This window comes from Ursus arctos, unplaced genomic scaffold, assembly GCF_023065955.2.
Source record: "Ursus arctos isolate Adak ecotype North America unplaced genomic scaffold, UrsArc2.0 scaffold_15, whole genome shotgun sequence".
Taxonomy (NCBI): Eukaryota; Metazoa; Chordata; class Mammalia; order Carnivora; family Ursidae; genus Ursus; species Ursus arctos.
Genome location: NW_026622819.1, coordinates 50,455,038 through 50,527,126, shown reverse-complemented (window position 1 = coordinate 50,527,126; position 72,089 = coordinate 50,455,038).

Sequence of the window (72,089 nt, the reverse complement as noted above, 5' to 3'; positions counted from 1 at the left end):
CAATTCAAAGTAAAATTGAGGCATTTCTGGAGGCTCACTGTGGGCAAATCAGAATTAAAAACTCCAGGAAATCTAATCGTAGAGCGACCCCAAGCTTTTGTGAATTTTATATGCAGGAATTCTACCAGGTTCTTATGGGGAATGTGGAGAAAAATCCCCTTGTACTTTTATGCTTCCTGCAGGGGTAGGAGAAATCTAACCATTTTGAAATAAGCCAGAGCATTCTATTCCTAACAAGGCCTACCTCAGGAAAAACCAGTTAACCAGAGGATAACCTGCTAGAGTTTTACCAGAGTCTAACCTACCTGTATGGAGGAAAATACCCAACACCAGCCTGTTCCAGTCATCCTATCCCATCTAAGTGAGGTGGTGGTGAAAAAACTGAGAATCACTGTTGAAATTCACAATGCAGGGGCCCAAGCTCACCCAAAGACTGAAACCTAGTCACAGAACTATAGAGCATCCCCCCCCCCGCCCCGTGACACTTTACCACTACCTTACTAAAGATCTATTTACTACAGTTACTTGTATCCAGCATGTCTTGTCCATTTTTCAAAAAAATTACAAGACATACTAAAAGGCAAAAAAAATTTTTTAAATATTTTTAAAATGCAGTCAAGAGAAACAGAACAAGCGTCAGAACCAGAATCAGATAGGACAAGGATGTTGGAATATTCAGAATGGGAATTAAAACAGCTATGATCAGTATGCTAAGGTTTCTAATGGATAAAGTAGACAGCATGCAAAAATAGACGGGCCAGGACAGAAATCACGAGAAAGAACCAAGAAGGAATGCTAGAGATTAAAAAAAAAAAAAAAAGTAACAAAAATGAAGAATGCTTTTGATGAACTCATCAACAGACTGGACACAGCCAAGGAAAGAATACCTTAGCTTGAGGATATGACACTAGAAACTTCCAAAACTGAAAAGCAGAGAAATAAGACTTAAACACAAACTACAAAGAAACAATATCCAAGAACTGTGTAACAACTACAAAAGGTGTGACATATGCATGGTAGGAATATATACTAAGAAAAGAGAAAGAACAGAATTAATATTTGAAGCAATATTGACGGAGAAAATTCTCATTCTGACGTCAAATTAATGTCTGACATCAAACTGCAGATCCAGGAATTTCAGAGACACTAAGCAGGAAAAATGCCCCAAAATACTACACTTAAGCATATCATATTCAAACTTTAGAAAGCCAAAGATAACAAAAAATCTTGAAATAAGATAGAGAAAAAAAACCCTTTCCTACACAGTAATAATAAGAATTACATCTGACTGCTCAGAAACTAAGCAAGAGGAGAGAGGAGTGAAATATTTCATGTTGAGAATAACAGTGAAACTATTTTCCTGAGTAGCTATACAATTTCCCTACCAGCGATACATTTCTAATTGTTCTACTTACTAGCCAGCATTTGGTATTTTCAGTGTTTTTCATTATAGCCATTCTAATAGGTGTGCAGTAGTATGGCAATGTGCATTTTATTAATGACTAATAATGTTGAGCATCTTGTCATATGCTGATTGGCCACTCATATACATTGTTTGTCAAACTGGCTATTCAAATCTTTTGCCTGTATTTTTATTGGGTTGTTTGTCTCCTTATTCTTAAATTGTAAGAGTTAATCATATATTCTGGGTATCAAATCTTGTGTTGGACATAACAGCAGAAATATGTTTAAGAAGTCTTTGCCTAACTTAAAGTTTTTTTCCCTATGTTTTCTTCTAAGGGTTTTATAATTTGACATTTTACAATTTACTATATATACAATCTAATTTGAATTAATTTTGTATAAGGCATAGATTGTGGTACTTTTTTTTTTTTTTCAGGACAGAAGGGTAAACAAATGTCCAAGTGTAAGGACCACTTGTTAAAAGGACAATCATTTTTACATTGAAGTGTCTCTTTTGTTTATAAAAAAATCAACCGTATTTATGTTAGGGTTTGCTTTGTTTTATTTTCCTGTATTCTCTATTCTATTTCATTGATCTATGTGTCAGCCCTTTTTCCAATAACATACACTCTTGATTGTTATAGTTCAACTTTTTTTGGTTAGTTCTTTTGCCCTTCCATATAAGTATTAAAATTAGTTTGTCAATGTCTAGACATAGACATACTGCAAGAATTTTGGTTGGAGTTAACATCTTAATTAGAATGGATTTCCCACTCAATGAACACTATATATTTCTTCATATATTGGATGTTATTTTATATTTTTTCATCCACATTTTGTAATTTTCAACATGCCTATAACTATGCATACGTTGTTAGATTTATACCTAAGTGATTCCTTTTTGGGGAACTCATAAATGACACTTTAAAAAATATCTGTATCCAATTGTTTATTAGTAGTATACAGAAATAGTATTGATTTTATTGTGTTCACATTGTATTTTGTGATCTTGGTAAACTCATTTGTAAATACTAGGAGCTCTTCTGTAGATTATTTGTGATTTTCTACATAGAAAATCTTGTTTTTTATAGAGATGGAAGTTAACTTTTTTTTCTATTTTAATGTTTCTTATTTCTTTTCCTTGCTTCATTGTGATTAATAGGATTTCTGTAGAATGTTGAATAAGAGTGGTGAGAATAAACATCCTTGCCTTGGTCTTTATTTTTAGGGGAAACATTTAATCTTTCAATGTTAAGCATGAGGTTACTTGTAGGTTTCATGTGGCTGCCCTTATATTCCTAGTTTGCTGGGTTGTTTTTTTTTTTTAAGTCATGAATAAATGTTGACTTTTGCCAAATACTTTCTTTCATCTGTTTATATGATCATGCGGTTTTTCTTTTTAAACTTGTTGATGTAGATTACATTGATTTTTTAAATATTGATTTTTAATACTGCATTCTTGAGATTAATTTCACTTGGTCATGATATTTTATGCTTTTTATTTATTGCTGGATTAATTTGCTAGTAATTTATTGAGGATTTCAGCATCTGTGTTTATAATTCATATTGTCCTGTGGTCTTATTTTCTTGTAGTGTTTTTGTCTGGTTTTGGTATGAGGACAATTCTCAAATCATAAAATGAGTTGGTAAGCATTCCTTTTTCTTCTGTTTTCTGAAAGATTCTATGTAAGATTCGTATTATTTTTTTCTTTAAACATCTGGTAGAATTTAGTGAAATCATCTAGACTGGACATTTTTCTTTCATAAAGGCTTTTATCTATGAATTCAATGTCTTTGTTAGATACAAGACTATTTAGATTATCTGTCTTCTTGAGAGTTTTCTCAGTTTATGTCTTACAAGAAAATAGCCCATTTTCCTTGGGTCAAATTTATGTTCATGGTGTTTGTGATGGACTACATGGTTATGACTCCTTCAGATTCTTATGTCGAAACCCTAATTCCAGGGGCGCCTGAGTGGCACAGAGGTTAAGCGTCTGCCTTCGGCTCATGGCGTGATCCTGGCATTATGGGATCGAGCCCCACATCAGGCTCCTCCTCTATTAGCCTGCTTCTTCCTCTCCCACTCCCCCTGCCTGTGTTCCCTCTCTCACTGGCTGTCCCTATCTCTGTCGAATAAATAAATAAAATCTTTAAAAAAAAAAAAAAAAAAGGAAACCCTAATTCCAATGTGATGGTATTTGGAGATGGGGTCTTTGGGAGATAATTAGGTCATAAGGGTAGAACCTCCAGGAATGAAATTATTGCCCTTAAAAGAAAGTACCAGAGAGCTAACTGGGTCTCTCTTTACCATGGGATGATACAGCAAGAAAACAGCCATCCGTAAACCAGAAAGAAGGCCCTTACCAACAACCTAACCATGCTGGAACCTGATAAGGGACTTCTAGTCTTCAGACCTGTGAGAAATAAATTTATGTTGTTGATAAACCACCCACTTAGTATTTTTTTTATAGTAGTCCATGCTGAGTCAGTGTTGTTCATAGTACTCCCTTATTAAATTTTAATGCCTACAGTGTATAGAGATAGTCCCTCTTTTATTCTTGATACTGTAACTTTATGTTTACTCATTTTCTTGGTTTTATCAATTTTATTGATGTTTACAAAGAATCAGCTTTTGATTTTGTTTTCTCTACTGTTTTTCCATTTTCAATTTCTTTGATATCTGTTCATGTCTTTAATTCATTTTCATGCATGGTTTGGGTTTTTATTGCTCTTTTTTCCCAAGATTCTTAAGATACAAGCTTAGTGATTTGAGGTTTTTATTCTTTTTTTTTTTTTAATATATGCATTTAATGCTATAAATTTCTATAACTCCTGACTTTGGTGCATCCCACAGATTTTGATATGATGTATTTCATTTTCCTTCAATTCAGAATATATTTGAATGTCTCTTGAGATGTCCTCTTTGGCACAGTGATTATTTAGAAGTGTGTTGTTTAATTTTCAAGTGTGTAGACGTTTTCCAGATATTTTTCTGTTGTTGATTCCTAGTTAAATTCCATTATGGTGACAAGATAAAGTTTGTATGACTTTATTTTTTGGTTAATTTGTCATTTTTTTCCTGTGACCTAGAATATGTTTTATTTTGGTAAATATTTCATATGCATATAAAAATGTGTATCTCCTGCTATAGGATTAAGGGTTCTATATATGTCGTTTGGTGAAAAGAGTTGATGGTTAAAGGTTCTGACTCTGATTCTACTCTGATCACCAACTGAAAGGTTCTGCATCCAGTTCCAGTGTTTGTAGGGGTAGCTTTTTTTCCACACCAAGCAATTCTCCAGAAACCAGCAGGGTATCCTGCAATTCAACTGAATTCTGACACTATCTACCTGGAGATAGTATCAGATCCCACAGGTTTAAATAGCATCAGTCCCAAACATTGCTCCCCTCCTCCCTGTAGTCAGATGTTAATTGAAAGTCTAGATTTTCACCTGGGCTTCTGACCCATAGGCTATAAACTGGAAGTTCCAACAACCCCCTCCTTATATCCAATTAATTTGCTAGAGCTGCTCACAGAACTCTGAAACAATTACTTATTAGATTACTGGTTTATTATGAAAGGGTATAACTCAGGAATAGCACAATGGAAGAGATACCTAGGTCTAGGTATGGAGAAAGGAGGAACTTCCATGCCCTCTCCAGGTATACAACTCTTCCTAAATCTCCACGTGCTTTCCCATCCAGAAGCTCTTTGAATCTCTTCCTTTGGATTTTATGGTGGCCTCAATTACATAAGCATGATTGATTAAATCAATGGCAATTTGCAATTGATTGCCTCTTCAGCCCCTTCCACCTCCCTGGAATTCAGGGCAGTAGGACTGAAAGTTCCAGCCTCTAATCACATTCTTGGTTCTCCTGGCAATCAGCCCCCATCCCTTAGATGTGGATTTTATTAACGTGACAAAAGACACCTTGTTTGCTCTCAATTCCTAGGAAATTCTGAGGGTTTGGGGAGCTCTGTAACAGAAACAGGTATAAAAACCAAATATAGGGGCGCCTGGGTGGCACAGCGGTTGAGCGTCTGCCTTCGGCTCAGGGCGTGATCCCGGCGTTATGGGATCAAGCCCCACGTCAGGCTCCTCTGCTGTGAGCCTGCTTCTTCCTCTCCCACTCCCCCTGCTTGTGTTCCCTCTCTCGCTGGCTGTCTCTATCTCTGTCGAATAAATAAATAAAATCTTTAAAATATATATATATTTCTTATTATAACTCACAATATCACAAGAGTATTGTTCAAGTCTTCTACTTCCTTGATAATTTTCTATCTATATGTTCTGTCAACTATATTCAAGTGAATGTTGATGTCTCTAATGCACCCACAAGCATTTTTAAGTTCTTTTGTAAGACACCTGTAACTTATGATTATTATATCTTCTTGGCGAACATTCTTTTTATCACTATATAATGTCTCTCTTTATCCTGGTAATTTCCCTTCCTCTAGCCTCTTCAGGTTTCTTTTGATTAGATTTGCATGGTATAACTTCTCCTTTTTTTTTTTTTTTTTTACTTTATTCTGTCAATATAATTATATTTAAAGTGAGTTTTGCATAAACAGCAAATATTTGAATATTTTTAATTCAATCTAATTATCTCTGTCTTTAAATTGGTGGTCTTATTTATTTTTAAAGATTTTATTTATTTATTTGAGAGCAAGAGACTGAAAAAAAAGATCAGAAGCAGGGCGGAGGGTTGGAGGGGGAAACAAATTCCCCACTGAGGAAGGATTCCAATGCAGGACTCCATTCCAGGACCCTAGGATCATGACCTGAGCCAAAGGCAGATGCTTAACCAACTGAGCCACCCAGGCGCCCTAAATTGGTGGTCTAAAATAAATTTTTTTAAGGTAAGCTGCACACCCAATGTGGGGCTTGAACTCATGACCCCAAGATTAAGAGTTGCATGCTGAGTGTCCCTAGTTTAGTGGTCTTATATTATTTATATTTAATATAATATTAATACATTTTAATTTAGACTACCCTTTTATTATTCTTTTCTATTTCATCTATTGTTTTTTTCTCTTTCTTGCCATCTTCAAATTATGAAAATGACTTTTAGAATTCCATTTTAATATATCGAATATGTCACTATATATTTTTTATATTTATTTTACTGATTGGGGTTTATGATATACACTTGCCACTTTCCACACTTAATGCAGAATCAATACTTTACATCTTTACGTGAAATGTGGAGCCCTTACAACTTTTTATGTCTCTTTACCCTATCCTCCTTTTGTTATTGTCCTATATATTATATCTGGATAAATTGAATATCCATCAGCTAGTCTTAAATATGTTTTCAACTGTCACACATACTTAAAACATTTTAGAGGTGAAATATAGTCTATTATATTTACAAATATATTTACTTCTTTTTTCTTTTATTTTTCTCATTTTCTATTTATCAAGTTTTCTTCAGACATCATTTCCCTTTCACCCGAATAACTGTCAGCATTTCCTTTAGAGTAGTGTTGCTACAAACTATTTTAGTTTTTCTCAACTGAGAGTATTTTTATTTTACCTTAATTTCTGAGGGATATTTTTGCTGAGTAGAGAATTCTTAGTTAAGAATTGTTTGCTTTTGACACTTAAAAAAGTTCAACTGTCTGCTGGCTCCCATGGTCTGTGATAAGAAATCAGCAGTCATTAAAATTACTGTTTCCCATAAATATCACATATCATTTTTCTGGCTGTTTTAAAGCTGTTTGTGGGATTGTTGTTGCTGTTGTTGTTTAAGTCTGGGTTTAAGCAATTTGATTAGGATGTGTAAGGATATAGTTTTTTAAGAATTACACTGTAGTTCACAGAGGTTCTTAAACCTTCAGATTTTTGTCTTTCATCAAATTTGGGAAGTTTTAAGATACTATTTCTCCTTTTTCAGGGAGTAGGGCACAAACCTTCTATGCTCACATGACTACAATGACACATACATTAGATCTTTTGGTATTGTTTCATGAGTCACTAAGGCTTTGATCATTATGTTTTTCAGTCTTTCTCCACTCTGTTGTTTAGATTGGACTATTCTATCAGTTTGCATTCAAGTTCACAGAATCTTTGCTTTATAATTTACAATCTGCTACTGAGTCCATCAAATGAGATTTTTATTTTGGTTGTTGTGTTTTGCAGTTTTAGAACTTTCACTTTTTAAGTAACTTATACTGTTAAAATTTTCAAGCTTCTCATTTGTTGCAAGAGTTTTTACCCTTATTTCAAGAAATTTGGTTATAGTAACTGGTTTTAAATCTGTATCCAATCATTCCAACATATCAGTCTGCGTGTTTGGCATGTGTTAATTTCCTTTTACCTCGAATATTGTTGAAATGTTCACATTTTTTTGTATGTTGATTAATTTTGTGTTGTGTCCCAGATATTTGAAATATTACTTTCTAAGTCACATTAAAATCTTCTAGAGAATGTTGACTTATTTGTTGGTTTAACAGACAATCTTGTTTCATTTAGGTTTTAACTCTTGTTCTGTCTTATGTAGGCTGTGGCTCTAAAGTCAGTTCCGTTTTAAAAGAGTTTGCTTTGCTGTTTGAATTCACCCTACTTATGTGCCTTTCAAAGACTTGTCTGGGACCTGGATGGTGGCCTACTCCATACATTAGTTCTCAAAGCATTTGGTTTGGGGATCATTTCCTCAGCTGCCTAAGTAGAACTTAATACGTAGCTCTTATTGATCTTTTGGCCAAATTTCCCTTTCGACATCATTTTCCAATTTCATTGTCTTTCAGAGCTTACTATTCTTGTTCTCTGGCCAGAAAGCCAGGATTTTAAGCTCCCCACACTGCTGTAAATTTCCCACAAATTCTTTTTTTCCTCCAGGGCAAATAAGTGCACCTGGTTGCTGTTACCAGTTCCTACATCACAGAGTTGCAGACTGGCGACTAGTTTATGCCTCTAGGGCAGGCAGAGCTGGAAAAGAAAAATGAAATAGGGTATATTCATCATTCTCTCTGTTTCCAAAATTCCCTCTCCCAACCCTCTGGCTAGAGACAGAGAGAGGGTTTTCCATAGCCATACTTTACACGGTCGCTCATCCAGACTGCTGTGTGTCCAAAACGGATGGTAAAAAGGTAAAAATAAATAAATAAACAAACAAACAAACAAAAGCTGGCCACTGAAGAAAAACCAGTCTTTCTTCAAGTTTTGATTTTCCCCTCCAATCTACCAGCTATTATTTACTTTTCAGGGTTTGGGGATCAGTGTTTTATATACGCCATCCAGAGCTTTAAATTGTAGTAAATGGAAGAGGTAGGATGTTTACTCTTCCTTAACCTTACCAGAATCTTCCTGCACTGAAATTCAAACATATATCTTGACAATCTTCCTTTCCCAGAAACTTTGAGAATTAACTGTAAACTAAGGAGAACATCTGGAACAGACAATGCTTACTTCAGTTACCACATCTATATGAAGACAACTGGAATTAATTGATCTCCATGATCTTTTGATTCTTACATTGTATTTCATATTAATGCTAAATGAGGTAATAGATTACCAGGGTTAGTTGCAAACACAAAATTAATTAAAATTCCACTACCCGGATTTCTAAGACATCCTTTTGTTTTGCCACTTGCATAGCCTTACCTCCCCAAACAGATTAAGTCTCCAGTATAGTGGAAAAACACAAACAGGACGCTTTTGTGTGTATTTCTGAAAGAGCGCACCAGCTCCAATTATTTTTCTAAGCAGGAATGCCTATTTTCCTACCACGGAAGCTACTTAACTCTGTTTTTTTCCATTTCTTGGGTCTTCCAGATGAGCTTGTGTGGGGGATTGCCAGTTTCCAATACAGAGAACATCCCCAAGTAGATTCACATTTGAAGGAGCTGCAAGAGGCTGGTGTCAATCTAGCGTTTTATTGAGGAGACAGCATATGTGAATTGCTATGTAGCAGATGTATGTATATATGAGACTCAGTTCAGTAGAACATTTGTACAATTTTCTTCAAGGAGTGAAAAAGATGAATAAAAAAAAAGCAAAAAAAAAAAAAAAAAAGCCTAACAATTGTTAAACTGAATCTCTAAAAATAGCAACCCAGTTTGTTCTCCAAAACCCTGCAGATGCTTTATTTGGAAAATCGTACTGAAAAATGCTTTTCAGACAGCTTTTCTCCCTTAGAGTATGGTATATATCCTGTCCACTCAGGGAAAAGATCTTTAGTTATTAATTCACTTAAATGATAAATTTTCACATACAGATCTCAAGTGATTTAAAATAGTTTACAGGAAGGATAATCCCAAAGACTTTGGTCTGGAGCAGGAAGCAAACTTGACATTCTTTTTCAAATCCTCATAGTATATATTCCTTTTTCTGACGTTCACAAGGTTGACACATTGCTAGCTTATTGGTGTTATCATTTTTGTTGATAATAACTCTTATGGAGCACTTACTATTATGCTGGGAACAGAACTAAATGCTTTATATACGTTTAGTTCTCACAATAACTTCATATATCATATACTATTGTTAATTCCACTTTTAAGAAAAAAGTATGTCGGGGCGCCTGGGTGGCTCAGTCGTTAAGGGTCTGTCTTTGGCTCAGGGCGTGATCCTGGCGTTCTGGGATCGAGCCCCACATCAGGCTCCTCCGCTAGGAGCCTGCTTCTTCCTCTCCCACTCCCCCTGCTTGTGTTCCCTCTCTCGCTGGCTGTCTCTCTCTCTGTCACATAAATAAATAAAAAAAAAAAAAAAAAAAAAAAATTAAAAAAATAAAAAAGAAAAAAGTATGTGAAGCTTAGAGAAGCTAATTGCCCCAAAACTAACAGATACAAAGCAGCAAAGCCAGGGTGTGCATATAGTCCTATAGGAATCCAGTGTTCATACTCTTAACTGCAATAGCATACTTCCTTTGAATTAATATAAATAAGTTAAAGACTAATAACTTAATTATTGAACTACCAATATAATGTCTTTAAACTTACACCAACTTCTCAATACTGAAAGCCTAAAAGGCCTGGTTATTGAGGCAATTTCAAGCAGCTTGGTAGCTGATATAATTTGAGTTAGAGGTATTTTTCAGTAGCTTTCACATCATAAATACCAGGTAGTTGACAATTAGATTTATGAATAGGTTCCATCTTGGTACTAATACTATGTCAAATCCCCAGAACTGTGTGATATTGCACAAGAAAGCTATCCCAGATCAATATAGCTATTTCTATGGATACAAATCAGTCATACTGGTGTGGTTGAGATTATATATATTTAGTCAAGATTCTATCAAAATGGGGGGTGCCTGGGTGGCTCAGTAGGTTAAAGCGTCTGCCTTCGGCTCAGGTCATGATCCCAGGGTCCTGGAATTGAGCCCTGCATCTGGCTCTCTGCTGCTGCTTCTTCTCCCGCTACCCCGGCTTGTTTGCTCTTTCTCTCTCTCTGTCAAATAAATAAGATCTTAAAAAAAGAATTTATCAAAGTGTGAATTTTAACTTAGCGATGTGTTCAGTAAATGTGATTTAGTAAATGGTACCAATATAAAAAAAACGGAGGGAGAGAGGGAAAGAAAGTAATGAGAGAATAGAAAATATCAGTATGTATTATCAGAGCTAGTTCGTGTTTCATGAAATATTTGTTTCTAAGTACTAATATTCAGTCAGTTTGTAGGACCAGCTGAACCAGTTGTTACAATAATGAAGTATTTTTTTATAGTTGGTAAAGTCAGGGGCTCCTCTGTCCCCTGGACACAGTAACTCCCCTGGGCCCTCCCATTGAAACCCTTCAGAGTCTAAAAGCTAAAGGGTTTTCCTGATGCACTAAGATCTTCTAGCAATACCACTACTGTCTGTTTTGATTGATCGGTGTCCGTGCCAAAATATTTCATATATATCTCCGTACACATCTCTATGTGGTTTGGATACTGAATTGTGACTTAAAATATGTATTTTGCTAAGGATCATGGCAAAAATAATTCAAATCCCCCATGTTAATTAATATAGTCTGTATCCGTGATTTTCAATCAGGAAGAATTTTCCCTCCAGGGGAATATTTGGCTGTGTCATTTTTGGTATATCACAACTAGAGATGGGAGAATGGAGAGAAGTGTCACTGACAACCAGTTGAAACAGGCCAAGAATACTGTTAAATAACCTGCAATGCAACAGAAAGACTCACATAACAAAGGAGTTTCTGACCCCAAATGTCAGTAGTGCAAAGTTTGGAAAACCCTGGTCTATCAATACATACAGAGATGCAATCTTCCATTTTCTTGTATATAACATTCTATAATTATTCTTCTAAACCCATTATCACAAATAGATTTTAATTTTCTGTATGTTCTGAATTATCTCACTTGAACAAGCCATTTACTCTGAGATTTGGAAAATTCTGTTCTTGACTTGTATGTAGTTTTAATTTTATTTTCTGTTGTATCTAGATTGCAAAGTGTCTTTCTTCTTGTTTGAGTTCTGATTTTCAGGACAGTTCCCACAAAATTATAGTTATTACAGTCTGATTTGTTTCAAAGGATTTTCATCACCTGGATGAGGAATGAGAGTTTGTTTTCCTGATGAGAACTGTGAATAACCATGCCAAGCCACTCTGTATATTGCTGAGTTTATAGGCTATGACTGGGTAAATATTCACAAATTGGCAGTGGATTACTCCATTCTACTATGCAAATTGTAATGTTAGGTTTAGGATAACTGCTACAAGGCTATTTTATTGAATTGTACAGTTTTCATTTAAACGTGTCTCATATTTTTTTTCTGAAAGTAATTGAAGTGAGCAACAAATTTCAAAAAATTAGTTTCTGATATCTCTGTTGTTTTTGATATTGTGGTTTTGTTGCCAACATGGTTCTTTTAACTTAAAAAATAGAAATAATGTATGTGCATGGACAAAATACAAAATACGCCACTACTGAATTTCTAGGTAGTTAATACTCTACAAGTTGAAAAATTACATTTGTTTTACAAAAATAGGCTTATACTTATAGAAACATGTTCTTAACCTTTTTGAGTTAATACGTCTTGGAGATTTTTTCATATCAGCATGTATACATCTATCTTACTTTCACTTGTGATTATACCATAATTTAACCATAAGTTAATCACAACATGAGCTTATCATTTTAATATACAATATCTCTTACTGATGGAAATTTGGTTCTCTCTCCTATTTTAAACAGTGCTTCATTAAACATCATTTTACATTTATATTTTTTTATTAGTTCAGTTATATCTATAGAATAAGTTTCTAACAGTGAAATCAATATGTGAAATGGGATACACACATTCAATTTTGATAGAAATTGTCAAATTGATAAAAATCAGATTTTTGTCACCTAGGTTAGTTAAAACATTACCAATACTGGAGAAGGAACAAATGTGTGGGGTTGAAATAAAGAAAAGCTTGAAAGTTAGTTGTTTTCTCTTTACATCTGAGAGAAAAATTGAAGTTTAGATGGGATAATAATAATAAGGAACGTACTTCTCCTGAGAGGCCTCTTGTAGTTTTAATTTTTATGATAGAATCTTGTAGTATCTAAATTTTCTGCTGTGTTTTCATTTCCTTAAATCTTGTTCTATGCTGTGCTTTTTTTTAATAGGTACTGATAATTGTGTTTACTAGTTGATTAAATAGTGTTAAGTAGAAGAAAGGTGATACAGTATAATCATATGCTACAAGTTAAGAGTCACTTATTTGAATATGAATTTCATTCAAATTCAAACCATTAAGCCCTTACCTGGGCAACAGTGTTCTCTAGATGACAACTTGACCAAATTACACAAATAACATGCAGGAGGAAATGAAATCACCTCATGTATGTCAGAATATTAAGTGATGGCAAGCAGAATATTTAGTGGTTAAGTATTTTTTTGCAAATCTCAGTGATGTACAATCTAACAATTGACTTTCAATTTCATTAATGGTTGCTTTCTGTAAGATTTGTTTTTAATAAAAATAGTTTCACAGTTTGGTATGTAGGAGGCATATTTACTGGAAACTCAACTATGATAACAAGGAAACAAGACTGCTATCTTTTTTCATTCTTCTTTGTCTCAAATATTTGACAGTGTTTTGATGACTAAGTTTAGCCCCAATTTGTTTAAAGATTATAAATCTATTGATAAATTTATCAATCTAAATCAAACATACTAAGGAAGTTAGGGATAAAGGTCAGACTGCATTCCTTCTAACCATGAATGAAAGGTACAAATATGTTGAGATTCGACGAAACAAATTCTTTTTGAAAGCAAGGGGAGCTACAGAATGACTCTGAGTGGTGTTTATCCGTGTATTTTATTCATTTTCTTTACTTGATGTTACGGGACCAGTCTTACTCTTGCTGGATTTGTGAATAAGACCTGGATTGTCCTGGATCGTTCTAGAGTTTTTGTTTCATTTTTACACTTTCTTTTTCTTTTTCTATTGTGTTCTAATCTGTTGTACTTTCAGGATCTGATCGCTATTCCTTATTGGCTTTTAAAATAATCTCTACATATTTATTGCAGCAGTCCAGAGTTTAAATTCGTTATCTTACTGTACTCTTTTTATGACACATTTTGTACTGAAATCTCAAAGGGCAATGACTTCGTTGCTCTAAATTTTGTTTTGTGCCTAGTTTCGTGTCCTTTGCCCGTTGGCACTTCGTTAATTATATTCCCACAAAGCGTTATGAACTGTTCACATTTCTGGAAGAGAAGGACAAATTAAGAGGTATGACTTCTAAAATTAGTGTTGTAAACTGCCACCTTGAAGGTTCTGAAAATAGAGATTAAGTTAAAACCACAAGGAATGTAATCTTTTTTCTGAAGACTTTATTTTTTCGAGAAGTTTTAGGTTCAGAGTAAAATTAAATGGAAGGCACAGAGATTTCCTGTACATCCCCTGCTCCCAGTCAAGAATAGTCTCCCCACATTGCCAACACCCCCCCCCCCACAGCTGTTACAGTTGATGAACCTACACAGACACATTATTGTCACCCAAAGTCCATAGTTTATAGTAGACTTCGCTCTTCGTGTTGTGCATTCTCTGGGTCTGCATAAATGTAAAATGACACGTACCCGTCATTATAGTATCACACTGCGTAGTTTCACTGCCCTAAAAATACCTGTCCTTGCCTGTTCATCTCTCCCTCCCTCCTAACCCCTGGTAACCACTGATCTTTTTTTACTCTCTCTATGGTTTTATCTTTGCTAGTGTGTCATAGTGTTGGAATTATATGGTACACAGCCTTTTCATTGGCTTCTTTTACTTAGTAATATGCATGTAAGTTTCCTCCATGCCTTTTCATGGCTTAATAACTCACTATAGGATAGCCCTGAATAATACCTCACTGTCTGGATAGATCACAATTTATTTATTCACCTACTGAAGGACATCTTGGTTGCTTCCAGGTTTTGGGAATTATGATAAAAGCTGCTATAAACATCTGTGTGCAGATTTTTGGGTGAACACCATGTGGAGTATCTTTTCATGTACTTATTTGCCTTATGTAGATCTTCTTTGTTGAGGTGTCTATTATGATCCTTGTCCATTTTTTAATTGGGTTATTTGTTTTTTTATTGTTGAGATTGAAGTGTTTGTATGTTTTGGACAGTAGTCCTTTGTCATGTGTGTCTTTTGCAAATACTTCCTTCGGCATATGGCTTATCTTGTCATTATCTTGATGCCACACTGTTTTGATGCTATGGCTTTGTGGTAACTTTGAAATCAGGAATTACATCTTCCCACTTCATTTCCCTTTTCAAGATGGACATAATGTGATTTTTTTTTTTAAGAATAGTGTGGATTTTTTAAGGTGCAAATCGCAACTTTAGTTTAATGGCTTATGCCATTAAAATATTGACCATTAAAAATGTCTTAGACTGCAATTTTGAGTGAAGAAGGAGGCTTTAAATAAGGTAGAGAAGAGGTGAGATAAGATATAACAAAAATTAAAACAAAGATAATTGCTTACAGAAGTTCTTTGCTTTGTTCTTTTTTTCTGCTAAAATTACTGAAATATTTATGGTAAGATAATGTTCACTCTAATAAAATAAACACCACTTAATGTAACCTAGGGAATTATTAAGACTTAAGTAGAGTCTTCATTTCTCTAAAAAAAAGAGACAGAAGGGCACCTGGATGGCACAGCGGTTAAGCGTCTGCCTTCGGCTCAGGGTGTGATCCTGGAGTTATGGGATCGAGCCCCACATCAGGCTCCTCTGCTATGAGCCTGCTTCTTTCTCTCCCACTCCCCCTGCTTGTGTTCCCTCCCTCTCTCGCTGGCTGTCTCTCTCTCTCTGTAGAATAAATAAATAAAATCTTAAAAAAAAAGAGAGAGAGAGAGATTGCTGAGACTGACAGTTGATTTTTATGTAGGAATTTACAAATAGAACATTCCCTGCAATTCTTCAGAAGAAAGTGAGAAAATAAGATAAAGAGAAGTAAGCATAATATAACCTAGTTATTGTTTGGACAGTATTGTTTTTGTCTTGAAAAGAGTTTCTTTTAATATTCATGCAAACCATTTGTGAAATTATGTAATCATTAAATTAGAGGAAGTGTTGTGTTCCCTTATGTTTGTTTTTTTGAGTGGATTTTTCTTTAACTCTGTAAGGGCAAAGGAAAGGGTTCTGGTGTCAGGCTCAAAAGTTAGTTCCCCACACAGGCTATGGCTCAAAACATGGATAGAAAAGGGTCCAAAGATAAAGCAAGTGTCAGAAAATAAAAAGTTTCCAAATCAAGATAGACCTCCAACAGAAGTTTATGTCCAGGAATCTGCAACCCAGGATAGCCAAAGTTTACATGTGGGTTTGAGAGAACTAACAAAGTGGAACAAGCAGAATACCAAGGAATACTTATATCCCTATTTTTTGCTCCCCCCATGAGGGAATTTTGCTTATTAGTAGATATTGAGCCAATTTATACAATAGCCCTAGAAGTAAGGCATCACTTTAAATTTTCACAATTAGTCAAGCAATCTGTCACTGTGTATTAGAATACAATAATACAAGGCCCATGCTAGTCATAGATCTACCACTTATCTCTGACTTAAACCTCCTTAACACCTCCTTCCCACCATTTATTCACCTGTAAAATCGGATCCTGATGATAACCTTATAAAATTTTAGGAAACTTAAATGCTCTTGTATCTCCAGAGACTTTAGCTTTTTGTCTGACATATATAAAGCACTTAATAAACATTAGCTCGTATTTGCAGGCCTACCATATGCTTAGATATGTTCCAAGTGTAAGCTCTATGAGTAGGGGGGAGAGGAGGAAATGCAAAATACCTTTATTAATTTTTGAACCTACTAGTTAAAGAGTTGAGTTGGTGAAGGAGCAATATTAATTATGAACAGGATGACTTCTTCTCTCAGCATGGGTATCCTAACATTAGATCCCCAACACAGTCAGTGTTCAATAAACATTTATCAAATGAATACACAAAGTTACATACAGTAAGGAATGCCAGACTAATACACACACACGCACACATACGCACATATAACCAATACCCAAAAAGGTATATTTAATGAACAGAAGGATACAAATAACAGGTATGTAATGTTGGGTTGAGTTAGGGGGTAATAAGAATGAGTCATTAAAGATATGTGATTAGAATAGGTGTGAAGTGGTATAACAATTGTAATAAGAGATTATTGTGATAATGTTATACATCCCAAACCCTGCTAGCTATGGGGTGTCTTTAAGTAAGTTGCACAGCAATCTCTGCCCTTAAGTTGCCTAGACAGACAGACATAAAACAAAAATTGAAAATATAATGGATCAGTTTAATTATCCACATGATCTTTTTCTCTTTAAAGATTTTATTTATTTATTAGAGAGAGAAAGAGAGTGTGTGTGTGTGTGTGTGTGTGTGTGTGTGTGCGAGAGAGAGCATGAACAGGGGAGCGGGACAAATGGAGAGGGAGAAGCGGACTCCCTGCTGAGCAGGAAGCCTGATACGGGGCTCAATCCCAGCCCCCAAGCATCAGGACGCAAGCTGAAGGCAGCCACTTAACTGACCGAGCCACCCAAGTGCCCCAATAATCCACAAGATCATTGCTATTTATTTCTTGCGCTTATTAAATGTCTGACACATTGTAAATAACAATTTTTGATGCATGAATACATGAATGAATATATAATTAAACAAACAAACAACAAAACCAAAGTGAGAAATGACTAACTCTGTCAGAGTTAGGAAAGAATTCACAGAGAGGTGATGTTTCACCTGGGATTGGTGGGTCAGCAAGGACTCAGTGGGTACACTAAGAGTAGTGCTTGGTTGGCTTTGTGTTTTTGGCTTTGTCTCTAAGTGGAGAGTTGAACATCATCTACCACTAAGAAAAAGACATGATGCCACCCCCTAGATGTGTTATTGAATGTGGGTTTCCACTTATGCTTTTCTCTTTTGAACTGCGTCTTTATAAAATAGTAGCATTTAAGACTTCTAAAATAATCGGGGTGCTGGGTGGCGCAGTCGTTAAGCATCTGCCTTTGGCTCAGGAAATGATCCCAGCGTTCTGGGATCGAGCCCCACATCAGGCTCCTCCGCTAGGAGCCTGCTTCTTCCTCTCCCACTCCCCCTGCTTGTGTTCCCTCTCTCGCTGGCTGTCTCTGTCAAATAAATAAATAAAATCTTAAAAAAAAAAAAAAAAGACTTCTAAAATAATCACATTCTTTACTGCTAATGTTAAAGATCAGTTTATTAATTGTCTTGGTGTAGCCCAGCTTGTTGGGTTTGTTATCTGCTGCTAGAGTCGTTCTTCTTGGTTAACTATAATTTAAATTGTAAATTCTCATTTTGCCACCAGGAATAGGAGTTTAATCTCAGTTTATTAGGAACGACCTCCTCTAGGCCCCAGGATGCATTTAACAGCAGGTAGTGGGATCGATTATCCAGTCTCTTCCTTCAGGAATTGGGCTTGCTAAATTGTCAACCCCCTGAGGCTTTATGATTAGGAAGATTTGTGTTTAGGGATGCTGCTGTTTCTACACCCAGCGCTTTTCCTCAAGTAGATGACTTGGAAGGCTTCCCTTTCTCAAGGAACATTTTCCTACTTTAGACACTTAATCCACCATTCAGCTGTCCTTGATTTATTTTCTAAGTCTCATTATCATTGTCATTCTAAACTTTGATTCCCTCATATTCTTACTGATAAGCACGTACCATGATTACAAAAGAAGCCTTGAGTACAAAATATGCCTTCATTAACTGTGGTTACAGAAAGTTTCTCTCCTACCAACTTTCAACAAAAATCCTCAAACGGCTACTCATTTGTACTTTTAGCATTATGTAAATATCAAGTTGTATAATACCGAGTGTTCATGGATTTTGTTCCCCATTGAGGATAGTAGAATGAAGTTGCTTGCCCAGAGTCACAAGGATGAGAATCCGTGTCCTGAAGATCTTCCACTGAACCCCAAAATAACCATCCAGCCAAGCTCAAACTCACCCAGTCCTCTACTCTCCAAATTTATGCAACTCATTGTTCATCGTTGCGTAGATCTGGGCTGATTTCATTTTTCTTATGTCTTCCTGAACTTAGCTTTTCTAGCCTCTGCATTTAGTTATCAACTCCTTATGCAACTGCTTGTGTTACTGGCTTCAACCAGGGAAGATAAACTGGGTCTTGCATAATCTTTACGAGGAACAGCTTAATATCCTGCCTGTCTCTTGAAATCCTAAAACTATCCATTATGGTTGACTGTCAGGTGACTTGTTAACTATGGGAAGTATTTGTGGTGACTCGTTAACTGTGGTAGAAATAGTGCCAATGGCTGTTCCCAAGAAAAGAAGCAGAAAAGGATTTAGAGGAGGCAGAGTATCCAAAGGAAGGAAAATCCTCTCATTTAATGAAATACAAAATTTTATCTGTAATTTGCATTTTTCATCAAATGTTAATTATCACTTGAAGGCGGGAAAAGTGCTTTGGCGAGCGCTCTAAGATGATGGTGAGGATGATTCCAATTAAATACTGAGATGGATGGTTTGATTCAAGGTTTTGTGTTTCTTTGCCTTCTTCCTTGCTACTGCTTTCCTTCCATTTTGAATTCTAGAGGTGTGTGACATTTCAAGCAATGTATGGAAAAATGAGGAAAAAAAGGAACCTTAAAAAGGAATTTTCCATTCAAAGGGAAACAATGCTGAAAATCTGAAAAGTTCTTCACGGTAAATTAACTGTGTATAGTGTCTTATTATTATTGATGTTTCTGCTGTGATTTGTTCCTTTAGAAACACTGACTACATTTATTCGTTTACTTTTCTGAACTAAACTCCCTTCCCTCTGTTTATACACTATTAGCAATTTAATTTGTATGCTTTCCTTGATATGTGTGTCTGAGCTTCTAACTTGTTTGTTTGGCATCCAGTGGCAAATTTATGAATATCTGAGATATGTTTTTGCTAAGAATAATTGAACATTTACGATTTTATTGTTTATTACTATGGAATAGTAAGAAATCAATGAGTCCCTTTAATTACCTCAGAAATTCCATTTGTAGTTAGGTAAGTTCAATTAATTTGGCTTACCCTTATGCTGTTATCTCTTTATGGGAAAAATATCCAAAATTCAAAAATAAAACAAAATGTAGCTTATGTGACTTCAATATGGTACTAGACAATTTTCCAATAAGCCTGTCTGGACAGTATCTGATGCTCTCAGAAAATGTAGCTTTGGTTAATGAATGGAGCTTGGATGTTTTACAACCCTCTTAAGTTAGCATTAACTTGTAGAAACTGGTATCATATTATGATTTTTTTTCCTGTCCAATAGAGATGATTATCCCCAAATCATGGTTTGTTGTCTTGTAGGATATCCATCATTTTCCATTATAGCAATCATATTTGAGCAATCCTTTCCCCACTAAATGTATATGCCAGTTTCTCAAATCCTTTCCACATTATCTTTTATTTTCTGTTGATTTGCCCATAAGTGACTCAATGAAAACTTTGGTATATGCTTAGTCTTTATTTGTATGAAATTTATGTGTTTAGAAATTTGAAAATCAACATCTAATATCTTTAGACATTGTGGTAGAGTACATGAAGTTTTTCAAAGATATAAGCAGTACACATAAAAGAAATAGTCTCCGTGTCTATAATCTCACATTCACTTGGAGAAGCTATGATAGAGGGGTTAAGCATGATTTTTTTTAATTGTTTATAATTTTGCATATGGATTTAATGTGCCGAGGGGTCGGTTTTTTTCAGATTTTTGGTCTCAGGTAATATAGATTAAAAAAATCTCCTGCTCCTAGATCACTTAGGCCAGACAGCAGTGTTATTACATACTCATATGCACACCTATCACTACCTGGTACCCATACATAGTAGATATTTTGCATATATTAGTTTTTTTTAATTATGGGATAGTGGTTAAAGTAGCTATAACATTCTTATTCTATGATCTCTCAGAACAAACTTTATTGTACTTGAGAGAAGAGTTTCTCCCTCTGTTAAAATCTGCCATGTAACAAATTAAAAACAAACTACTCGATGCCTCCCTAAATTGAAGGGCAGGTAAGTCCCTGTCCTGTGGGACTGGCTGAGTTGAAAATGTTGAGCACACACAAACTACCTCTTAGTTTGTCTCCCTATAACCACATAAGCCACCCTGATGAGTCACTTTTGAATTATGAAAGAAATGAGCTCATTAATCATTATACTTTCAGTGGAGAGGATCTGTTGATGGATGTGTTCCTGTCTAAGCTAACTCAATCATTCTTATACACAGAGTCTCTGATCACAGCTATAATATCCTGAGACAAACTAAAGAAATATGAACAAGCCATGGTAGCATAGCCAATGACAAGAACATTATAAAGTCAAATGATCAAGGGTGCCTGGGTGGCTCAGTCAGTTAAGCATGGGACTCTTGATCTCAGCTAAGGTCTTGATCTCTGGGTCATGATTTCAAGCCCTGCATTGGGCTCCACTTAAAAAACAAACAAACAAACAAACAAACAAACAAACAAACACCAAAAATGTCGAGTGGTCAATTGAGAGAGGAATATTGCCATTGACTTCCAGTCAATTCCATGGTTGTCTGAGGAGTGGAGGGTTTTGACTCCTATTACTATGCTTTTGATCGTTTCTAATGTTTTCCTTCATTACTCAGGAGTCTTTCAATTTTAAGTAATTCTAATCTACCTTAAAGCAGTTTAAACCAAAAAGGAAATGTGTGTGCCCATTGAACAGACAGGCCAAAGGCAAGTTCATTTGACACACTTGGATTAGTGAATTCAAAGTGTCAACAGTAGTGTCAACAGGGTTTTCTCTTTGTCTCTTAGCTCTGCTTTTCTGCTTGTCTTTCTTCTCAGTTACATTCTTTCCATTTGTCACTAATATGACTACAGATAACCACAAACTTCCATTATCCATATAGATCTCTATCTGAAAAAGATACTGTCTTTACTGATAGCCAAGGCAAAAGTTTCAGGAAGAACTCTGATTGGTCCACTGTGAGACCTGCAGCCATCCTAGAAGTATAATTGTGGCCAGAGGGCTCAAGCTCTCTGTAAGCCAGGACTATGTACCTTATTCAAAACATAGTTATGGAGAATAAAATTCCAGAGAACAATCCATACAGACTAGGGTAAATAAGATCTAAAAGATTTCAACAGGAATTTTAATTTGAGTATTATACCATTAATTCTGGCTATGGCAACTTTCAAAGGCATTTTGAAAGAGGTGCATTTCTTCGTTTAAAATAAATATATAAATATTTGTGTGTATATGTGTGTGTTATATACATACATGCATTTACACATATATGTACGCACACACACACATCTCCACATATCTCTAGCATCGCCTGGTAAGTAGTAGGTATTTCATAAAGATTCAGACTCATTTTTACAAAAGAAACCTGAGATCATGGTAAAAGTAGCCATAACATTCTTACTCTACCACTTCTCAGAAACAGATCTTTTCCTGGTTGTCTGTGTGACCTTAAGCAGGTCGTATAACATCAATAAACCACCATTTTCTCATCTATAAAATGGAAATAAACATATATGCCTTATTTTTGTCCTAGGATTCTCTTTTTGAACTGCAAAGTATTATATAAATGTGAAATGATAGTAAGTTCCTTTTTTAAAAACATTTCCTTAATTCCTTCTAATGCCCTGAGACATTCTTCTGTGGCAGGACTGAATTTCTAGCCCTTATTTATCTTTTATCTCCTCACTCAGTTTGTCTTATATGAGATTAAATAAAGGCAAAAATAATTTGTGAGCATACAAACACATTGAAATTATATTTTGAGATGAAGTCCAAGAAGACAGAAAATGCTAGAAAATGCTTTATTTGTCTTGTACATAATTACCCTGAAAACTTTACAAGACTTTTACTTCATTCTGCGGAGAGTAAAGATATACTTCGGCCTGTCCAGGCCAAGACCTGGGTCAAGAGTCCAAGAGAAATTTAAGGGAGTGAAGAGAATGACATCAGAGAGAGACGGCGCTTTTTGAAATCCATATGAGTTAGGCTTTCTATGGACTCTTTCTACACTATCTGGACTCTATATGCAGGACTGCCTCTCACATATACAATGTCTTCATGGGATCAGGAAAAGGCATTTTTCCACCTCTTCACTTCATGAGTTACAAAAAGACTCCTCTGGGTTTATGCAGGCCCATGAATTACAGGTGGGGCAGGAGTGTGAGGCCTGAATTTCATCCCTCATTTAGTCCCTTTGCCATGTGAGTACAAAATCTACTAAAGTTTGTGTGAGTGTCTCTGATTGACTAAAAAATTCATTATCTTCTTTATGCAAAGGATCTATACTTGTTTGCCCTCCTAGATGTCTTAGGAGTAGTAGAAAGGCTTTGTGTAGTAAACAATTTAATCTTACCCAAAGAGAAATCTGGGCTTTGTCCTAGGTTTCTGGGAAGTAATCTCAAAATCCTTGGAATTTCATGCTTGATAGATTTTTGTCTTCCTGGAGGCCAGGGTCACTCCAGAGAGTTTAACCGTGTGATTTAGGGTGGAGCCTATAGCTCATATTGCATCAGCTCAACCTCCAGAGCAGCTGGAGACGGAGATCAGCCACAAGGGCACTCAATCATACTTAGATGATGGGGCCCCAATAAAAATTCTGGACTGAAGTCTTGGGTGAGCATCCCTGGATGGCAATATGATACACATGTTGTCAGATGCCAATACTTTGAAAATAATACTGTCCATGACTCCATGAGCAGAAGAGGACTGGAAGTTCTGCGTTTGGAACTTTTTGGACTCTAGGCCTCCTCCCTTGCTAATTTTATTCTGTATCCTTTCACCGTGACACACTGTAACTATGATCATAACAACTTTTAGTGAGTTCTGTGAGTCCTTCCAGCTTATTTTTTAAACTGAGGGTCATCTTTGGGGCCCCCAAACTTGCAAATGGTGTCGAAAATGATACGTGTCTTGGGGATTATGCTCTTTCTAACTTCACAAGTTTTTACTTAGAAAATGGAGTGAAATACATTTTTATGGCTTATTTGCTCTAGTCCTCTTGCTTATCTCCTATGATGTTGCATGCTCTAAATTTTATATGTATACAAGGATGTGTATAAATATGTGTGTGTGTATACATGTATGTGTAAATGTATATGTATATATGTAGGAGTTTACTTCTCATTTTTAAAAAATTTCAAAATGGTATCAGTGACCTGTAGCTTCCAGTATCCCTGTGCTCTTTAAGTAAGTCAAGGGAAGTGTAGAGGGGATAGCATGTGGGAAATTTGTAGTGGTCTGGTCCTAGAAGGAGCACTCATGACTTCTGATCGCACAATACTGAGTAGAACTTAAACCTGTGTTCATACCTAATTAGAAGGTAGTCTGGGGCATAAAGTATGTCTGTGTGCCCAGGAAAAAAAAGAAATAGATGTGGGAACAGGCAGTCACTGTCTGCCTCACATATCCATATTTTGTCTTCTCCAATCTTCTCAGACCCACTAGGCTATCAATATGTTAAATAGATTAATAGTTATGTTTTAATAGAGGATTGTGTGTTATTCACATATTGTACATTTGTAATATTCTAATGTCTCAACTCACAGAAGTGAACATTTTTTAGACATATAGCTACCTAGCAGGGAGGACTTTGGCAACTAGCGTCTAACTTTCCCACCTCACTAAATGATGGTTCCAAGGTCAGTGTTTGGGCCACCCAAATTTTGTAATCACTCTGTTGAGGATGACACCATCATTCTGCCCATAAGAATTAAGCCTTAAATGTAAAAAATATGGTAACAACTAGCATTTATTTAGTGCCTACTATGGGAAAGGCATTATTTAAGGGTGGTGCGGGCATGATTTCATTTAATCCTGACAACAACCCTAAATAATAGGTATTATGTGGGAATTTTTGGTGTGGAACACCAGTCAGTGCAGTTGAGCTCCAGAGCCTAGCCACTGTACTGTGCTACTTGCAGTTTCATTCAGTGGCCTATGGGAACTCAGCTTCTCTAACTCTTCTCCAAGTTAGACAAAGTCTGCATTTTTTGGAGTGAATACATACCATGTGTTAGTAACAGTATTCAACTACTTCCTCAGTTTCTATTCCTCTGTTGGTGTTTTTCTCTCCTGCATATCCTACATCCTTTCAATTCCCTTGCTTCAAGTGCCACCTGCTCTCCTGAAAATGAAACGTGGCATTTGCCATTTATATTTGCTATGCTCAGCAGTGTCCTGGAAAACAAATATAAAATGACAGCTCCACTCCACACTATCTCTGGGCTTCACACTTCTGTTTCCCTTTGCAAATCTGGGGAAAATTCAGAATTCTTGTGAGAAAAGTTGTTGATGGAAAATGCTGCTTCCATTTTCTGACCTTTAGAAGACTCCTAAGTACCTATCTCTTGAGCAACGAAAATGCAAAATGAAGCAACCTCACTGTTCCCTAGAGAGAAAGGGGAATTTTATTATGCCTAGTCTGTCATCATTATCATCACCAAATAGTGTTTGCTAAGCCTCCAGGAGCACGAGGCAGTGGGGTGGTTAAATTGGCATCTTTTCCTCTTCCCAAGAGCTTGCAGTTTAAATAGAAACTGAGCAGCAAAGACAAACATATACAAGGTCAGGCTGAGACCAACACTAACACATTAACATACTCATTAAAATAGAATAGAGCTCATTACAATTCAATAAGAATGGGAGGCAGTAAGATGCAATATGACAATGTGCTAAACTAGGAGTCAAGGGACTTTGCAGCCTGCTGGTGTATGGCTTTGAGCAGGTCACCTCCCCACCTTTGAGGTGGAAATGCTGGGAAGGCTTGAGGAAGGTAGTTTGGGAGGTGAAACAGACTCTGGAGTCCTAAAGCCACACAGTTTCTGTAGGCATGACAAAGTGATTGAAGCACCCTGGATCAATTTGTCTTCCTTGCAAACTAAAAGATTCAGTGTTTAAAAAGGAAAAAACGGGGGCTGTGGAAAGACAGGCATTTACTGAGGTATCATTTGATTAGAAAGGGCAGAGGCCAAACAAAACTAAGGACAGAGGGGAATGTCAGGGATGGAATTACAAGAAGGTGGCCTCAGGGAAATTGTGAAGTGAATATGTGTGTGTGTGTGTGTGTGTGTGTGTGTGTATGTGTATGTGTATGTATATATATATGTGTGTGTGTATATATATACACACACATATATTCACATATATTCAGCCTGACTCAGATTAAACACTGGCCAGAATAATTATTCAGGATGTTCCTCAACAATTGTAACACTTCTCCTTCCCCAACTCTTTGAACAAATAATACAACAAATAATATAAATATGAGCAAATATAAATCCCCAAGTGATTCTTTCAGACCTTAAGAATGTTAGCTTGTCCTCAAGTTATACAATTTGAATTATTTCATTTGGCCCCCAATCTAAGACCTCCTACATGTGTTATTCAAAAGCCATCACTCTGTGGTCGTCATCACCAATAATGCCTTTTTTATCTTTAGTTGCCTGTAGAGATCGCCATGTTTTCTGAGGGTGACTATGGTATGGGATCAGAAACATTGTCTCTAAGAAACAGTAGGCACAGAATTTCATCTGTCCTTCTGTCTAAATGTCAGAAGAAAAATATTAGCTATTTCTCCTCTTCTTTATTGTGAATATTTCTAGAACAATTTAATTCCTTACCATCACCTTGACCCTATTCTGAGGTAGCTGGTTGCCTTGGACTCACCAGGGAAAGTGTCAAACTCATGGAAATGTGAAAGGAAAATGCACAATGATATATTTTTAAATATCATGCAGTTTATACAGTAAACTGTTTCTATCAGGAATGGTCTGAGAGTACAGGAAATTATAGCATAAAGTTACTCCTCCAGGCAGTGGACAAGCAGGTCTTTAAAAAGGGGATGCTTGTGGGGAGAACATGGTAGGTCTTTGAGTTTACAATGTGTTTTCCTTAATATTGCCTAACATACCCAAGTGATTGGAAAGCCCATAACCCTAGACATCATCACATCTTGGGCTGGATTTTGCTATTACAATTTGAGTCTCACAAGAAGATGTTGTCAGACTCTGAAAAAGTTGGGCTTATCCTAATGTTTATTAATAGAAACTGATATCTAATTGGGAGTTGGTAATTAAGAGATTTCCAGGGCAGGGTCAGTGTGGAGGGATAAGAATACATTGGAAGGGGTTGGGGTATCCATAAAAGAACAGAAGCTGAATAGTCGACATTCAAACAGTTAAAGGATTTTGCTTACTTCACAGTTGGGAACTGAGCCAACTCAGCACCAAACTTTAGGATTCTGAGCAGTAGCCTTCCTGTTGGTGTGAGAAAGTTATCAGCGGCAATATTCTTCCTCCAAAGAAATTAGAGCCAAGGGACCATCTGATGAGAAGTGGAGAATGCAAGTCCCTTAGGCTGTCAAGAGCAGACTAATTAGCATCTCATTTTCTACCAGAGCTAATTAAGCCATAGCTTGCTGCATTCTGCCTCAGCACCCTTCTGTCTCAGAACCATGTGCCTGTTGAGCCTGAGGCTGAAGGTTGTGCTTTACACTCGGCCTCTGTTCAGCTAGGACTCACTTTGCCCCTTGAAATTAATGGGCTGAGACAGGTTCCAGCAGTGCTGGGAACTTTATGTGAGGAAATCCTTTCCTAAGGGTGTTCATCCCACTGGAGATTCAGAAATTCAACTGAGAATGGGGCAAGAAGGAAGATAAAGGGCAAATTTGATGTTTAATTCCAGGAGACCACCTCACCCTCCAATGGCAATAACAATAAAAATAAAGTTGATTGAAAGTTTAATTAATATGAACTAAACACTGTACAACTTTACATTGATTATTTTATATGACCCTCATAACCATCCCACGAGATAGGCATTTCCACAGTTTCACAGAGTAGAAACAAGTTCACAGAGCTAGGAAGCCATAGCCTGAATTCAAACTCAAAACTGAGCCCAAAGTAACCGAGATGCCCTTCAACAGATGACTGGATTAAGAAGTTGTGGTCCATATATACAATGGAATATTACTCAGCTATCAGAAGGAACGAGTTCTCAACATTTGCTGCAACATGGATGGCACTGGAGGAGATAATGCTAAGTGAAATAAGTCAAGCAGAGAAAGACAATTATATGATTTCTCTCATCTAGGGAACATAAGAACTAGGAAGATCGGTAGGGGAAGAAAGGGATAAAGAAAGTGGGGGGTAATCAGAAGGGGGAATGAAGCATGAGAGACTATGGACTCTGAGAAACAAATTGAGGGCTTCAGAGGGGATGGGGGTGGGGGAATGGGATAGACCGGTGATGGGTAGTAAGGAGGCCACGTGTTGCATGGTGCACTGGGTGTTATACACAACTAATGAAACATCGAACTTTACATCAAAAACCGGGGATGTACTGTATGGTGACTAACATAATATAATAAAAAAAATTTTAAAAAAAGATAAAAATCTGAAAAAAAAAAAAAAAAAAACCAACAACAAAAAACAGACTGAGCCCAGAGCCAGTGCTCTATCCATTACAATATGTGATCTTGGAATAATTATGTGTTAAACTATTTTTCTCCCAATTTTCTTTTATCTCAGAGGCATGGCGCCTTTTCTCCCTTTCAGTTTCTAGTTAATAAATAGCTGATATTCAAGAACTACTAAGCCCACTCTATCAAGGCTCTCTGTATTTATATTTATTTTCATTTATTTTCTATATTTATATAGAGAGGTGAGAAAATGGCAGTAACAACAACAAACACCATTTTCACAATGAGTAGAACGAAAGCCAGTTCATTTCAATTCACGCTTCTTCAGGATAATCCAATTCTAATTCACCTTTGTAATGATGAGGCTGTATTCAATCATCAAAGATACTAGATTTCTTAGAAGAAATTCGTTATGATAAGACTATATGGTTTACGAAGATTTTCAATTATAATTATTGAAAAAGGAACATTTATAGTTATATCTTCAATACTCTTTAGTCTAATTCCCACACTCCATTCCTAAGCCATTCTAGAAAATTAAAGTCTTCTGTATATAATTTGTGGTATGTTTAAAAGTCCTTCATCTTTGTTCAAAATGTGTGTGAATACATACATATTTACGCATGTATAAAGAAGTATGTCTGTGTGCATAATAATTAGCCGACTCAATTCTAGCGACCATCAGATCTCAGCATAAAGCCTACTTACTTGCTGTGTGAACTTGGGAAAATTACTTAAACTCTCCAAGCCTCACTTTCCCATATCTGTTAGAGCTGCTGGAAGGACAAACAAAATAACTGCATGCAAAGCACTAAGCATATTGCCTGGCTCATGATAAGCAAACCCGGCATAGTTGCTGCTCTTATTTACAATTCTCCTCTGGAATCACAGCTTGCTCAACTTATCCATCTTATGTATAAGAAGCCGGAAAGGATTACAAAGGTTTCTGAACTTTCTTTTCAATTTCAGGAGTAATGGTACTCAATTTCGGGAGTGATGGTATCACTCCTCATTTTCTTCCTTCATCATCATTTAAATTATTGCCAGTTCTCTACCTGTAGTGGTAATGAGTTTTGGTATTGAGCATAAAGGAAAAAAGTGAATTAGGAACGAGTGTATTAATCATGTCTTTGAATGTTTGTATTCAGATGTTTGACATCCGGCGCCTTGCTGACTGACCCTAGAGGGAGTGTCTCTCCCAGCGTTTGCTCGTTCCTAGAGATAGTAAAAATCTTGCTCAAGCTCACCCTTTTCAAATGCACACTAACCAATCCAGAGCCCGCACCCTCAACCACCTCTTTTGTGGGACTCTCACACTGCACCTATCCTCCTGCCCTAATCACACCAGAGCCAGGGACCAGACAACTAAAGACAGCCCCTATGCCCTAGAGACCTGAAATTATTCCAAGTAGCCAGTCCTAAGCATGCTTACTTCACCTCACGCTTGCTTCCCATGGAAACCACTTCAAAGGCCTTGGCCCATATTTCTTTCCCCATTCCGTATGCCTCCTGACTGATCCCAATGCTTCCCTATGTGCTACCCATATGTGCGATATTCTCATTCTCGTGGGGTCTGTGTATAAGTAATTGCTTTTCAATGGCAGTCATTTCCTGATCTGTTGGCTTTACCATACCTAAATAACACTAAAACCTGTATTTTAAAACAATGAGTAATTCTAAACCAAGTAACAAATATAGCTCTTTCCATTTGACTGTAGAGGCCCTGAGAACAGAGATCATGTCTGCACCAACCAAGTGATGCTCAGTAATTATTTGTTGAATGAATAAATTTATTGCATCTCTAAAATGTGCTGATATATATATATATCAGCTATACACACACACACACACACACACACACACACATACACACATACACATACATATTATTTGGAGAAATTGCATTGTTAAAAGTTGAATGAATATATACTCTCACATGGTATGTCTCCTAGCTTGTTCCCTAACAGAAATTTGTTTGGTTATTTAAATGCATTAAAATATGCTAATTCGATATACCAATGGGAAAAACATGACCCAGAGTAAAAGGACAGTCCTTTTAGGATCTGGAATGCTGCCAAAGTAGGTTGAAGAAAGGGTTCAAGGTTAGGTGTCCTTAACTTTTTGATGGAGGACAGAAGATACATCATATTCTATCAGCTACTTAATGCTGTTGGCAAGCTTCCTGAAGCTTCTTTCTTACAAAGATGTGACTTTTTTTTCTTTAACAATTTGCATGCTATTAGGCAGCCTCTTTGGCAAGAGACAAGCATTTCAGATGAATCCTTGGCTCAAGGAGTAACAAGGATTTAGAGAGAAGGTGGATCTTGCCTTTCTGGAATAGCAAAGATTATGGAAATAACCCAAATACTAGTTTGGGGGAATTACCACAACAGGGGACCCTTGGAAATATTAAAGACTAAATCCAATATGTCTTTCTGCTTTGCCTAGCATCTGCCCTGGCAGGCTGAGAAATAATATTAAAGGAACTTATTTTACCCAGCCTAACTCTGTTTCTGCTGTAAAGTGCTTTATTTACAAGCCATATTCAATAAATATGTTTAAAAAACATATATGTGTTTAACACATGAATCTGTGTTCAGATGTATCTTTTTTGGTAAAATCTCCTAGGAAATACTTGATCCATTAACCTTTCCTTGCTAAAAAGCTGAAATTTTTCTGAAGAAGCCAAACTTATATTAAATATGAATATTTTTAAATCTCACATGTACATCAGGACATTTCCATAAACCTATGAGCTTCATTTAAAAATATTCTAATATAGGGAAAAATTATGAAAGACTTTGAAATAGACTAAAAGATGGCTGACTGTTCTGTCTAGCACTCCTCTTTGCTTTTCATTGTTTTTGAGCTATTTCACAAGAATTTAAGTTGTAGAAAACTAATAATTATGCAAAGATTCTTGTCCAGAACAGTGTAAATGGTGTCCAGTGGAGACTCAGTTGATTGTTGCCCTGGGGATATTGACCAGTTGGGCCAACTCTGCATCTCTTAGCACATTCATTTCAGCATTCCTAATGCGCCGATACAGTCAGCTTCCCTTTAGATTTTCCTTAGAGAATCTGAATTAACATCTTACTGGGTTCTCTCGGTAATTAATGAGTTAAATACAAGTTTTGAGCTATGCTCAGTTTATATCTACATGATTATACCCTCTTTCGAAAATATTGTCTTTAAACACTAGTACTAACCAAAACAAAATGAAACAAAATCCCTGGGGGTGGGGGAGGGCTGAGATAAATAGCAAAGGCATAGCCCATGGAACTCATGCTAAAGGGCTCATTTGATAGAGGCAAGTCTTCTCCTAAGGCTCAACTCAGGAGTAATTTCTAGTCCTAGATGGTGAAGCTTCTTCCAAGAGAACTTAATTATTTCTTCAATAGTTTCTTTTGAAGTGACTCCCTGGAGCTGAGCCCCTACAGCTTCCTTCCCAGACTGTAGCAGTTTCTTTGGTGCTTCTTGAATCACTTCCTTCCAACCATTTGAACAATTTCTACAATTACCTTGCGTTTAGAGTTTCCAATATAAAAAAAAGTATACAACGTATCGCTTTGTTTTGTGCACAGTGCCCTTACACTTCAGCAGGTAAGGCAACAATTACCAAATCAATTTCTCCTGCATATTAGCTTTAGAAACGAACATCATGGCTTTTGTTTCTGCTTTTTATGGAGTCTTTTAAACTGCTGTTGTATTCCTCTCAATTGTGCTTGTGAGTGCCTATGACGATCATTAATGCTTTATGAAGTGGTGCATTATTTGTTCAATGAAATTCAAAATCTGTTCTAAACAATTTCAAATCAGAGGTGACTGACTGCCTGGAACACTGACAAATATCTCTGTCTTTGGCTGGTTAAATGAGCAATGAACTAGATAGCAACCTCTGGGCAGAATAAACTACATTTCTCTAAAATAAGGCATGTTTCTGCCTTGAATAGACTAAAATAATTGAAGTAAATTTAAATCTGAACAGGCTAAAAGGGAGATGTACTGATGATTGCCAAAATGATATCTCAAATAATATGATATATTTACTATATTCTGGTTGGGAGATCGAGGGTTCTGACATTGGATAATCTTAGATTTCGTTTATATACCCTGAACTTACTAGCTATGAGATATAGACCAGTTTTTTACTGCTTCAAGTATCAGATTCTTCATCTGTAAAAGTAAGATAACAATATTCGTGAAGTTTTATGAGGGTGAATTTACATAAGGCATAAAAATGCTTACCATGGTGTTGACATATACTAAATACACAATAAACACCAGCAATGTTTATTCGATGTATTAACAAAAATTTCAGAGCTTGAATTGAAGTCCCTGATTAGGTATACCCATTAATTTCTCATGCCAAGTACAATGCCTTGCACATAGTAGAATGATCAATAGTATTTCTTGTTTGAATGAATGATTTATTCCATTCCTGAACATAAGAATGAATTCCATGCCTGAGTACAAGAGGTTTAATCAGTGATGATAACATTAAAAGAAGAAGTAAAGAGAAAATGAGACAAAGTCCAAGTATGAAGAGGAAACCTGTAGGTTTGCACTGGGGCTGGAGGTTGATTTTCCCCAATTATTTATTATCTCAAGATGATACGTGTGTCAGGAGTCCTTTCAGACACAAGATAAAAATGTGAGCAAGAAGTGGGTGAAAGAGAAAGCAAGGAATGAAATACAAAATATTTCTATTTTCTAGGTGCAGTACTAAAACAGAAAATGAATAAAATTTTGTGCACTCCACTTGGAGCAACTTCATGATCATAAATAAGTTTATTGGGTAAACGAGTCCTATATGTTAGAGCTGACAGGGTTAATGGTGACATGCCATGCAGGCAGGCTGGGTCTGAGGATGGGAATGTCTGGAAGACTGGAAAGGAAAGTAGAATGAGTCTCGTCGTTGCTTGTAGCTTGGGGTTAGAGGTTTATATTGGAAATGGGTCTAGGGTATGTGTTCCTTTAGGAATCCAGGGTAGGGTCCAATCAGCAGCAAGTGTCAGGTGAACAACAGGTGTTATTTTATAAATCATAGAAGGTAAAGGGTATCGATGCCAATGTCAGCCAAGGTTCGTTGGAAGCTAATATCCTGGATCATATTTGGGATCTGGCTCTTCTTAGGTGTTACTGGGTGTTTGGGGCCTAGGATAAAACTCAGAGAGTGACTTATTTTCTTGCTTCCCCCTTGAAGTGGGAATATGGCTTCTTTGGCTTATTCAGAGGCAAAATGTGGAACATGAATAAATGGGGCCCAACAGAAAGGCAGCAGAGACAGAGCCTTTCTAAAATGAAGTCCCTTCAGCTTCCCTACCTCACCTGGGAATAATTCTTCTGCTTATTGAGTTTGTTTAGTGATGGTCTCATGTTCCTATCCTAATAAGAACACACAGTAGAACATTGAATGGAGTGTTAATAAATTAAAAAGCAAAAAAGCAAAGCACTTAGAGGAATCAGAAGCTTGTTATCATGAGATAAAGTTGACAGAATAACAGATTTTAGCTTGAAGAAGAAAAGACCCAAGATGATATAACTATCTTGGAAAGGTTCTTAATAAAACTTGATTATAAGTATTCAACAAGACTCCTGAGAGGTAGTTGAGAACCATGGATATAATTTAAGAACAGAAGAACTTATAAAAAGTGCTATCAGCACTGTAATAAACCTACTCATCAGAGATTCAAGCAGAAGTTGGGCCATCAAATCTTAAAGATATTACAGGGTTGGAATAGATACATTTGAAGACCTGTCCAAACCCAAGACTCTGTGTTTTATGATTGCTTAGCTCCAGCCAGTGTTATCAAATTTTCAGACTCCATGAGTCTGCATGCATCAGAAAACTTTGAGACAAATTTAGAGGCCAGAAGTTATTCTCCTTACTCTTGGATGACAAGCTGGCTTTTCTCTTCTTTGTCCACCCAGAACACAATTTTGTTCTTATAACTGTTACTGGTTCTTCCAGAGAAATTCACGCAGATGCCTTTTCCCCATGTCCGATATTACTCAATTTTTATATTTAGACACATTCCGGGCTACCTCATAGAAGTTTTTGAGCTCTGGTAAGAGTGGAATCTTACCAGACATTAGCTGCTAATAGGGGACAAGTTTGGGACACTTGACAAAATAGAGAGCGATAGCTTCAAGAGAGAGCCCTGACCCTAGCTATTTGAGCAAATTTAGTGTCAGAGACTTCAATTTTCTAAACTTCAGCTGCTTTCTCTCTACCATGTGATTGTTTTTGCCCCGATTTTTAGTGAGTAGATTTGGTGCTTAAATAAGCCAGTATATTTGGGGAAACTTCCTGTAAATATAAATTATTGCTTAAATATGAAAGGTGCAAAAAATATAAAGATGACTGGTTGGAATATCAGGTCAGTTCATGAATGTGTTCTGTACAGTGTACATGCGACATACCTCAAAGTTAATGTGTGATAGCTCTTGTTGCTTCTTTTGAGTTGGGCTTGCAAGGATTTGCATTAGGAGAACTTCCCTCAAATTCTAGGCCTGCTGCTCTATGATGTTAGGCAATTTCCCTACTATTTCTGAGCCTTAGTTTTCTTACCTATAATAAGGAGATAATAGGTGTGATCTTATTGAATTTTGATAACAGTTAAGAAAGTCAGTAGTGTGAAAGGATTTAGCACAGAGCCAGGCATATATTAAGCATTTGGAAAGTAACTTGTTAAGCTTGAATCTGCAGTTTTAGCAACAGTACATATCATTTGGAGCAGTCGTTGGTTTAAGTCCTTTAAAACCCCAGCTTTTTTTTTTTTTTTTCATTTGAGGCAAGGTAAAATAATATTACCTTAACTATTCTTGCCAGAGATCACTAAGATAGTAAGTGTTCTGCTGCAGTTTCTTCCTGTTTTGTCAATATACGGTAAGAAGCGTTCTAAAAAGCACAATGAGCTCACGAGGTGGTTTGTTGCATTAGTAGTTTTCAGAAGACGGGGAGACTGTCTCTTTTTCCTGGCCCCTGAAGACAGTGCCATAATTTGTAATGTAGGTAAGTCTCTTCTGTCCACTCCCCACTTCTACTTCTTAATATGAACTGATTACAGGGAAGATCCTGGCAAACATCAGGCTGTAGAAAGGAATAATATAAGAAAACCATAGCAAAGAAAATGATGGCAGGAAGTAAAACGATGTCCCCTTCTGTGGGTAGAGAGGATGGCTCCTCTTGTTCCCTCCACTTGACCTTTTTAAAGAATATCACAGCCTGGCAGGGAGAAACCTTTCAGTGTTAATAATAATGGCATTATTATTCCCATGAGATGTTTTGGTCCTTTGGATTTCTGCTCTTTTATTGGGGTAGGTAGCCAAACAAAGCAGCCTACTTTGTTCTCAATTATATTTCCATTGCTCGTGTCTGGGTCCTAGCAAGAAGGTAATATTTATTGAATAAATGAATGACTGAAATGGCAGTGCTTTGTCTCAAAACAGATGCTGCAAAAAGCAGAAAACCTGTTCCAGATGGGATCCAATAGTTACTGTTCACAGTAAAATCACTGTTACTGTGTGGAACTTTCTGTCAGATTCCATTACAGAAAAAAAGCAGGGGACCTGTGCAAATTATATATTGCAGTCCATAAGCAAACAGACCAATGAACAATGAATAAAATAAATCCTTCCATCCTGAAGAATCAGAGGAAGACTTTGTATCTGAAAAAGATTTTGTTAAAAACAAGAGGGCATTATAAAAGATGTCTAATCTAGGATATTAAAGCAAACACATGTGAAGTGGGGGAAATCTAAAATGAGAAAAATACATTTGATGAGAAACACAATTACTAAATTACAAATGAAGATAGAAAAAAAATCAAGCAAATACAGAAGACAAAATTTAATTTTTTTTAGATTTATTTATTTATTTGAGTGAGCGAGTGAGAGAGAGCACAGAGAGGGAGAAGCAGACTCCCCGCTGAGCAGGGAGCCTGATGTGGGGCAATCCCGGGACATTGGGATCATGACCTGAGCTGAAGGCAGATGCTTAACTGACTGAGCCACCCAGATGCTGCAAGAAGACAAAATTGAGACATTCGCTGAAGTCTCACAAGTAAGGATAAAGTGAGATAATAGCTGAAAGACATGGATACATACAGGAGTTCCAGTTTCCATGTATAAGGACTACTTTATTTTGGGAGAAGGGGTACAGTGTTGGAAAGAATGGACAGAGAAAAAAATATTCAGTGAATAATAGAATATACTTTAAATCTTCCTGAAAGGAAGATTTGAACATGCAGGTCAAAAAAGTTCACAAAGTTAAAACAATTCAGACCTAGATATGTTAATTTTACTTAATTCAAGAACAAAGAAAATATAACCTTTCGATATCAAGGATATATGTGCAGGGGAAAAATCACTTTCTTAATCTTTGGGCTTCTAGTATGAAACACAGGAAAGAATGTAATCATGCTGACAGTTTTGAAGAAAAAGAATCGTAACTCAGGATGTCTGTAGTGGTTTAAGTTGTCATATGCAAATATATACATACAGATAACACATGTGTTTACTTGCAGAAATGTGTGTTTGCAGAAATTTTAGGGATAAACAAAACATTTTTTTTAAAGGAAACCCTGTATTTGTTATAAATCCTTTATGATGGAAATGCACATATACATACACAGCTTTCTAAAAAGTTAATTTAAGAGATGCCTGGGTGGTGCAGTGAGTTAAGCATCAGACTCTTGGTTTTGGCTCAAGTCGTGATCTCAGGGTCGTGAAGTGGAGCCCTGCTGCAGGCTCTGCTCTCTGCATAGAGGCTGCGTGGGTTTCCCTCTCCCTCTGCCCCTCTCCACCCCCGTCCAAAATAAATAAATAAATCTTTTTAAAAAATAAATAATTAAAAAAATTCAAGATTAGGTAGTGACAGTACAAGCAATTGATAATGCTCAATGAAGCCAATTATCCAAAGTGCAATGTTGTAAAACTGTCTTCTCGGAATACAACTGTTTTAAATTCAAGGGAATGAAGGAGAAAGGCTCATTTCAACTTTGGGCTTAAGCCACCTTCTCCAACATTCAGAAGCCCTTCATTTTTACTGAGTTAGAGACGGCTGCTCCAGATCAATAAAGTAAACTTCTTTGTTTTTATTTTATGTTTTTAGAGAGGGAGGTGGGGCAGGCAGAGGGAGAGAGAGAATCTTATGCAGGTTCCATGCCCCAGTGCAGAGCCTGAGGTGGGGCTCAATCTCAGGACCCTGAGATCATGACCTGAGGCAAAATCAAGAGCCCAGGCTCAACTGACTGAGCCACCCAGGTGCGCCATAAAGTAAAGCTCGTTTTCCCATTTGGATATTCATTCTGGATTTTATGTTCCCCTAGTCTTACAGTCCCAGAGAACAGAAAGATTGAGTGGTGACCCCCTTAACTGCTAATATACAATTAAAATGGGACTGTTCTTTTGAAATACCAAGTCCACTGCATTATTGAGTGAAACCCCTCTGCATTTCATTTCCAATGTTAAGAATAAATCACCAACACTTTCGTAAAATGGATTTTTAAGTTATGCGCTTTGAAAATACAGTCTCTTCAGCCTCCCTGAAACCTTTAGGGGTCTTGTCATAAGTAGTGCTCTTTAGAAGGGTAGGAGGCATTGAAAATGCTCTCTTGACCATGCTCTGGCAGCTCTGTGAAAAGGGGCTTTAAGATGTATTTGAAGTAAAAGATTGCTATGAGAAAGAGCCTTTTCACTACGTACTCCTTAACTGGGACATTTGTAAGAGGTTACAAAACAGCCTAGCAACTTTTCCAAACGTTTTGCATGCATGGCAACAGCATACCAGCCTACAGAGTGTGAGATTTCAATCTTCCTTGGTCATGTAAAGAAATTTTGGGTTATTTTTGAAGAGCTAAATAAATAGGGAGAGGTATACTAATTTTGGAATCCTGAGAAAGCAATTACTGCAAGGCTTCTGTGTTTTAAAAGAATTGCTTTTTAGTAAGGAAGAGAGGGAGAGGGAGTTGGAGGGGAGAAGAGTCCTATGGGTAAAGGTATATATACCTTCAGTTTATTACCAGGCTGTGCTTGACCCAAATCCAAAATAAGTACCTTAAATCTGGGTTTCATTTAACTCTATGACAACCAAAATTTACTGCACAGAGTACCCTAAACAAAATGGGGGTGGAGAAAAATTACACTCTGTTTCATGTAATTCATCTTTCTAGTTTTAAAGGGAATCCTGAGCATCTTCTTCATGAGTCTTCTAATAAACTAGAAGGTTACCTCTTTCTAGTAATGTTTCTTGACATCTGCTAAATTTAATTATGGTTGAGCAATGCTGAACTCCTTGACAAATGATATTGATACTCTTCAACCTGAGATCACTGAGAAAATTGCTCAGCTGCTTTAATCAGATGGGTGTCTTCATTGTTCACCCACGACCTTGTCATCATGACACTCTAGGAGTGACCCTATTCTTCCCTCCATTTGACCAAACAGTAGCCATCTTTTAAGGTTAATTTCAAGTGCTTCTTCCTCCATGAAGCTATATCCTACTTCTTCATCCCACATGGACTGTCCCATTCTCTTATCTCTTAGTTGCAGGTATCATTAAACTAATATAATTTAACAATTAACTGACCTCCCATTAACTCAAGAGAATTATACTTGTACCCTGGATTTGAACTTAATCTCTACCACTTACAAGTATGTGATCTTTGGCAAACTACTTAATCTAAATGATCTTTTTTTTTAAATTTTTTCTTATATCACTGTTCTTTGAAATTGAATTATATTTATATTTATGTATTGCATTTAGTCCAGTACTTGCACAAAAATTTCTGGTTCTTGAGCTCTCCTCTTTCCATTCTTTTTTTTCCCTTTTTTTTTTTTTCTCTCTCAATGAACAAAGGTACTAATTCATATATTTTAGTGCTGGGTAAATTGGGTTCTTGACAGTTAAATGTATTTGCAGCTTAAAAGCCAAATGAAAAAGTAATGGCATTTTCTCTAGAATGGTAGGTCTTGAAAAAAAAAAAAACCTAGAACTAGAAAAAAGTAACTCTTCTGTTTTCACGATGGACTTTATGTAAAAAGAAACAGAAAAGCAAATGGTCATCCTGATTCAGTATTAAAAGTTGGGTCAAGAAGGTGTAATCTAGGGGCGCCTGGGTGGCACAGTGGTTAAGCGTCTGCCTTCGGCTCAGGGCGTGATCCCAGCGTTATGGGATCGAGCCCCACATCAGGCTCCTCCGTTACGAGCCTGCTTCTTCCTCTCCCACTCATCCTGCTTGTGTTCCCTCTCTCGCTGGCAGTCTCTATCTCTGTCAAATAAATAAATAAAATCTTTAAAAAAAAAAAAAAGGTGTAATCTAGAAGACTAGGCTTTCTTTCCCACTCTGTCAAGCTACCCCATGAACTAAATGCACTACTACAGCTTAATTTAAATGTATGGTTGAAGAAAATCAATGGAGTTAAGAATATACTTTGGAATTTGAAAGTATTTTTTAAAGAAATTAAAGAATTTTAAAGTATTTTAAAATCCTTTGGGAGTTTTTTAATATCGTTTTTCCCTTTAATAAATTGTCATGTTTTTATGAAATCTGAAATGGAGACTCTTCTTAGTAATGGAACTCCTTCTCTTGTTTCTCCATAGAACAAATAATTTTTAAGGGGACAAATAGTTTGTCAAGCTGCTTGTGTGAGAAGAAAGTCCCTGAAGGGGTTTGCTCAAGTAGTGATGGATGGTCACTAAACTGCCCTTTTAAGAGGCTGGATGGTTAACTACAGAGATTTAACTTTGCTGAGCAGGATAGGTGAGCAGGGGCCAGCGAAGACGAGCTTGCAGAGGAGGCTTATTGTTTGTATGAGACGAGTTGGCAAAAAGAGTGAGACCACTGTGGCTGAGGGCAAAAGAAGAATTACAAAGTGAACAAACATATCTAATCTGTATTTTTAGTACGTGGTCAAAAATATAACATGAGTCTTTTAGGTTATCTCCTTAATAAACCTTTTTTCAACTCTGCAGGCACTCAGTTGTGGGGGGTTTGAAGCTGACATCCAAAGAAAGATGGCTCTGATATAGGGAAATCATGACTGTTGCAGTCTCCTTTATGTCTCAGCTTGACAGGGATATGACAAAATTCTACTACTTCAAGGGCAGTGCAATCAAAAGCAGAAACTAACTGTGGGTGGAAACCGAGTGCTAACAATAGTTTGCTAAGGTCCAAGGGAAAAACACAGTACGGATGAAAATTTTTATAGGGTATCTTCCTGTAAGTATCTCCCCCAATATTCTTACCTAGCTTTTTGCCTTTTTTTCCCTTGTGGGAGACGTATTCTATTACTGTACTACAACTGAGGATGCTGTTGATGATTACTATAATTAATATTATAATACTTTCACTTGCTATGCGTTAGGTACTTTTCTAAATATTTTCCATGTATTCAAATGGTTAATCCTCACCATTCTTTATTACCGTTCTTTATAGATCTGAGCATCCATCCATGGGATTTAGTCTTACACTAGAACCTATTCCCCACCCTCTCCCATCTTACCAGGAAATCTATGAAACACACACACACACACACACACACACACACACACACACACCAGCAACCAATACCATCATCCAGAAGTACATTTCACAAAGGTAGGATTATTTGCTCTAGAATAATATCATGGAGTAGTCACATAAACATCTAAGGGAGCTTTGCACCTCAGGTCTTATAGACAGGCCAGGCTGTTGAGAAAGGCAGTAGACTTCCATTAATACTTCTGAGGAAATTCACAACCCAGAAGTTAATGATTCGAATGAAACTATTAGACAAGAGGAAATAAACTATAACACCAAATCTTTGCTTCAAATTTATAGTTGCAATATTCCTATAAATAGCTGCTAAAGTTAGAAAAAGTAAAGTTATAAAAAAAAACAAAGTTATAAGTAAAGTTATAAAAATCACATGATAGCAAACATCTCCCTGTTTCAAAATTTTGCCCTATGTTTCCTATCCTCAGTGCTTTTAATTACTCATTCATTGAGTATTTTCTAAAACTTTGCAATAAGCTTACATAAAATAAAGTATAAGAAATGTTTTAGTGGAATGTGGAGCCTTGCCTTATTTGAATTTCCTAAATGATGTAGTGACTCCTCAAGAAATAAAAGGACATCTCTGCTTTACTTTAAAGGTTAAGCTTTAATTACTTTATTATGATAAAAATAAGATAAAACAGGGTAAAGATGTAAAAATACAAAACAAGAAAGATATGTGTTAAAAAGAGACAGATTAAAAACCTGCTATGTAATAACAATAGCATTTATTTTGTATTTACTATATGCCAGGAACAATACACTGAAATTAGCTTATGGTCTGAATGGGAACTAAATCTTCAATGTGGGAATGGGATATATTGGCCACCTTCTCATACAGTACAGTATCCTTTTAAAGTCAGTTCATAGTGTTAATATTTTCTAGAACCAATGGGATAGTGTCTGACTTTTTGTTGAAATCTGTCACTGGCCATCAAATATGAGACTGGCATTATGTACCTTGAAATTGGACTAGGAACCAGTGGGTGAAGACCAAATGTAGGATCTCAGAATTATCCAATAGAAAATTGTTCCTGGCTCCAGTCCTAGTATTTTTCTTGGCATCTATTATTCTTCAACCATTGAATGTCTCCATTTAAAACTACCTGGCTTTAGTCCTTGAACATATAATATCTAGCAATAATACTAGCTGTGCTAGATCAGTTTTATAGGGCTATAAAACGTTTCCTGATGGTTAATTTTATTGTTTGGTAAGGTCTATGGTATTTTTGCTCTAACATGATAATTCTACAGAAGAGCAGATTAAAATTGACTCTGTTCATCCAATGATATCCCTGGTGGTGACGAGTAGGTTTAAATGTCTACACTATAGACGCAGGAGAATTAGAAAGGCATAATAGAACATCCCTCACTGTGAACGTGCACACAAGGTGGGAGGGAGGGAAGAAGAGAAAATTCTTTAACTGCAGTACCTTCATAAATGTTTTTTGGAAAGATTTTCATAGTCAGTGCTGTTTTAAAGGTTGAAAAATAACTAAGTGGATGCATGTGAATTGGTCCTCTTTTTGATTCATGAATTACCGCTGAATAGCTTTCTCCTGTCCTCTAGATCATCTTTCCCTATTAGCCTGCTCTCTGCTTCCCAAAGTCTGACCATTGTGGACCACTTGCTCTCTTCCATTGGGTTGACAACCAGAAAGAGAGAGAAATGGTGTTCAGGGTAGTTATTTTCCCAAGTCTGTGGTTTCTCCCTGGCCTGGCTGCATCCTTTAACTAAAGGTCACATCTCCTCTCCAGGTGGCCATCTCCACATGACTCTCTTTAAGAACTTCTGTAATTGCTCTGTCTACTCACCCCTTCAGGGGTGCAAACAGTCCTGGTGTTGACTCGGCCACATCTTTGTAAATAGTTCCTTTATTAAACTCCCTCGAGTTATCCTAATTTGAATGTGCCATCTGTTTCTTGCTGGCACCCAGACTAATATATACATGACCAGATCTCAGAAATTAGTAACACTAAGTAACTTCTGATGGTTGAATAGCTTTGTTTGACTAATTCAGAAACTAATTGCAAAAGGTCCCTTCTATTTCACGTCACACCTAGTATAGCAAGGATCTGCTAGCCTTCCTGGATTTTTCTTCCAGTTAGATACTATCATCATGTTCTCCTTATTTTGGTTTTTATAGGGTTGTGTAAAAGCAGCTCCCTTTGAAATGAAAAAGAATTGAATAGCCTACTTCATGTCTTCCTACACGATACATAGGCCCCACACACCATCCTTTGCTCTTCTTTCTCATCCTTCTTCAGGGTCAGTTTCAATTTTTCCACCTTGAAAAACCATGCCAGGTGGCACAATCTTGAGATCTATGCCACTTTTCTGTGTTTCTTTAATACCTTATATTTACCCCAACACAGAGTGTACTATAAAATGTTGAAATTGCCTATTTTAGGGGCGCCTGGGTGGTTCTGTCAGTTAAACATCCAACTCTTGGCTTCAGGTCAAGTCATAATCTCTGGGTCCTGGAATCAAGCCCAGCACGGGGCTCAGCATGGAGCTTGCTTGTCCCTCTTTCTCTGTTCCTCTCCATGCTCTCCGCCCCCTGTCTCTGTCTCTCTCGAATAAATAAAAAATCTTTAAAAAAATAAATCGCCTATTTAATTTCTATCTATATCTACATATTTAAAATGATATCCTTGAAAATAAGAACTTTATCTTGTTTGTTCACCCCAGTGCGTGGCACATAGTAAGCCCTCAGTATTGTGGGAAAGCACCATGAACATGACAAGGTCGGAATAGGTTCACCTAGCATTGTATCTATAACTCAAATTATTTTCCTAGATTTGAGAAGACACAGTGGCGATTATAGAATGTCTCAACTCTCTATGAAGTAATCTCTCACACTCCTCATGACTAATCAAATAATAGTGTGATGTCTGTGGGTTGAGGGTCAAGGCTAATACTATGAATATAGTTTATTGAGCTTTTAAAGCAACAGGGAAAGTATAAAGTTTAAATGATTTTAAAATAAGATGGTAATTTTATTGCTGCTGTTCCAAAAACTATATCAACTCTTAGATCTTTCCTACAACAATATTTCACTGGGGACATAATTTATTTTCAAATCTCCACACAATATATTAAAATGTATTTAATCCTTAATGGAATTTCTTCTTGCAGTAGCTCAACAGTGCATTCTGGCATGCACTTGTAAAATCTGTTTCTATTATTCACTTCAGGGAGAGCAAAAGAGCATGTGTTTTAAGAACAATAATATTTTGGATTTAGATGATTTAAGAAATAGTTTATAATGCTTTGGACCTTAAAAATATCTCATGGTATAAGTCCTTATGTACCTAAGGAATTATTTAACACTACCTAAATATATGAATGAAAACATATAAGTAGAATGAATGAATGAATGAATGAAGTTTATAGATGAAAATTTGAAACAGAATCCTAACAAGTAGTAATTTGCCAGGTCATATAAGAACAGAGTAAAACATTGATATAGTGTTGAATGAATGTTTAGATACCTCTTGAGTCTGCGACAGAGTCAATTAGGATAATTCTATACCCTCTATATATTTCCAGCTGAAAAAAATCCACTAGAAAAGCTTGTAATTTTTGTAGTGTTCTCTAAGATAATAGATACTATAATAATGCTAGATTCACACTTCCAAACCTTTAGTAAAGAAAAAACACTTTAGTAAATACCATGTGGTACAGAGATAAGAATGCATAGTCCTACCCTTAAAATGAAATAATCCTGTCTGACAAATAAGTGTTTTAATAATTACTCTTTGAATGAATAAAAGTGCAAAGAAATATCATTAATAACTAAATATATATTAATTACATCTATGGGCCTTGCATTATACATGTATTTGTTTTTATTCTTAGAACTTTATAAAGTGGGTATTATTATTTCAATTTCACCAATTAGAAAACTAGAATTAAGGAAGCTGCTAATTCTATTCAAGGAATATGGATAGGGAGACATAGTATCATGGTTTGAATTCCTTTCCGTGTGAGCTCAAAGCTTGTGTTTTTTTCCCATATTCTAAATCACCCCTAGAGTGCTAGAAAGGGCCCATATACAACTGGAGAGGTCCTGATGCCTACCCAAACAAGAGGTAAAAATAGTTGCTACCCAAAGGAGAGATTTGCTGCTACCTAGCAGTTTGGTGGAGTAAGAGGTCAGGTTTCAGAGGTTTAAAAACAAGAATAATGATGAAAATTTAGAGCTAATTGCCTCTCACTATCTTACTGTCTCCAAGATGCTAGGTTCTCTGATAAGAATCCAACTTGATCAGAGGTATAAAAATAGAACTAATTACAATGATCAGTGTTACCCATACTCTTCTAGCTGAGTATAGTGTAGGAGATTGAGGTTGAAAGGAAGAAAAGTGACATTAATTTTAATATATCTTCACTCAGCTTAGCAGAAACATCTCTTCCTTCCATAACACAGTGTGCAAGAAGCCATCAAATCAGGTGATGCACAGGGAAATTAGAGTGGCAGTGGGATGGGAGATAAGTGGCAGTCAGCGGGCCCCAAGATATTATTTAGCTTGGAAATCTGCAGAAGAGGTTGTATTAAACTTTTGCTGGAAATAGTTGAATAGGTTAAAAGACAGATTATCACAATCACCTTTGAAAAAAAAATGAACCCAAATGCCTAAATATCCATGACATTTGAGGCAATCGTGGGTACAGCTGGCTAAGGAATAACTTAGCCATATTGGGTGGTTGCCCAGCATGAGTTAAGGAATTGAAAATTATTGCTGAGCTGGAACAGCATTTGGGTATCTTGTGAAAAAATTAGCACTAATGAGAACCAGCAATAGAAGAGAAATACATTTGGAGGTGTGCCTACTGGCTGGGACTTCCTCTCGCAGTAGACACAGGATGTAAGATGATGCAGTGGGGGAGATACGGCAAACAAATTGTGGACAGGAAAATTGGGTTAACAGTGTAGTTGACAGAATTTGACAATCATGATAGTGAATATATATGCTGACTTTATTTATTAGAAATGGCCTTTTTAAGTACCAAATATATGTTGATTATAATTTAAGTAAGTTCTGTTGCTCTTAAACTCGTCTTTTGAAAATGTGTTAAGTTCAGTAATTATTGGGCTGGAAGATACCCTCCTTCTTCTTGAAAATGTGGTACTGCCTGACTCGTAGGGTCTTTCAAAATTATTTTTTCAGGAGAATTAATTTAAGATTTACTTGAAATCACCATACTGTGAGCTTTACAAGGTAAAGAATCATTTCTCATTATTCTCTCCTCAAAGCCTGACACAGGGTTCAGCATGGCGGAAGCCCCCAGTAAGTGCCTTACAAGGTGTTTAATTGCTCTGGATTCTGTTCTGAGGGGGATGGTGCTATTTCCCCTCCTCCTCCTCCTCCTCTTTCTCCTCTCCCTATACTTTCTTAACATTTATGGAACCCTTACTGTTAACCATGTTGTATATTCTATTAATCTCTTTATCTGCAGGCCCTCCTTTTATTTTCAAACAACTATATGAGGAAGGTTCTATTGTGTCTAAACATGTGATAAGACAATCCATGTTAAGGAAAATTAAGTACTAGTTCATGGTAAAGCATTCATAAATGGCAGATTATACTGAAACCCACGACCACCAAAGTGCGTCATCATATTTTTTATGCTATAATGGTTACTCTCTAGGTTTCTTTGGGCAACTCTCTCCTATAGCAGCAATGGGCTTGGCTTCAGTTTCTCTCACACTCCATTTGTTTGTGTACAACCTTCATAATTTTTGTATGTATTGTTAATACTGCAACTAGTTAAAATTAACATACGTCGTCTACACTATTTCTATCACTGTTCTGAGCATTATTTGTATTAGTAACTTTAATCCTCCAATAATCCTATAAGTAAATATTAGCATCCCTATTTTTTACAAGTTGAGGCCCAAAGAAATTAAATGGCAGAGCTGGAATTTATACTGGAATCTGACCCAGGATTTAAGTTCTTAAATATTATACAATACTATTATTCAGTATTATCAAATTACTAAACACTTTTCTTAGATAGATTCACTGTGCATACATTTATTTCTAAAAAGAAGCTTTATTCCCTGTCATTATAAATACTAGTTACATATTTTCCGGATACATCTTATGGTAAAATATTAACAAGAATTTTTTTTAAAAAGTTCATACTATTAAAAACCAGCATTTGTGGATGACATGATTTTATATATAGAAAATCCTAAAGATGCCACCAGAAAACTGTTAGAACTAATAAATGAATTCAATAAAGTTGCAGGGTAAAAAATCAACATACAAAAATCTGTTTTGTTTCTATGTACCGACAACTAACTATCAGAAAGAAAAAAATTTAAAAATCCAATTTACAGTTGCATCAAAAAGAATAAAACACCTAGGAATAAATTTAACCAAAGATATGAAAAAATCTATACACTGAAACTATCAGACATTGATGAAGGAAATTGAAGAAGGCACAAATAAATGGACAAGTATTTCATGCTCATGGATTGAGAGAATTAATATTGTTAAAATTTCCATATTACCCAAAGCAATCTCCAGCTTCAATGTAATCTCTATAAAAATTCCAATGGCTTTTTTCACAGAAATAGCACAAACAATCCCAAAATTCATATGAAAACACAAGAGACTCCAAAGACCTGAAATAGATAAAGGGGATTAAGAGGTACAAACTCCCAGTTATAAAATTAAGTCATGGGGATATAATGTGCAGAATAGGGAATATAGTCAAATAATATTGTAGTAACTTTGTATGGTGACAGTTGATAACTGTATTTATTGTGGGGATCATTTCATAATGTATAAATATATCAAATCACTATGATATACACCTGAAAGTAATAAGGTATTGTATATTAATAATACTTCGGTAAAAAATAAAAAGAAAAATCAGCTCACATAAATAATGGAACATGTGCCACATTTTGAAGTCACTTGCTTAGTAGAAACATTTCCTTGTGAGTAAAAGACCTTTTTATTCTGGACCACAAACATGTGGATATATATTGCTCACCCTTTAAAATGCCTTTGGCAGACACCCACTAATCCTTTACAAATCTCTTTCCCACTGAGCCCGGGGTAAAACAGCTGAATTTTCTTAATGCATAATTCTGGGAATTTACTATACATATAACAAAATTGGTGTAAAAGTTGGAAGATAAAAGCATCTACAGCTTAGATCCAACTCTGCTACAAGTTACTGTGTTACTTTAGGCTAGATCTTTAATTCTTCTGTGTGTCAGTTTCTCCTGTACAGTGATGTGTTTGGTTAGGTGTATGATCATTTTGGGTTCTAGAAATTCATTCTGTATTCTTTTAGGTGATGGTCAGTCATGTGTGACCACAAGAGGGGACAAAAGAGGGGCTCAGAGGGGCGCCTGGGTGGCACAGCAGTTAAGCGTCTGCCTTCAGCTCAGGGCGTGATCCCGGCGTTATGGGATCGAGCCCCACATCAGGCTCCTCCACTATGAGCCTGCTTCTTCCTCTCCCACTCCCCCTGCTTGTGTTCCCTGGCTCACTGGCTGTCTCTATCTCTGTCAAATAAATAAATAAAATCTTTAAAAAAAAAAAAAAAGAGGGGCTCAGAAAAACAAAGTCTCAAACTCATGAGTCCTAAAGATGTAAAATGACTGCATGGCAAGACACCAGCACAACCAATTAGGTGGAAAGCAGAGAGTGCGGACCTATGAGCAAGTGCCTTTACTGAGGGTCGGAGTGGAATACACAAGGAAAGGCAAGACAGGATTTCAGCGGTGTATTTGAATGTTACTAGGTTGTGATTAGGGGAGGGCAGGAAGAACTTGTGGCAGAGGCCAACTTTATCATACTCGTGCATCTGGTCGCCTGGGAAAGGTACAGCCTGCTTGTGAGAATGTTGAGGCAGCAGGAAAGAAGAGAAATAAATAATAACTTTAAAAATTTTACCATACAAAATTCATAATTCTACCTCTTAGTTTCTTTTTTAAAATTTTTTATTTAAATTCAATTTAGTTAACATATAGTGTATTATTAGTTCAGGGGTAGAATTTAGTGATTCATCATTGTGTATAACACCCAGTTCTCATTACATGAAGTGTCCTCCTTAAATCCCATGACTCAATTACCCCATTCCCTCACCTCCTTCCCCTCCAGTAACCCTCAGTTTGTTTCCTATAGTTAAGAGTCTCATGGTTTGCCTCCCTCTCTGTTTTCATCTTATTTTTCCTTCCCTTTCCCTATGTTCATCTGTTTTGTTTCCTAAATTCCACATATGAGTGAAATCATTCAGTGCTTGTCTTTCTCTGACTGACTTACATCACTTAGCATAATACCCTCTAGTTCCATCCATGTTGTTGCAAAGGGCAAGATTTCATTCTTTTTGATGGCTGAGTAATATTCCTCTGTGTGTGTGTGTGTGTGTGCGCGCGTGCGCGCGCACGCACGCACACCACATCTTCTTTATCCATTCATCTGTTAATGGACATCTGGGCTCTTTCCATAGTTTGGCTACTGTGGACATTGCTGCTATAAACATTGGGGTGAATGTTCTCCTTCAAATCACTATGCTTGTATCCTTTGGATAAATACCTACTAGTGCAATTGCTGGGTCATAGGGTAGCTCTATTTTTAATTTTTGAAGAACCTCCATACTGTTCCAAAGTGGCTGCACCAGTTTTCATTCCCACCAACATACCACTTAGTTTCTTTGATCCCTCACATATGCTTGTTCCCAATTCTTGCCACAAATTCTGAGAAGAAACTGAGAGCCATAAAAAATTATATCTACACTCTGTAGTAATGGACGGAGACTTCCATACCCCACTTTCAAAAATGGATGCAACACCCAGACAGAAGATCAATAAGGAAACAGAGAACTTAAACAACATTGTAGACCAAATGGACCTAACAGATATATACAGAAGAGTCCACCCAAGTAGAGCAGAAAAAACATTTCTCTTGAGTGAACATGGAATATTCTCCAGAATAGACCACATCTTAAGCAATAAAACAAGTCTTAACACATTTAAGAAGATTGCAATCATACAGAGTGTTTTTAAATCACAATGGAATGAAAATAGAAATCACTAACATAAGAAAAACTAGAAAATCCACAAATGTAAAAATTAAACCACTCTTAAACAACAGTTGGGTCAAAGAATAAGCTACAAGGGAAATTAGAAAATACCTTGAGACAAATGAAAATGAAAGCACCACATATTGAAACTTATAGGATGCAGCAAATGCAGTGGCAAGAAGGGAATTTATAGCTATAAATACATTAAAAAAGAAAGAAGAGAGATCTTATATCAGCAATCTAACTTTACACCTTAAGGAACAGAAAAAAGAACAGATTGAGCCCAAAACTAGCAGAAAGAAGGAACTCAAGATTAAAGAAGAAATAAAATAGAGAATAGAAATGCTATAGAGTAAATCAACAAAACCAAGAGTTGGATCTTTGAAAATATCAACAAAATTGACAAAACTTTACTTAGAATAACTAACAAAAAAACAGAGAAAAATAACACAACTAAAATCAGAAATGAAAGAAGGAAGATTACTATTTTATAAAGGCTTATAAGAGAGTGCTATGATCAACAAATTGGGTAATCTAAATGGACAGTTCTTAGAAACAAACAATCTACCAAGAATAAATCATAAAGAAATAGAAAATCTGGGCAGACTTGTAACTAGTAAAAAGAATTAATGAGTATTCAAAAATCACCAACAAAGAAAATTCCAGGACTACATGGCTTCACAAGTGAACTCAATCAAACATTAAAAAAGCAAATTATACCAATCCTCCTCCAACATTTTCAGAAAGTTGAAGGAGGGAGGTGAGGGAATACTTCCAAACTCATTTTTTGAGACCAGCATGATCCCAATACCATAACCACATGGACATTACTAGGAAAGAAAACTATAGATCAGTATCCCTTAGGAATGTAGAAGCAAAAATCCTTCATAAAATACTAACAAACATAACTTAAGAGTATATTAAAAGGATTATATACCTTGTCAAAGTGGAAGTTATTCCTGGAATGCAGGGATATTTCAACATATGAAAGTCAATCAAGATAATACACTATATAACAGATTAAAAAGAAAAAAAAGCACTGAATCATCTCAATGCAGAAAAATATATGACATAATTCAACACCCTTTCATGATAAAACACTCAAAAAACTGAAAATAGAAGGAAATTATCTCTACATAATAAAGAACATATACAAAAAGCCCACAGCTAGCATCATACTCGAGGAAAGATTGGAAACTTCTTTTCTAAGACCAAGGGAAAAACAGGGTTCCCACTTTCACCACTTATATTCAACACAACACAGGAAGTCCTAGTCAGAGAAATTAGGCAAAGAAATTAGAAAGGAAGAAGTAAAATATCTGTTTGCAGATGACATCTTTTATGAGGAAAACTCAAAAATTCCACAAAAAACCCCTTAGAACTATTAAGTGAATTCATTAGAATTGCAGGATACAAAGTCAACACACAAAAATAAGTTATTTCTATATAGTAACAACAATCTAAAAGTCAATTAAAAAAACAATCCTAGTACAATAGCATCTGAAATAATAAAATACATAGGAATAAACTTAACCAAGAATGTGAAAGACTTGTACATTGAAAAGCACAAAAACTTTCTGAATAAAATTAAAGACACCAATAAATGGAAAGACATATGGTTTTCATGGACTGGAAGACTTGATATTGTTAAAATGTCAATACTGCTTAAAGTGTTATACATATTTTTACAACCCCTGTTAGAATCCCAATAATTATTTTTGTAGTCTCAAAGGGACCCAAGTAGCGAAAACAATGTTGAAAAAGAATAACCAGTTGAAGGTCTCACACTTGCTGATTTCAAAACTTACTGTAAAGCTACAGTAGTCAAAATAGTTTGATATTGTAAAGACAGATGTGTGAACCAAAGTAATAAAAAACTCAAAAGGGACGCCTGGGTGGCTTGGTCGGTTAAGCATCTGCCTTCTGCTCAGGTCATGATCCCAGGGTCCTGGGATTGAGTCCCGCATTGGGCTCCTTGCTCAGCAGGGAGCCTGCTTTTCCCTCTGCCTTCCTCTACCCCTGCTTGTGCTGTCTCTCTGTCTCTGTCTCTCTCTCTCTCTGACAAATAAATAAAATACTTAAAAAAAAAGAATTCAAAAATAAATCCTTACATATATACTCAAATGATTTTAAACAATAGTGCTATGACCATTCAATGAGAAAAGAACAATCTTTTCAAAAAATGATGTTGGGAAAACTGGGTGTCTACATGGGAAGAAAAAACGAAGTTGGACCCTTACCTTACACTATATGAAAATATAACTCAAAATTGATCAAATGAATAAACACAAGAGCTAAAACTATGAAACTATAAAACTCTTAGGGGAAAACATATGAGAAGAGCTTCACCTTGTATTTAACAATAATTCCTTGGATATGACACCCAAATACAGGCACAACAATGAAAATAGATACATTGGACTACACCAAAATTAGAAACTTTTGTCCATCAAAAAACAACAGAGTGAAAATCAATCTAGGGAACTGGAGAAATTATTTGCAAATTCTGTCTGTGGTATGGGGCTAAAATCCAAGGTATAAAAGAACCGTATAGGGGCACCTGGGTGGCTCAGTCATTAGGCATCTGCCTTCTGCTCAGGGCGTGATCCCAGCATCCTGGGATCGAGCCCCGCATCGGGCTCCCAGCTCCGCTGGGAAGCCTGCTTCTTCCTCTCCCATTCCCCCTGCTTGTGTTCCCTCTCTCGCTGGCTGTCTCTCTCTTTCTGTCAAAAAAAAAAAAAAAAAAAAAAAAAAAAAAAAAAAAAGAAAAAAAGAAAGAACTATATGATTCAACAACAAAAAACAACCCAATTAAAAAATGGGCAAAAGGGGCGCCTGGGTGGCACAGCGGTTAAACGTCTGCCTTCGGCTCAGGGCGTGATCCCGGCGTTGTGGGATCGAGCCCCACATCAGGCTCCTCCTCTATGAGCCTGCTTCTTCCTCTCCCACTCCCCCTGCTTGTGTTCCCTCTCTCGCTGGCTGTCTCTATCTCTATCGAATAAAAAAAAAAAAAGATTAAAAAAAAATGGGCAAAAAATTTGAATAGACATTTCTCCAAGGAAAATACACAAATGGCCAATAAGCACATGAAAGGATGCTCAACATCACCAATCATTAGGGAAGTGCAAATCAAAACTACAATGGGATACCATTTTTACATCCATTAGGATGGCTATTATAAAAACAACAAAACAGGGGCGCCTGGTTGGCACAGCGGTTAAGCGTCTGCCTTCGGCTCAGGGCGTGATCCCAGTGTTATGGGATCGAGCCCCACGTGGGGCTCCTCCGCTATGAGCCTGCTTCTTCCTCTCCCACTCCCCCTGCTTGTGTTCCCTCTCCCGTTGGCTGTCTCTATCTCTGTCGAATAAATAAATAAAATCTTTAAAAAAATAAAAAATAAAAAAAAAAAACAAATGACAACAGGTGTCAGTGAAATTGTAGAGAAATTGGGACCATTAGCACTGCTGCTGGGGTTATAAAGTGGTGCAGCTTCTTGGAAAACAGTATGGCATTTCCTCAAAAATTAAAAATAGGATTACCAGATGATCCAGCAATTCCACTTCTGAGTATATATCCAAAAGAAGTAAAAGCAAAGACTTGAGCAGATATTTGTACACCTTGTTTATAACAGCATATTTATAATAGTCAAAAGTTGGAAGCAACCCAAGTACTCGTCAATGGATGATAGGATAAACAAAATGTGATATATACATTTAATGGCACATTATTCAACCTTTAAAGGGAAAAAAATCTGACACATGTTACATTATGAACCTTGAGGACATTATACGAAGTGAAATAGGTCACAAAAGGACAAATACTATATGATTCTATTTATATGAAGTACCTAATCAAATTCACAGAGACAGAAAATAAAATAGTGGTCTGCAGGGGCTAGAGTGAAGGAGTGAATGGGGAGTTATTATTTAATGGGTACAGGTTTGAGTTGTAGAAGACAAAAAATGTTCTAGAGCGATGGTTGTATAGGAAAGTGAATGTACTCGAAGTAGATTTTTAATTGGCTAAAATGGTAAATTTTATGTTATGTATAGCTAGCCACAATTTTTTTAAAGTAAAAAAGAATTAAGCAATCATGAAATTGTCCTTGGTTTTTGACAAGAAACAACCCAGAATTGGCCTTGCGTTCCTTAAATTTGCCGTGGAGTCAACCAGCACGATCCCAAATCCTATAAGAAGTTACATTCAAATCCCCTTACTGAGAAGTCCCATCATTCCTTCATAGTGCTTTCTCCCACACTATAAGGTAAATAAATTATTTAAATATATATATCATTAAAATATAAATTGAATATAAAAATATAATTATATGTATATACATAAAGTGAATCTACCATTTGTAGAATTTTTGCCATGAATAATTTTTATCGTAGAGACTCTTGCTACAACACATATATAGCGCAAATACTTAATTTAGATTGGCTTTCAGTTAAAATTTCGTAAGTAGATTTTTGTTAAACAGCCACAGAAACATGAATCCATAAAACTCGTTCCCTACCCCTAAGCAAGGTGTTAGTCAATAATTTTTGGTGCTGCTTCTCCTGGAGCCTCTCAATATGTATACAATATTAGCTTGCATTTTCTCTCTACTTCATGTATTACTCATGACAAAATTTAGATGCTTAAATTATAATTCTGGTCCTGCAAGATTGATCTTTAGAATATTTTGTGCCATAGATATGAAAGTACAAATAGGCATTAATGAACATTAATCAATAGAACTATAATAATGACTATTTAGATGACAATTCCTCAGGATGTCTTAATTTCATTTACAGCAAGGAGAGTGAATGGGTTTCAATTCCTATTTCAGTGCTGATTACTTTGAGATCGTAAGCTCATTTTCTCTTGTGCGCTGCTCCTAAAATCAGGGTTTATTAATGTGCCCAGTAGGTGCTCAAGAAATATTTGTTGAATGAATGAATGGATGGATGGATGAGTAGTGCTTAACGGAGAATTGTCTTGAGAAAGATTTTGTTTTTTTTTTTTTTTGGCCATCTGCTAGCCTCAGTGTAAAAGAGTGACCTTACCTTGTTACACATGCAGAGATAGTGAAATATTCACCCCACACATTTGTCAAATTTGTAAAGTAATGCTTTTCCAACGCATATGTATGAGCAGATAACTTGGGGATCCTATTAAAATGTAGATTCTGAATCAGTAGGACTGGGATGGGACCCAAATTCTGTTGATCTAACAAGTTATCATGGGGTTCTGATGTTGTTGGTTTTCAGGCAACACTTGAGTATCATGGAGCTAGACTGAACAGTGGTCCTGCTAAAACCCAGATTGGCCCACCCACAGAGTTTCTGACTCACTAAATCTGCAGTGGAGCTGGATAATTTGCATTTCTAAGAAGTCACTAGATGATTCTGATGCTGTTTTCTCCCACATTACACTTTGAGAACCACTGATATTCTTCACTGCCTCCCGCCCATCCCCCAGTAATGATACATGAACTGACAGGTTTTAAGGCATATAAAGTCACCTTGTGTTTTACAACCCAACTTGGGTTATGTCCAATTGCTGATGCTTCCTTCCTTCTGTAAAGAACCCTGGACTGTCATCTATTTAAAACATTTCTAACGAAGCAATAACCTTTGCAAAATAACTACTGGTGTATGTCCTGGGGCATGAAGAGAGGAATTATTTTCTCCCTACCTCACATATTTAAATATTATAGAAATTCTCTGGGGTTTTAAGCTGAACAAACCTGTCCCTATAAAGAGAAAAACTATCTGGTATCTATAGGTATGTTTCAGTCACAACTCACAACACTTTTCCCTTGCTGAGAAACTTAAACAAAACAGAGTCATGAGGATGATTATATCTGGCAAGTATCCATGATGAGCTATGTACAGCTGAATTGAGATATTGACTAACCTTTTATAAAAGTTTCATTTATCACTCTCCTATGAACTGTGAAATCACTTTCAGAATTTGGTGAATCTAGCTCTATGATTTATCATTTATCCTCATGATACTGGGGAAAGAAAGACTCCATTGTACCATTTGAGTCCCCAGAAAATATATTACAGACAAAAGGAGAATCTGATGATTTCTGAGAATGTAATTTGGATAGATCGAGAAAAAAATACAAGTTAAAAGCCCAGGAAGCAAAGGGTTGGAATATGTCTTAGTCTTGTCAAATATGGTGTTATAATAGAACAATTAATCTAGAATGAAAAGAAAACAGCTGACTTTCTAGACGTACAGTTCTGGTCTGTGTTACCATTGTTAAAAGACAAATTGAGGCACATTAAATTTTTCAAGTCCTTATTTGACCATACACTGATTTGAATTAAGCAGCACCAAAATTATAAGAGTGGCTAAGAGTGTTGCACTGACAGGAGTTAGGGGCAAGGTTTTCATAGAGGAAACACTGAATAATCAACAAATAAATTAGTTGATTGCTTAAGCTTGAACAGTTGCCTGATTTGGGAAAGCCTAGGTGCTATTTGTGATTGCTTGTTCTTAAGTTTTATTTTCTCAGATTTAAGTGTGTTGATTCCGGCTTAGGTTTTGGTTTGTTTACATAGGTTAGTTACCAAGGCATTAGAGTCACCCCCGTCTAATAGCCTCCTTGTTCAAATACTTTAACAAAATCATCATCAGCTAATTTATGTGAAACTCATTCCATGACTTAAAAAATAGCTTTAAGTAGTCAGAAATAAGTGGTACATTAATAGCTATAGAGTGGATGGTATATAGCTGACTACAGAAAATAATTTGACTATTAGACTATAATTTTCTTGAGGACTAGGCATATTCTTAGTCCTAACTTTATCGCAACATTTAATAAAGTGTCAGTATGGTGTAGGCACTCCTTAACTATTTTTTTTTAGGTTGAACAATTATTTATATTTTGCCACATTTTGTTTATTATTTTTGAGGAACTATTTTGAAGCAAACCATACCTGTCATGAAATTTCTCCACTAAATATTTCCAAATCTATCTGCAAAAAGTAAGGGCTTTTCTTTCTTCTTCTTCTTCTTTCTTTTTTTAATAATTTTTTTATTTTATTATGTTAGTCACCATACAGTACATCCCTAGTTTTTGATGTAAAGTTCCATGATTCATTACTTGCGTATAACACCCAGTGCACCATGCAATACGTGCCCTCCTTAATACCCACCACCAGCCTATCCCATTCCCCCACCCCCTCCCCTCTGAAGCCCTCAGTTTGTTTCCCAGAGTCCATAGTCTCTCATGGTTCATTCCCCCTTCTGTTTACCGCCCCCCATCATTCTTCCCTTTCTTCTCCTACCGATCTTCCTACTTCTTATGTTCCATAAATGAGTGAAACCATATGATAATTGTCTTTCTCTGCTTGACTTATTTTGCTTAGCATTATCTCCTCCAGTCCCGTCCATGTTGCAGCAAATGTTGAGAAATCGTTCTTTTTGATAGCTGATAATATTCCATTGTATATATGGACCACAGCTTCTTAATCCAGTCATCCATTGAAGGGCATCTCGGCTCCTTCCATGATTTAGCTATTGTGGACATTGCTGCTATGAACATTGGGGTGCATATGGCCCTTCTCTTCACTACATCTGTATCTTTGGGGTAAACACCCAGTAGTGCAATGGCTGGGTCATAGGGTAGCTCAATTTTTAACTTTTTAAGGGACCTACACACTGTTTTCCAGAGTGGCTGTACCAACTTGCATTCCCACCAACAATGTAGGAGGGATCCCCTTTCTCCTCATCCTCTCCAACAATTGTTGTCTCTTGCCTTGTCTATTTTTGCCATTCTAACTGGCGTAAGGTGGTATCTCAGTGTGGTTTTGATTTGAATTTCCCTGATGGCTAATGATTTTGAACATTTTTTCATGTGTCTGTTAGCCATTTGTATGTCTTCATTGGAAAAGTATCTGTTCATATCTTCTGCTCAATTTTTGATTGGTTTATTTGTTTCTCGTGTATTGAGTTTGAGAAGTTCTTTGTAGATCTTGGATACCAGTCTTTTATCTGTAGTGTCATTTGCAAATATCTTCTCCCATTCCGTGGGCTGCCTCTTAGTTTTTTTGACTGTTTCCTTGGCTGTGCAGAAGCTTTTTATCTTGATGAAGTCCCACAAGTTCATTTTTTCTTTTGTTTCTCTTGCTTTTGGAGATGTGTGATGAAAAAAGTTGCTGTGGCCGATGTCATAGAGATTGCTGCCTATGTTCTCCTCTAGGATTTTGATGGATTCCTGTTTCACATCGAGGTCTTTCATCCATTTGGAGTTTATCTTTGTGTATGGTGTGAGAGAGTGGTCAAGTTTCATTCTTTTGCATGTAGCTGTCCAATTTTCCCAGCACCATTTATTGAAGAGACTGTCTTTTTTCCACTGGATGTTTTTTCCTGCTTTGTCAAGGATCAGCTGCCCAAAGAGCCGAGGGTCCCTTTCTGGGTTCTCTATTCTGTTCCATTGGTCTATGTGTCTGTTTTTGTGCCAGTACCATGCTGTCTTAGTGATCACAGCTTTGTAGTACAGCTTGAAATCCGGCAACGTGATGCCCCCAGCTTTGATTTTCCTTTTCAACAATTCCTTGGTGATTCGGAGTCTTTTCTAGTTCCACACAAATTTAAGGGCTGTTTGTTCCAGTTCTTTGAAAAATGTCATTGGTGTTTTGATCGGGATGGCATTGAAAGTGTAGATTGCTCTAGGTATCATGGATATTTTAACTATGTTAATTCTTCTGATATATGAGCATGGAATATTTTTCCATCTTTTTGTGTCTTCTTCAATGTCTTTCAAGAGTGATTTATAGTTTCTAGAATATAGATCCTTTACATCTCTGGTTAAGTTAATTCTGAGTTAACATATGATTTTTGGTGCTATTGTAAATGGAAAGGATTCCCTAATTTCTCTTTCTTCAGTCTCATTGTTCATGTATAGAAATGCAACTGATTTCTGAGCATTGATTTTGTATCCCGCCACATTACTGAATTGCTCTATAACTTCTAGTAGTTTGGGGGTGGAGTCTTTTGGGTTTTCCATATACAGTATCATGTCATCTGCGAAGAGAGACAATTTAACTTCTTCTTTGCCGATTTGGATACCTTTTATCCCTTTTTGTTGTCTGATTGCTGTTGCAAGGACTTCTATTACTATGTTGAATAATAATGGCGAGAGTGGGCATCCTTGTCGTGTTCCTGATCTTAAGGGAAAGGCTTCCTATTGTTATATAAGCTTCAGACAGTGTAATTTCTTTGATATGTTTTACCTGTTCTATCTATTAGAGCACCCCTTAACATGGAAGAAATGATTTTGAGAAACATGATGAGTTATCACATATTTACCCCTATTTGCTTGTAGGTAAAAAAAAAAATTTAATGTATTTTATTCAGTGTGATAGATTAGTAAATGGGAAAACTCAGATTTAAAAACAGATCTTCTGATTATATACTGAACTTACTTTCCAAAGTTATATGTAAAGAAGCATGAAAATTAACTTACATAGTTCAGATTTTTCTCAAAAGTGAAGTCTTCATTGAAATCTTATCTAACTTCCCACAATATCTCATAAGGTTATATTCTTAAAACAAAAAAGAAACACAAAAGTAGAAACTGATTTGTAAATTATATTATTAAGTATGCTCACCAAAGAACTCAAGCACTGCATGTAGCATTTTAGATTAGCCAAATTAAACATTACTGAGCTGTAGGTTAATTGCTTTGATAAATACGTATTTACTATTCTGTCAAATAAATAAATAAAATTTTAAAAAAGTAAAAAAGAGTTAGACAAGTGGGAAGAATTGCAAAGAGTGTGAGTACAGGGAGAGGGGAACAATGGGGCCAAATGTGCAATCTTCCACACCAGGTTGGTTCGTCTTTGTATCTCGGTATCTTCAAACTCCAATCACATCTTATCACACTTATGGCATTTTTTTTATCTGCATGGGTTGATAAAATTGTTTTATACTTAGTATTTTAACCTGTTTTGCAAAGAATTTCAACACCATAAAGATGACCACAAAATAAACATATATCAGTATTTATCATACGATTCCATAGAACACCTACTATCATTTTGTATAGCGTTTGTGGTATACTACTTGAGAAATTCTTCTATTAGAAAATCAGAGAGTGGTAAATACTAATGTAAATGTTCTATTTGCTGGATTATTCATAATTAATTCTTGGCCACAATTCAGCATAAGCATGGTCTACAGCTTAGAAAATCACGAAGAAGCAATAGTTAATAAAGTCATTATACTATCTCAGACATGAGCTGTCTCTAATACTAGATTGTTATTAGTTCATTGTTGAATTCTATGAAGACACCAGATCTTCTTTTCAAATAAATTACATTTCTAGAGGGAAAACTATGCCTGTCAGCAAAGTTTCACTGTGAAAATACAGACAAAATGAAGAACATGATGATAATTTGGTTCATAATTTATCTCCTTGAATAACAGTAGGACAGGGAACTTTTTCCAGATGGCAAAATGGTTGGAGCAGATACCTTTTTCTCTTCTCAGAACACATTGTAATTAAAATAGCTGAAAATAATTTCTTATAAGAATAATGAGAACATAAGACAATCCTTTTCAATACATTACTCTTCTGCCTTTCTGTGTTTAGGTAGTATGCATTAATATCTAATATGCTACATGTTTGGGTATTTTGAGAAATAACCTATGGAATATACTGTTTTAGAAACTGAAGATTAGAGTGAAGACTAAAATATTCTATTACCAGATCATACTTAGCCTTTCATCTCACTAGGCACACTCTGGTCATGCAGCTATGAGCCCTACAAAGAAAAACTGAGTCAAGTGTGGTTTCAGGATTGGTTTCCCAGAACCTGGACCAACTTTCTTAGTGTTAGATACAAGAGAACTGTTTTATGCTGGTGCTCTGGCAACCTTGTACAATGTAAGCCACATAGGCAAGGCTCAACCACAACTGACATAAGCCTTATCAGAATGCTCTGTGAGCTTCCAGCAGCAGGTAAAGATAAACAGTTTTGTGAGGAGCTGCCGCAAGGCAATTTGTCACTTAATTCCTTATCTTGAAAGACACTTTCATGGGGCAGTTTCTCATTTCTCTAATACTGATAGGATAGGGAGCTTTCTGCCTTGTCCCCTCTTAGGTTATAGCTGCAGACTATGAAATTGCTTAATTGCAGTGTGTAATTGGCCTCTCAGAAACAAGGTGTCCCATAACTTAATTTGCATGTCATCTGGTCCCTTTTGTTTCAGTGTCATCCTATGACATGGGGAGCTCACATCATTGCTGATCTTGTTTTTGCTTGTTTTTATTAACAAGTAACAAATCGTGTACCTAGGCTTATATTTTCTTTACTAGTTGAATTTGTCAGCTTTCTTGAAAAATTTGTCCCCAACCTTGGGCTGGTAAAGTCACAATGCTCTTTTGGAAGAATGACAACTGGAGTCCTTTACATTCATTTGTCAGGTGTGGTACTGTGTTGGGTAGAAGTGGATTTGGGTGCTGAAGTGTTCAGTAACAATGGAGACAACTAGTTCTGAATAATCATCCCTGAGATGACTGATGAGTTGTCTTGGTGTTTAGAATTAGAGATAAAGTAGGTAGAAAACCGTGAAGCTAAAGAAAGTGTATAGTGGTGGTTGTTCACTCTTCTGCACCACTGGCAAATCAATGGCCCTTTCCTTCAGCTAGTGGTTGTCAAAAGATGAGATATTTCCTGGCGTATTTCAAAGCAATTAGTTTTTCAGAGAATTACTCTCTGCTCTTACAAGTACAAAAGGAGAGAAATTAGAGATCAATCTGGGCAAAAGCCTAGTGAGACTACAGAAATGAGACTCATCTGATTAGCAGATGAGGAAGCACACTAAGTTTGCTGGATAAGAAGGAATAGAATTCTCTTAGTTGGTTCACGATCAGCCCTATGTCCCACCCTGGACACAACTGCTTTGCTCAGTGAAATGGACACAGAGGAGGAACATGTAAGACAGATCAGGACTTACTAGAATGAGTTTTCACATACATATGAAACAGTGGCCTGCCCAGAATGTGTTTTCATTCCATGATAAGTACCCATGGAAGCCTGTAGGAGAAGATATAACCTCCCTTTGAACCACTATAGCTCCAGCCTGGACCAATAACTAATAATAGAGATCATGAACATCCAGATAATGAAATAGTCACCTAATAGATTATATTATCCCTCACTTTTGAGTGCTGAGAAGGACACACAACTTGAAGATCCAGGAAGTAGCAAAAGAAAATCCTTAGCTAGCTTTGCCATGTCCTGTGGGCAAATAGGAGGCAAGCCAGGAAGATCTTGAGCCCCTGTGGCTGAGATATGTGCTATTCAGACCAGTGTTGACCTGATACTTTTGATGCCACCTCTCTACCTAGATTTTACCCTTTACAAAAGCAAACAGGATTAGAATAGAGACCAAGGTTACCAAAAGAGGGCTAGAGACCTTATTCACTGGTTAAGATGTGTTGTGAATTTTATGGCAACTAAGGTTGCCAAACCTTTTTAGTCCTGTCGTGCCGGGAAGCACCAATGGCATGATTAAAAAAAAAAAAAAAAAAAAAAAAATATATATATATATATATATATATATATTTGAGAAATATGAAAATATATATATATATTTGAGAAATATGAAAATATATATATATATTTGAGAAATATGAAAATATATATATATATTTGAGAAATATGAAAATATATATATATATTTGAGAAATATGAAAATATATATATATATTTGAGAAATATGAAAATATATATATATTTGAGAAATATGAAAATATATATATATTTGAGAAATATGAAAATATATATATATATTTGAGAAATATGAAAATATATATATATATTTGAGAAAACTCTGATTGGACAGTAAGCTCATTAACTTTGTGGGTGGATCCCTTTGTGACAGTACACAATTAGTAACTGATAATGCTGAATATATTGCAGCATTTAGATATATTAAGGATGTATACTCTGTTCTTGATTATAAGAAGTGTTCTCAATGGGGAAAAACAATGAGAGCAGGGGTAGTAGATTTCATAACTGGGGGCCCAGAAGTCTTCCCCTGTCTAGTCATGTGGTTGCTGTGAAACAGTATAGGATAACTAGAGGGGCATGAGTAGGAGGAAATCATGGCATTGATCAAGGCAATAGTGGAGGAAGAGCTGCTTAAAGAAACATTATCAACTTATAATAGCCTTGTGTGACCAGTGAAAACTAGTGGGTTACTGTAGTAAGCTCAACGTGGCAGTAATTTCTCTTGTCGGTGCAGTCCCATATAGAATAATCTGAACCCTTTGCACAGATCGAAGGTATTGGTGCACAGTGGTGGGCATTCCTAATGCCTCCTTTAGCACCCAGTGCTTCCAGATGATCAAAATCAATATGCCTTTTCATGGCTTGTGTTACAACATAATTTTACTATGCTCCCTCACAGCCATCTACTGCCCCATGACTTGTCTCCAGAAGTTAGGCAGAAGTGTAGAAAAGACTAGGATCCTACCAGAAATGCCTGTACCGTCATATTGACAACATTATTGGAAGGGTTAAAGACAGAGTCCAGGCTGCCTTACTAAAATGTTTCAATATTGGAGTACCTACGTCTGGAAGATTAATCCTGACAAGTTAGAGGAACCAGTCACTTAAGTTCTTGGAACCATACAGGCTAATGCTCAGAGTTAAGTTCCTGAACCAGTTAAAGAGTGCGATTAAGCTTAGATATTGCAGCAAACCAAAAGAAGCGTCAGCACATCTAACAGGCCTGTCTGGTACTGGAGTTAGTTCATACTTCAAACGGGGGTATTACTAAATTGCATAAGAACACAGAATAGAAAGCTACCTTTGAGAAGGGGTATGGGCAACAACAGGACTTAGGATCTACCCACCAAGCTGTACACACTCTAAGAAGCCTTTAAGATACCAGCATCAGTGACTAACAATTATGTAGACTGGAGTGTATGGAGAGAAGCTGTCACCACTAAGGCCATGGTGCCCTCAGTTTTTAGACATCATTTGCCTGATTCTGCTGCCTAGTATACCTCATTTGAGTCACAGTTACTGGTTCGTTACTGGGTGTTGGCAGGCACTGAGTTAGTAAGCAACAGCAGATATATGCCCTGACATCCCTGTCCTGGCATGGGTCACAATGAAAGCACTAACAAAAAGGGTACTGCCCAATAAGCATCTCATTGGAATACAGTATGTCTAGGAAAGAAGTAAAGCAAAGATTAAATGGAGCTTCACAGCTACACCAAAATGTGGCCTGTTACTCTTAGATGTGACCATCTCAACTGTGGGATCTGTGCCAATACCTTATTCTCGGTGCCTTCCTCCTCCATTTGTATGACTCTCCTCTCCCATATCCCTCCCAGAGGAGAAATTTGCAGGTATACTTCTTGACCCTGTCTGCCTTTCCTGGTGGCCGAGACCTGTCTCTGACACTCCTACCGCCCCTACTAAAGTGAATCTCTCCTCTGTCCTATTATCTCAGGGTACTATTCTTTGCTCCCTGGTGAGTTGACTTAATTCATGGCAATTTTCTTGGTAATGAATGTTAGCAGTTCTAATGTGCCACCCCATTTGTCAAATCTGTACCTCATTAGGGCCCTTAGGACTAAACTAAAGTACTAATGTGGTACATTTTGGGTCTAGTTACTAAATAGTAAGAATTTTTTTTTTCTCTCATCCACAGAGGGATAGAGGAGTACCTTCCTCTATTCCATGCCTGTTTCCCATTATACAGTTATATGTGCAGTAAGAAAGAGGAAAAAACAGGAAATTTTACAAAGAAAAGCCCTGGATAGAATTTTATTCAGAGGGTAGGGAGGACTATGGTTTTCAAAGGCAGAGTCAATACTATATTATTGCTTTGGCTTGCTTTTGAGAAATAGTATTAGTACATATTCAGTAACACTAAAAGGAAGCATGACATTTTAATGATTCTAAAGAAGCCAGGACATATGTTTAAAAAATTTCTAAAAATGGGGCACCTGGGTGGCTCAGTCATTAAGCATATGCCTTCGGCCCAGGGCATGATCCCAGAGTTCTGGAATCGAGCCCCGCATCGGGCTCCCTGTTCCACTGGGAGCCTGCTTCTTCCTCTCCCACTCCTCCTGCTTGTGTTCCCTCTCTCGCTAGCTGTGTCTCTCTCTCTTTCTGTCAAATAAATAAATAAAATCTTTTAAAAAATAATAACAAAATAAAAAATTTCTAAAAATGAAATAAAACAAACTGAGAAAGGCTCACTCAGAAATGTCTAAAGAAAGAATAGAAGAAGGAAGGGTTAGAATGCCTTGTGGACAGAACCTTAGAACTATGTATAGACGTACTGAGGGTAAGTGAAGTCTCTGGCTAAGTACTGGGTCTTCAGGTACTGCTTACAACACTGCCATTGCAGGGAGTCCGTCTTTGACTACAACTCTAGGACAGACCCCCATCTCCTCCCCTCTCATGGAAGCTTTCATTTTCTTTCATAAGATTCCCCCTAGTTTGTAATTATATATTGATTTGTCTGATTATAACTTCAGTGTCCATCCTTCCCATTTGACTGGATGCCCCTTGAAGATAGGAACCATGTTTTGCAGACCTAGCATGGTGCCAGGAAGTACACAGCATTAATTTGATACGTAGTTGTTAATGATTAAATGGGGCTGCAGCACCAGAATTCTGGCCGTAGTCCACTGCTTGGGATAGAGAGAAATCATTTGGATTATTGGTGGTATGTTTGCATCCTTGGCAACATTCATTTGTCTCTAGCATCTCAGTCAGTGGTTCCTGATTTGGAGCAACTTCACCCTTACCCCCATGGAACATCTTGCAATATCTGGAGATATTTTTGCTGTCACAACTGGAGGCACTGTCCATATGTGTGTGCACACACGTACACACACCTGCACACATACACACTGCAGTCCACACTGCATATACATGACATTCTAAAATGCAGAATGTGGAAACTAATAGTGATCACTTCTAGGAGTTACAGTGAGTATTAATTAAATACAGGTGAACAACTGTTTACCTCTATATCAGTCCTGTGTTGCCACTATGTGGGCACAGCCTTCTACTGAGGGCATGCTCTAATTATACTCCGATATGAAGCATTTATCACTACTTATAAAGTATAAGGTTAGAATATAAACTCCATGAATAATAGTTTTTTTAGTTATAGAATGTGTAGTAGTAATTTCAGTGGTTGTCATAGATGGAATGGTGGTATAATATCTAACAACGCCTAAGGGAGCCACCGGCACGGACAATTAATGGAGAAAGTAGTAGTTGCGGTTGTTGTACCACTACTAGTAGTAATACTAGTAACTCATACTCATTGAATGCTTATTATGTATGCTACAGTTTGAGTTCTAGAAAGCAGTGCTGAGATGGAGTTTAGCAGGCCAAACATCCGTTGGGATCAATACGTATGGAAAGGAAGAAGGCAGATTGGGGTGGAGAAAAAAGTTGAGATATGGTGCAGTTTCAGCATATGCCTCTGCCCAGGTAGGAGGCCTCCCTAGCATTGAGATGGCCTTTGGGAGTTGCCCCTAAATTGGGACAAGGGATTGGGCCTATAAAACTGGTGTTGATCCATCACTGATGCAGACTGCCCTAAGGGAGGCATGACCTTGGATGAGCAGCCTGCTTCAACCGAGGCCATCTCCTAAGGTCTGGAAGCACTGCCCCCTGTCTTCAGCCAGCAGCCTAGGGAATAAATCCGTTCTTCCATCTTGAAAACTCTCAGGGAATCTACCACAGTGTACAAGAAACCTAATGTGCATTTTCTTAAGTTTTCGTGACACACCAATAGGTTGGTGTTATTATCCCAACTGTACAGATGAAGTAATTATGGCCTACAGAGATTTTATAACTTTCTCAGGAAAAACAGCATGATTCATTTTTATAAAAAATTTTAGGGTGTGAATATGTGTTCCTATTCACCCACATGATCTCAGTGTATTTATTACGCGTGTCTCCTTCGTTCTCAAGAGTGTCCAGTTGAGATGGTCACTCAACCTACATAAAAGGTCAACCTACATAGAGCCAGCATTGAAGGTACCAGAGGCCAATGCACTTGAAGCTTGATGGCAAGGTAGTGTCAGAGGCCAGGCCAGAAGAGGACTCAAGGAGAGTGAGAGGAGAAATCAATAGAACAGACTAGAGATTTTTTTTTTTTAAGATTTATTAATTTATTTATTTGACAGAGCTGAGAGTGCGAGCACAAGTGGGGGGGAAGGAGGGGCAGAAGGAGAAGCAGAGCCGACATGGGTCTCAATCCCAGGACCCCGGGATCATGGCCTGAGCCAAAGGCAGCCGCTTAACAGACTGAGCCACCCAGGCGACCCCAGAGTAGGGATTCTTAGAGTCCAATCCCTTCAATGAGAAACATCAGCATAGCCTAGGAACTTGTTAGAAATGCAAATTATTGGGCACCACCCTGTAGCTATTGAATCAAACTGGTACAGTGATACTTCTCCACCACATATGGTTGCAAGGAACCCTTCATGTAATTCTGATGCTTTTGCAAGTTTAAGAATCACTGGGATACGGGGCGCCTGGGTGGCTCAGTTGTTGAGCCTCTGCCTTCAGCCCAGGACGTGATCCCAGAGTCCTGGGATTGAGCCCCGTACTGGGCTCCCTATTCTGCTGGGAGCCTGCTTCTTCCTCTCCCACTCCCCCTGCTTGTGTTCCCTCTCTCGCTGGCTGTCTCTCTCTCTGTCAAAATAAATAAATAAAATCTTAAAAAAAAAAAAAGAATCACTGGGATAAATTCGTAGACTGATCTTTCTTTTTATTTTACAATGCTTTTGACTGTAGTCAAGAAGGACTAGTTTCCTAGCAAAATAGAGGAGAAATTCCAGGAAGAAATCCTGGTTTTAGAGCTAAAAATTTTCCACAGTACTGTTACTCACCAAGCCTAACAGTTCTTCACAGGTTTTTGTATTAACTTTGAGAGTCAGCTGTGTAGCCTCAGAAGCCTGGTTTCTGGTGTAGTCTGTCTGTCTGTCTCTCTCATTATATAATGAATATGTACAATAGAAGAATTAATATATACATAGATATGTGTATTATATATATAGAGAGAGAGAGAAGATGAATACTTATTTTACCTCTCCCACAGATCTCTCATGACGCTGAAATAAAATCATACGTGCAAAGTTATCTATAAACTGTGAAGTGCTATGCAGTCATAAAATACGAATAGTAATAGTATGATTCTTAGCTAGACTTTTAGCTCCCAAAAATCACAATATTTGCCTGATCAATCCGTGTGCAATTTTTGTAAGATCTCATTAAAATAGGAGTTTTTACTGTGAATGTTTTCACATAATGAGACAGAGAGAATATATATAATTTAAAAAGGCCTTCTTTTCTTATGTAATAAATCTAGTTTTCCTTCTGGCTTTGAGACCAGGAGCTAAAGTGATATTTCTGGGCACCTCAATTTCCTCTGGGGCATTCAAAAAACACCAGTTGGGAAAGACAAGGATGAACAAATAAAGAACTGAAAAACAATCTCATCATATTTTTGGATTGTATGAGTGTTAGTGAAACCATCCAAGAAAATGAAAACTGGTCTCTTTGGACTCTCAAATCTATGTCAGTACTCATCAGGCCCTTCACAAAAGGCAGACTTGGCTGTTGGGTTCTGGGACATGTATTTCAGCAATATTAATTGAGTTAGAATATAACTGATCTCGGCCCTGGCAAGGGATAAGTTAGTTACTGCCAGAGCCAAACGTATGACCCTGACTCCTCCCCCAGGATTAAGTCCTTCTGTAATGGTTTTAAAAATATGTCCTTTAATTGTTTGATACTTCTTCCTTGAATTGGTCTTGACTTAGTATTTTCCTTCTAACAAATAGAATAAAGAATAGTTACTGGTGTGTGACTCTGAGATAACCCACAAAAGCACTGGGACTTCTTTCTTGAATCACTTTCTCTGGGGGAAGCAAGCTGTCATGTTGTAAGTAGCCTTGTAGAAAAGCACACATGACAAGGAACCAAAGCCTCTGGCAAACAGCCAGTGAGGAACTGAGGCCTGCCAACAGTCTGTTGAACTGCGAGATTTTTAAAAATTCGTTGTTTTAAGCTACTAAGGTCTGGGGAAATTTGTTACACAGCCACAAGTAGCTAATATAATTTATCTGTCACAACTAAAGGATTGTTTAAGTCTTTTGGTTTTGGTGGATCCCCAGATGACCAGAGAGATATTTCAGAAAGAAAACAGAGATGGATACTCATTCTTATCCAATTCAAGGGCTTTTTCTACAAAGTGTTTGTACTAAAAGATATGAACCTTCAAAACTAGCTTAGGATTTTTTTTTTTTAGATCAGTTTTAGGGTTCACAGCAAAACTGAGAGAGCTCACTTATACTCTCTGCCTTCACACATGCATAGCCGCCCACATTATCAACACCCCCCACTGGACTGCTGCATTTATTACAATTAATAAACCTGCACTGACATGGCATAATTGCACAAAGTTCATAATTTCTATTAGAGTTCACTGTTGTACATTCTATGAATTTATACAAATATATAATGGCATGTATCTGTCATTATATAATGGTACCACATAGTTTCACTGCCCTAAAAGTCCTCTATGATCTGCCTATTCATCCCTCCCTCCCTACCCCCTCACCCCTTATAACTATTCATCTTTTTATGGTCTCTATAGTTTTGTCTTTTCCAGAATGTCATATAACTGGAATCATTCAGTGTGTAGCCTTTTCAGATTGGCTGCTTTCACTTGATAATATGTACTGAAATCCCTTCAACAACTTTTTGTGAATTGAGAGCTCATTTTTTTTTTTAGCACTGAATAATATTCCATTGTCTGGATGTACCACAGTTTTATCCGTTCACCTGAAGAACATCTTCTTCCAAGTTTTGGCAATTATAGATAAAGCTGCTATAAACATCTATGTGCAGGTTTTGTATGGACATAACTTTTCATCTGTTTGAGGTAAATACCAAGGAGCATGATCAGTAAATCGTATGAGAAGAGTATGTTTAGTTTTGTAAGAAACTGCCATACTGTCTTCCAAAGTAACTGTACTATTTTGCATTCCTATCAATGATGAATGAAAGTTCCTGTTGCTCCCCTTCTTGGCCAGCATTTGATGTTGTCTGTGTTCTGGATTTGGGACATTCTAATAGGCATGTAGTAGTGTCTCATTGTTAATTCACATTTCCCTGACGGCATATGATGTGAGGCATTTTTCCTATGCTTATTTGCCATCTGTAAATCTTTGGTGAGGTATCTGTTAAGGCCTTTGGCCCATTTTTTAATTGGGTTGCTTTCTTATTGCTGAGGTTTAAGAATTTGTTGTGTATTTTGGATATAGTCCTTTATCAGATTTATCTTTTGCAAGTATTTTTCTCCGTCTGTGGCTTATCTTCCTATTTTCTTGACAACTAAGACTTCAAAAAACATTCTGCTGACTAGTCAAAGCCAAAATGTGGGCCTGGGAGTTCATAGTTACATTGCCACAGCAAAGATTTTTCTGAGCACCTATTATGTGGTGGGCATGCTTGTAGACTTAAGGATCAGACTGAACAAGACAGCTTCTATTCAGCATTGGCCATCAGGTCTGAATTGCCCTCACCTGCTCACTGAATTCCTAGAAATTCCAAAACTATTTTGAAATAAAATCTCTGCCACATCCTTTCTCCATTTCTTTTACCCTTGCATTATAGGAAAATAGTCTTAAGAGGGGAAAGGAGTAATATTTCTATTAATTAGGGAATATGAGTATCAGATGATGAGAAACTGTAAAAGAATTACTTTTTTTCTGAATGCAGATGAAATAATGTTTACTTGCTTATTTTATTACAAAAGCAATGCATATTGCTCCTGAAAAACACAATAAGTACAAAATCAATTTTCATATATAATCACACCAAAAATGATAATAATTTTAAGGTGATTTCTAATCAGTATCTTTGTGTCTTCTTCTCATTCTTAATGTGTGTGTCTGTGTTACCTATATGTATGCATATAAGTAGATAAAATATTCCCGTGAATCCTTGTATTGACATAATGCTTTACATTTTAAATTTTTGCTTAAATAACCTCCAATTGCTCAGTAAATAGATGGATTGTGAAACTGTTAGGGGCAGATAGTCCATCTTGAGTATTTTCCATGTCTATCATAGTGCCTAACATGTACCATGGATCTAATAATTGTTGATATTATTCTATTTTATATGGAGTAAAATGATTCAAGGAGAAAGAAAAAGGCTTATTTGAGTTATATGGTTGGTTCGCAGTATAAGAGGCACTATAATGACAGTACAACTTCCTCTTCTGTAAGAAGGTACATGACTGTCCTGGGAAGGCAAACTGCTCTCTTGGGAAATGGGCTGGTGGAGAGAATGAGCAGACACTGATGACCGGAGTGCTGTTGTCCTTTGAGCCTGGCTTTCCCTTGTAGTTGTGAAAACCACAGTGCCATTTTACCTAGAGCAGACTGAAGACCAGGTCCTGCTGGAAGTGAAAGAAGATGACAGATGGACCACACCATTGGAGTTTGCAAAAAAGTGTAGCTTCTGGAAAAGTATGCTTTTCATGTCCAAAGTGTGGTCTTCAGACAGTATAGAGCAGAGAAACTTTGACTTTTTAATGTTTTCTTGACAAAAGAACTATTTCGGAAACCATCTCAATGCTGCTTGCTCAGTCAGTCATTCACAGTAGGCAGAAATTCTGTCAGAACTTGTCACTTTTATTTAAGCAAGGCCCTGACATAAAGCAACTTTATTCTAATCATACTCACATTCAATTTGACAGTTTCGGATATCTTGTGTGTCCATTGTACATGCTCAGATAGATGATTTATCACCAAACATTTCTCTTTTGGCAACTCTGATAGATTCTCACCTTCTTTTAGCCCAATTTCTGGGGAGCAAAAAAGCCTATATTAAAAATATAACAGTTTCCCAGTTCTCTCTAGACAGTGTGGGAAGTCATATTATAGAAACAAACACAATTTGTTTGTTAAGAGAGGGGGACAAAGCCAGTGGAAAGTAGTATTAAAATAGAATGCTCACAGGGAATTGAATCCTGAACTTTTTTATTTTCTCCTTGAATTATATTTTTCCAAAGGAAAAGATGACATTCATCCAGTTAGTTTTGTGGGAGTTTGCAAACACCTTAAAATGAATTTTTAATGTTATATTGATAATGACATGAAAACTGAACCTTCTAGCCACATCTAACATACTAACCTTAAAAAGAT